Source organism: Solanum stenotomum, chromosome 9, assembly GCF_019186545.1.
Source record: "Solanum stenotomum isolate F172 chromosome 9, ASM1918654v1, whole genome shotgun sequence".
NCBI lineage: Eukaryota > Viridiplantae > Streptophyta > Magnoliopsida > Solanales > Solanaceae > Solanum > Solanum stenotomum.
Genome location: NC_064290.1, coordinates 5,615,804 through 5,683,914, shown reverse-complemented (window position 1 = coordinate 5,683,914; position 68,111 = coordinate 5,615,804). Strand labels below are relative to the sequence as shown.

At 30.3% G+C, this 68,111-nt stretch overlaps 3 protein-coding genes across 4 annotated transcripts; all 3 read left to right on the top strand.

Annotated features, from left to right (window-relative positions):
• The first annotated feature begins 15,354 nt into the window (after positions 1–15,354).
• Positions 15,355–18,442, top strand: LOC125876581 (uncharacterized). Of its 2 annotated transcripts, none has more exons than XM_049557792.1 (6): positions 15,355–16,189; positions 16,273–16,493; positions 16,647–16,845; positions 17,246–17,331; positions 17,595–17,686; positions 17,776–18,442. In XM_049557792.1, exons 1-6 carry the CDS (start codon positions 16,100–16,102, stop codon positions 18,015–18,017), a joined length of 930 nt encoding a protein of 309 aa, XP_049413749.1. In that variant the 5' UTR covers positions 15,355–16,099; the 3' UTR covers positions 18,018–18,442. The 2 variants fall into 2 exon arrangements, with proteins under 2 accessions (XP_049413749.1, XP_049413750.1); XM_049557793.1 differs by having other exon boundaries at positions 15,429–16,189; positions 17,802–18,071.
• A 7,721-nt stretch (positions 18,443–26,163) lies between these two features.
• On the top strand, positions 26,164–39,198 carry LOC125878001 (NDR1/HIN1-like protein 6). Its single transcript, XM_049559296.1, has 2 exons — positions 26,164–26,519; positions 38,803–39,198. The coding sequence occupies exons 1-2, from the start codon at positions 26,201–26,203 to the stop codon at positions 39,156–39,158; spliced, it is 675 nt and encodes a 224-aa protein (XP_049415253.1). The 5' UTR covers positions 26,164–26,200; the 3' UTR covers positions 39,159–39,198.
• Positions 39,199–43,732: 4,534 nt separating this feature from the next.
• Positions 43,733–46,990, top strand: LOC125876602 (uncharacterized). The gene is made up of 6 exons (XM_049557822.1): positions 43,733–44,055; positions 44,300–44,432; positions 44,681–44,784; positions 44,862–45,033; positions 45,124–45,246; positions 45,577–46,990. The coding sequence occupies exons 1-6, from the start codon at positions 44,015–44,017 to the stop codon at positions 46,807–46,809; spliced, it is 1,806 nt and encodes a 601-aa protein (XP_049413779.1). The 5' UTR covers positions 43,733–44,014; the 3' UTR covers positions 46,810–46,990.
• The last annotated feature ends 21,121 nt before the right edge of the window (positions 46,991–68,111 follow it).

Genomic DNA, 68,111 nt, shown 5'->3' with positions numbered 1-68,111 from the left:
TTATTTATTTATTTTTACAAATAAAATTAATACATGATTATTAATGCAATTAATGTCTAATAAAATTCATAACTCATGTCTCTTCATTTTACTTGTAACTTCTACTCTTAAATATTGTTATAACTTTTTCATGTTTCTTTTTCACAATTTTTATTAATATTTTAATTAATGTTTAAAAAATAAAAAAATTAATAATAAAGACATAATGAAGAACTTCAAAAGTTTTTTTACGAAATCAGAATTCGTATAGAGGATCGTAAAAATATGTATACAATATATTGTTATTTCAAAATATGATCTCTATTTCATTTACTTCAACATGGTAAATAATTTATTCTACTATATACATAAGAACAGTTTGCACTTAAAGGATATAAAAAAATCAATTTTATATATTTAAAAAAGATGAAAAATGTATCACATCGCATATGAAGAGAATATCAATATTGTTTATATATCTGATACTAACATGAATATAATTATTATATATTATTTTCCAATAAATATTTTTTATAACCGCGTATAGCGCGGACAATTTCCCTAGTATATATATATATTTTAAGCCAGCAAGGCACTAATGTATTCTAATTAAAGTAGCACGAAATACGGAAAAAATTCTAATACCATGACCATTTAATTTATAGAACCTATGCCTACAAAATTAAAGAGAAAAATATGTCTTACTAATAAACTATGATTTAATCTTCCAAAGTAATGTTTATTTAATTTTCTATAATTGAAAATAAAAATTATGAGGTATTTGTTCTTTTAGGATTAATATCAGAATTTGTCGAATTCGTATCCTCTCTAATTCTCTTCTCTCCATTTTCCCTAAGTTCTTGCTTGGATGTGAGGCAAATGACATAGGTAAAAATTAATGGCTAAGATTTAATTGATTATAATAAAATTAATTATAATTTAGATAATTAATATTTCATAAAAATATAATGCCACAATCATACATATATGTTATCTTTTCCGTAAATATATTATAAAAAAAATCTCTTTTATTTTTTTTCCTGCTAGTATTATCATATGTTTTTGTCCTAAATATGTTAAATATTTTATATTTTTATATTATTTTTTTCGAATGAGTATTTTTGCTATTAATTATATGTAATAACCAATTTTAAAGAGAAAGATCAAAATTGCAATCTAACACTAACTCAATTAAAAAAAAAACAGAACGTAAATACTCGTAGAGAAAAAAAAATAGAAAAAAGATATTTTTTTTAATAATATATTATGGACAAGATAATATATTTGTATGATTGTGACATTACTATTTTTATGAAATATTAATTATCTAAATTATAATTAGAATCTTATTTTAATCAATCAAATCGTAGTCATTAATTCTTACATATGTCATGTGTCTCACATCCAAGCATGAACTTGGGGAAAATGGAGAGGAGCCGAATCCGAATTTGTAAATAACTAGGAAATCAAAAGTACAATCATCTCAAAAAATAATTTAAGATATACATCACATTTTGTTTTCATTTTTCTTAACGGAAAAATTACACTTAACATATGTGTATAATACTCCCTCTGTCCCTAATAAATTGTCTATATTTTCTTTTTTAGTTGTCCCTAATTACTTGTCCATTTTGACAAATCAAGAAAGGACAAATTTTTTTTTACCTATTATATCCTCAATTAATTATTTTGAGAAAGGTAGAACTTCTTGAAAATATTAAGTTTTTAATTCATCCACTTCATAATTAATAGGGGGAAAATGGTAAACCCACTATGCCAATTATTAATTTCTTAATAGGTGTGTCAATTCAAAAGTGGACAAGTAATTAGGAACAGAAGAAGTCTAAAACAGGAGTATGATACATTAAGCTTTCGCTATGCATGTAGTTAGAAGAATGGTTGGATCACAAAAATCTATTGTACGAGTAGCATTATCATGCTTTTCTCCAAAAGATCGAAATTCATGATCTCCGAATCATATGACTTTATCCGTTATTAATCATATCATCCATGATTTGATATGCAAGAAATTTTGTTTTATCATGCCATTAAATACAAATTTTGCCAAAACTGTGATCACCCAAGAGTTAAATCTCAACAAATTATATATCTTAAATTTCCATTTAAATCTCAAATTACATAAGTTGTCTTACGTTGTGACACTTGTAAAATTATCAAGCATGGCCCAAAAACGTGGCGAATAGACTCTTGATATTTTTCTATAATTATACTTTTGCCCCACTTATTTTCAAGATTGTACATCTACCTACCACACTTTCTCCCTTTTTCATTTAATTATATAAATAATTATAAATAGGTGACAAAGTTAAAATTCATAAATTTCAAATTTCATTTTTTTCTTCTTTATGCACTTTTTTCATTATTTTTTCTCAAAGTGAAATTAATTAAATTACTATGCTATTCAAAAATGGATAGCTTAGATTATTGCTCGAATAATATTCAATTGAGGTTCCCACAAACCTCACCTCCACCCCTTACTCCCATCCCCGCCACACATATACCAAACGCATCCTAAAGCAATGGTGACTCTAGAGTTTCTAAAATATAAATAAATTATTTAGAAAATAAGAAATCTTTTTAATGGGAATCGATTCTTAGACCTCTAGGCACCAATATTAATAAATAATGTATTATATTCATAAAATGTCTAATTTTACTAGATATGATATTGTTATCGTATAAAATTTGCCATGTGGCTGGTTTTCACTACTATGTTATTATCCACGTCTAGTCATTTTCTCACTCTCTCCAATGCAATTATTTGTTTTTCTTCCTCTGTTAAACTCATGGACCACATATTTGAGTCGATGCATGGAGACATATTGTGTTTCACGAACTGGATAAGTTCTAACATACTCTCACCGTTTATTTTTAGATTTGACACACTTATTAAGAAAATTATTATTGATATAAATATTTTATCACACTATTTCTACTAGCTAATTCATGTTTGGTATAAAGTCTTGAATAATGTTATGGATAATAAAAGTATTTAATACTAAGGGTAAAACATGGAAAAAAATAATTATATTTTCTTGATATGTCAAAATTTATAGTAAAAATGAAAATCTATTTTAAAAAGAAGTGAAAGTAAAAGTGAACGAAGAGAGTATTTGTTTTTGTATGTATATTTAAATTTACCACGTAAAATCTACTATTAATCATGGTAAAATGTATAAAATTCTTCCATCTATACTCAAAAAATTCTGATTTTATAAATTTAGCATATGAATTTTTTTTATTAGAGCGTTATTCCCCTTAGATGGACTTTACGCTATGCAAATATAATTTAATCAAAATTTTAATATGAATATCGAACCTTTAACCAAAAATTATTTTTTTTTTCAAAATAAAAGGGAAGGCCACGTAACGTATCTCAAGACTCAAATTTTATACTTTGAAATAGAAAATGGTCCACTACGTACTGCATGTGAAATGAACGTGAAATAGAGCTGTATCGTTTCGATTATGCACATTCAAATAATTAATTATTACAAGTACTATAATATATGTCGTATAGTAGAATCATTACAAAATAATAATATAACATCTCATTCCTAGAGAAATAAAAAAATTATAGTTCTTTCCACTATATAATTTTTTAAAAAAAATTATATACATCATCTTATAGAGACTGTAAGTTAAAAGAATGTTACCAACATGAGTCATGGTGCACTGGTTGAAGTGTTTCATCCTTAACCAGAGGTCTTGGGTTCGAGCTTGGGTATGGAGAAAATTCTGTTGGGAGTGTCACCCCCAAATGGGTCCTTTAGAGCTTTAATGTGGGCTTCGAACACCATGTGAGAAACCAAAAAAAAATTATTATAAAGAAATCCAAATAAGAAGGGAAAATTGTATAAAATAACAAACTATTAATTTAAATTAAATGCTATAAACACAGTTTCATTTAATTATAATCCGTAGCAAACTGTTTTGCCAGTCGCCTCTCTCCCAACGAATCTCGCTCACCTCCCCAGATTTCACTCGCCTCTCTCACTTTATACAAACACGGTTGTATAAATTGTGTTTTTGTTTATATAAAGCGAGAGAAAATTGTATATACAAATACATATATTTTCATCATATACACTTAAAATTATACAAATACAGATCTTCCCCTACCCAATTTTCTTTTGTCTTTCTCTCTTTCTCACTTTATACAAACACATATTATACAATTGATTCGTATATGTATACAGAAATATACATATTAATAACCATATTTGTATATGCATATACTGGAATATACATATTAATAGCCATTTGTATATTTATAGCAAAATATACATATTAATAGCCATTCGTATATGTATAGCGAATTATATAAATCACAAGCTCCATAACAAACATAAAATTTGCTATGGAGTGTAATTATGCAAACTATAACTATAACATACAAATATAATTTTTATGTTTGCTATATGTGAAAGTTACTCAAATAAGAAACATAAAGTGTAACGAAAAAGTAAAAGTGGACATCTATTTTTTGGTACAACGAATGAGTACAAGTGGATAAAGGGCTGAGGAAGTATTGTTAATTACTATTCCTTTTGTACACTTTTAATTGTCATGATTTTTTTGGAGTCAAATTATAAGAACTTTGACTAACATTTTATGATATATTTTTCATTATATGTATAGTTTTTGAATATCTAATTTTTTTTTGTCTAAAATATCAAACTAGCGTAATCTAATTTAATTTTGAAAATTATTCAAATTGACTTTCGAAATGTGTAACATGACAATTAAAAGTGGACAGAGAGAGTAATCTCTATGTTTTTCAACTTGTTTGTCTGATTGTGACTTAACACGAAATTTAATAAAGTAAAGAAATATTTCAAATCTTGTGATTTTAAACTTTGAAGTTAAAGATATGCAGAATGTACGTATCAAAATGCCTTTTAATTTTATGTTAAATTTTAAAAATATATATCAAAAAATGACATTCTCTTTTAAATGAAAAAAATAAATAGAGGTCTACCATATTTAACACATCAAAATTTTGTTTAATGATAATATAGTCAAGTAGGCTGCACAGGTCACTATATGGAAGATGATGAAATAATTAAATATTGAATGAAAGAGTTAAAGTTGTTGGGATATTGGCTAATGATGCCAAAATCCATCTAGATTAGCACCAAAATTTTGGACTAACCATATGTACAAATTTGTAAACTCCTAGATTAGATGTCTCAATAATTCTCTATGACTTTATAACATGAGATATAAATATACTCAAACATGGACAAGATTTTCTTTGAATTGTTTTATCTTTTTTGTTTGGTTTTTCATTCTAAGACCACAATCTATATTGGTGAATTATAGGGAAAAAGATAAATATATCCCTGAACTATCGAAAATAGTATGCAAATATCCTCCGTCATACTTTTGGGATATTAGTGCCCCTGCCGTCTAAAAACTAGAGCATATATGCCCTTCACTCTAATGGAAGACTAAATAGGGACACGTGGCACAATCTTATCCGTCGATAAATGTCGGATCAATGGATAAGATTATGACACGTGTATGTCCGTTAGTATAAAAGGTATATATGTTCTAGTTTTTGAACGGCAGGGGCACCAATGTTTCAAAAGTATGACGGAGGATATTTGTATACCATTTACGATAGTTCAGGGGTACATTTGTCTTGTTTCCTTTAATCTTTAGTAAGGTTGAAAACTAGTTTGGTATATATATATATTATAAATAATAGAGAATGTGAATATGTAATTTGATGAATTTAAGTTTTTAATTATTAGATAATCCGAAATAATTCTTAAAACTATTTCACATATCCCCAATTTAATAATTTTTTTTTTGATTGAGTAGATTAATATAATTTTTATTGGGTCAATTAATATTATGTTTATTGAGTCGAATGTACCTTTAAATTTGGAGTCCGAAATCAAAAGGGCAACAAATTTTTTCAAAAATTTCAAAAGGGCAACTCAATTAGTTATGAAACCAAAAGGGCAATAATTTTTAACGCCGTGTAAATCAAGTTTTTTAAAACGAGGCTCAAATTCCGATGAGCCTTGTAAGGCTCAGCCGCCAATGAGCCTTGCAGGCTGCTATTTTTTTTAAAAAAAAAATTCTCATTTTATTTTCTTGTTTGCTAAAAGTCTAATAATAATAATAATACATAGTTGTTGATATGATGCATAAATATAGTTTAGACCTTATTGCTAGCCATTACTTTGTGGCTTTTCAAACGAACTAAACCTAATAGTTTAGACCTTCGGAAATCAATATGAGGCCAACACAAATTTACCATTGACTACTCCTGACACCCCGTATTACCCTGTTTTTGACTGTGCTGGAGTATCTACGAGTGTGCCCAACTACACACAAGAAGAAGGTAGTGGCTTTCAAACTCCTAATGTTGTAAATATGGGTTTTGAAGAATTCAACAAAGGAAATTATGGTTTTGTACGACAACGTCAATTTCAAAACTTACCATTTCATGCTGGGAGATTGGGTATTTTGACGGTAAACAATATACTCTTTAAATAATTTATAGAATATTTTATTTATATTAAATTATATGTTAATGATTTACATCTTATTCCAGGATAACATGTCACAAAATCAAAATGATGATGAAGTTGGACCTTCACAACAATATGTATGTTGTTAATATCCACAAATTTTCAATTTTGACATTTATAAAATATTAATAGAATTCAGTAATAAATATAATTTGGCAGGACATCAACAACCCTCGAAGAACAACAAGGCCACACGTACCCACCACCTATGGAACCGGTAGACATAAACAACAACAACAACCGCATCAACACAGACGATAATCTCTAGAAGTGTTGTCTTTTATATTTTCTATCATGTCCCTTATATGTTCTATCAATTTTTTACAAATTATATATATAAAATTGAAGTTTTCGAACTCCAACATATATGCATGGTTCATCTTTACTATAAATTATTTAAAGAATATATTGTTTGTTTTACCTTGATATGAAGTATAATTTTTCTCATGTTTTCAACATATTCATCAATAGGGCATTTCCACCAAAATAAAGTATGACTAAAGAAGGCTGAATTTTATCATTCTGCAAGTGAATAAACCAAATTATAATTTCACATAAAAAAAGTTGAAGAAAAAAATATATCAACTAAGTACTAAATAAGATCTAAACTATTGGATTTAGTTCGTTTGAAAAGCCATAAAGTAATGACTAGCAATAAGGTCTAAACTATTTTTATGCATCATATCAACAATTATGTATTATTATTATTATTAGACTTTTAACAAACAATAAAATAAAACGAGAATGCTTTTTTTAAATAACAGCCTGCAAGGCTCATTGGCGGCTGAGACTTACAAGGCTCATCGGAATTTGAGCCTTGTAAGATTCATTGAAATTTGAGCCTCGTTTTAAAAAATCTGATTTACACGACATTAAAAATGATTGCCCTTTTATTTTCGGACTCTTTAAATTTGTGGAGTGTGTTATCTTTGACAATTTATCCTGTGTTAAATCAAATGCCTCGTAAAAAGACAAAATCAACACAAGTTGAGTTGTGTCAAGGGGGAATAACCACTTTTTTTTTAAAAAAAAAACGACTTGTGTAGTTGGTGTAGAAGAAAAATATATATAGTGCATAAAAAAAGTGAGTGAAGAAAAAGAGTTTTATTTAGTTGCATGAATGTAATTTTTTAGGGGATTTTAAGCAAATCTCATAATGTTAAGATCTAATTATATTTTAGTCCTACTTTTTTTTAAATTACAAAATCTCTTAAATTTGATGGAATTTGGATACATCGCAAAACATTTCGATATATCATGTCCCAGTTTCGGATACATCTCTCAACGTCCTGATACATCGCGTCTTGGTTTCGAATACATCACTCAATATCCCGATACATCGCGTCTTGATTTCAGATACACCACTCAATGTCCCGATACATCGAGTTTTGGTTTCGGATGCATCACTCAACATCCCGATACATTGCGTCTTGGTTTCAAATACATCACTCAACGTCCCGATACATATTTTTTTTTCAAATGGTAGAAAATATGATAAAATAAGTTATGTATTTAAATTATTTTTTATTTTTTTAATGAAGGTCTGGACTTAATTTTTCTTCAAAATTTATTGAGTTATAGGACGTATAAAGTTTTATGTAATGAACTTGAATTTCTTTAGAAAAAGTGAGCTACATATAAATACAATTCAACTTTAAAATATTTTACTTTCCTCATTTTATTTTTCAAAAGAATAGGAATAATAGACAAGATATTCGAATTAATTAAAGGATTATGATTGATTGATTATCCTAAATGCTGGAATAATTAAAATCCGTCAGTTAGGTAGCACGTGTTTAGTGTACTTATTTTTTAAAATTTTGCTAAATGATGATTGTGCAAATCACTTGGTTATTAATGCTTTTTGCAAAATCTATTCACTAATGTCAGATATTTTTTTATTACTATTATTATTATCACGTGATGTGATGGACCTTAAAAGTCACATCTAAAAGTTTTAAAAAAAAATTGATAAAAATTTCAATTTAATAATGTCCTTAAGAGTGTATACCTAACATAATAATTGTGAGGATCAAACCCTACAATTTTATTTATCCTATTCATGTCCTTGCAATAAATTGTTCTCAATGACAAAGTACAAATAAGAAAAAAATTAATCGACCAATTTTCAATAATATCAACACTTAATAATTTAGTGCAATTTTTTTTTTATAAATATTTTACGTATGAAATAAATAAAACGTGAGAAGAAAAAAAGGTAGCCTAAAAAAAGGAAAAAAGATACTCCCCTGTCCCTAATTACTTATCTATTTTTTTTTTTTATAGTTGTCTTTAATTATTTGTTCATTTTGATAAATCAAGAAAAAATAATTTTTTTTTACCTATTATACCCTCAATTAAATGACTAATTACTTTGAAAAATGTAAGACTTTTCATCCACTTCATAATTAATAGGGGTAAAATGATAAACTCACTATGTCATTAATTATTTTCTTAATATGTGTGTCAATTTAAAAGTGGACAAGTAATTAGTTACACAGGGAGTTGGACACTCTCTCTCTTCTATTTNCAACTTTATTTAAATAAGGGTATAATAGGAAAAAATTTGTTGTCCTTTCTTGATTTGTCAAAATGGACAACTAAAAAGGGACAACTAAAAGAGGAAATATGGACAACTAAATAAAAACGGAGAGAGTATTATTTTACTAAATTATTTGTATTAATTATAATTTAAAATTCTAAATTTGGATATAAGGTTTGCTCATATATTAAATATTCTTAATCTTCAACTCTAAAACCATGAGTTGTTCAGATAATCAACTAATCAAATTACTAAAATTTCTCATTTGAATTTGATTACTACTTAATAAGTATTTATTTAAATGGATAAGTTAAAAAAAAATATTTTTAGTATATTGAACAGGTAAATTGTTTTAAAGAGTATCAATTACTCTACTACTAACTAGTTCCATGTACTTCCAAGCTAATCCAAATAGAAATGAATTCACGATTTAACTTATATGAATTCGATATAAAATTTTAACATTAAATTTATTGATTTTAAAAAAATAAATTTATGCCTATTATTTAATACAATTTTTTATACGTAAATTTATAATTCATATAAAATATATTGCATTTCAGATAAACCCAAAGTAGACATGTGTCCCAGAATCCTAATATAGACAAAAGAAGTGTAAAATCTAAACCCCACACATCATAATCAAGATTAAATTCCTTAAAGTTGTCCGCATAATTTATTTAGACATTTTAACTAGGACTTCTACCTATTGAACACTTAAATTGTTTAAAATATATACCTATTAAACACAAAGTGCTTACATGACAAAATAAGTGTACCTCACTGTTGTTGAGAGCGTGAATAGGTTCCTATTTCATTTTTTAATTATTTTTTTAGATAATTTGTTGCTTTTTTCACACCCGCATACATTAACTAAATAACTATTAAAAAAAAATGAAAAATAAGCTCTTAATCAAGAAAAAGAAACAACCCCACCCCACACCCCTTTACCTGTCATCTTCTCCACTCATCTCAAAAATCTCTTGGACTTCATTTTGATTCTACTTTTTTTTTTTCTTCGTTAAAACGAAAAACTCAATTTGCTAAACTTAATTTTCTAGTTAAATTATTGGCTGTCTTCCCCCATTAAACTTTTCAATGTCATATTATTTAAAAAATTTATCGGCTGAATTTCTTTGCCATGACCCCCTCCACACCCCTTTCCCATACACTCCTTAATTATTATTTTTCCTAGCGGCATTTCACCATTACCAATATTATCAAAAACTAAAATCAAATGTGTCAAAAATAATTCCGGCGAAACTTCATTTTTCCCGGCAAGACTAATACGAATCTGGAATTATTTTCTTTCAACTTGTTAAAAAATTCAAATCCTAAAGAACTCACAACATAGAAGAAAAAAATAACAATATGAAAATCTGAATTGATGATTGAAAAAAAGTGATATTGAGAGAAATAACAACTACAATGTTGATGGATATCGAAATAAACGAGAAGGGCAGGTGTATGAGTAGAAAAAAGAATCCGCTGAGAGAGAAAAAGGTGGAACGAAGATGATCGTTGATTTTAGTCGTGGCGGCTCGGTGTGTTTTCCGGTAAAAAAAGCGGAAGGATGGACGCAGGGTGGGTGGGGTGTTCTGGCAAAGAAGAAATGAGGGAAAAAAGAGTTTATCTTTTTCTTTATTTTTCTTTTTGTTAAAAACAGTTTTTCTGTTATTATTCTTTTTAATTTACTTTTTACTTAGGAGTATTATGGATGAAACATGTCTTTTTTTTATTTGTTACTATGTCACATTATTCGCAAGTGTATGACACACAATCTCTATTTTTAGTTAATTGTTAAAAAATGTTTAATAGGTATATTTTTTAACTAATCAAGGTGTTCAACTGGAACAAATCCAAGATAAAATATCTAAGTGAATTATGCGAATAACTTTAATGGGCTATGTATGACTTAAGTCAATAGTTTATCTATTCTCTGGCCCTTGCCGAACTAATCTTCACAATAATGGAATATGTAAAAAAGAAAAAAGACATTGTTAGTAAATTTGTACTTTCTTATCTCAATTTATATGATAATTTTTTTTAATTCAATTTAAAAAATAATAACATTTTATAGTTAATAAGTAACTATTTAATTTTAAAAAGAAAAACTTTTACAAATAGTCACTATAATAAAATTAATTATGTTTCATAGCTATAGTTGACATATTTACGGGGTGTAGCTACAGTTTAAGCTGTATCATTTGTATAATTCGTGGATTTGTATAATTCACAGGTTTGTATAATTCGCTTGTATATTTGTATAAACTCGAAATAACAAAATTATACAATTTCAAACATCTGAAGTGTAAACAATTATACAAATTATATTATACAAATTTCGAATTATATAAATGTGCGAATTATACAAAACTAAAAAGTTGAATCGCGTAATTATAGGTAATAGTAAGTTGCAAATTGAAATTAAGGCAAACTATAACTGGTTAAGTATACATGAAATACTCACTTTATGATAATGTAAAGTTACACAGTGGCACACTCATACAAATATTAATGATTTAGTGTTTTATTTTTCTTAAATTTCATGTCCAGTCAAATTATATCATATAACACGGTGAAATGTGTAATAGTATTCCCCAAAACATTATACGTAATCATAACGTAATTACAAATACAACAAAAAATATCATTGGATTAGTTCAAAGCAAACATTTTGTTTACTATTTTTAGTATCTTAGTGTTACGTCTACGCGGTTTACCAAATGACAAGTTATTGTTGCTTCCTTGTTTTGCGTTGGGTAGTAAACAAAACAATTAATTAAATTCTATGTTCTCTAAGTAATTAATTCAATTTTTTGGATTGGATGAGAGAAATATTTACTGATTCAGTGTTTGAATTGGTCAATTAAACTAATAAATATGTGATATTTGGCTATTGATTATATATTTTTATTAACTAGAGATCTAAATTTGTCATCCATTAATAATTGAAGTTAGATGTCTTTATTTACTAATGACATAAAATTTTCAAATATCTGGTCTTTTTTACAAGAGAAAATGATTAATTTTATTTTAAAGTTTACGAAATTGTGCAGATTTTAGTTTACTCAACCAAACGGCGGAGCTAGAATTTTTTATAAGGGAATTTAAAATTTGAAGAACTAAACACACGAACTAACCGATGAGGGTTCAACATTTACTATATATACGTGAAAAATAACTTTAATCATGTACTCAACCATAATTCATCGTTATTCTGAATCACTCACCCCAAAAATATTGATTCTCTTTATTCTTAGAATTATCACTCGAAAAGCACCATTACTCCTTCATAACTTTACCCCCAACGATACTCATCACTAATTAGGTACTTAATATTTGAGGTTTGATTTTTCATATGATTATTCTAAGAAAGTCATTTTTTTCGATTTGAATTTTTTTCAACAAAAAAAATGATTTTCTGATTTAAAGAATTAACTCTAACTAATATTTATCGTTTCTACATCTAATATTAAGTGCATTTTAGAGTATAGTTTATCCATGCGTGGGTTTAAAGTCGATTGATTAATTGAAATATATTAAAGTATTTAGATTGTTGTTATCAATTGAAAGATTAATACTTATGATTATGTTAAAAGAATCTCTTATCGATTTATTTATGATATGAAAATCGAAATTAGACGTAATTGCTATTTTTAACTCCTCATAAAGGGACACCTTTTGGCATTCCCCGTAAATCTTTTCTTGATTAACAGATATACATTCGAGATTAGACGTAATTGCAACAATTAATACTAGTAATCCAATGTTATTTTCATCAATTAATAAACACATAAGGTTAATTTATTTACCTTTATTTAATTTTGATTGCACCCTGTTGAAATCAGTGTTCGACTAGTGAATATTATATTGTGACAAACTTGCAAGTTCTTAATGTATTCAGAATAGCAAATTAGAAACAACAAAAGATGAAAATACATAGAAAAGATTAAGTATGTGTGTCCACAGAATTCACTGTGTTCTTAAAAATATAATCTCCTCAAGTATTCGATGTTATAGATTAATTCCTTCCAAAATAAAATAGATTAACCATTAATTAAATAAGTAGTGGTACCTCAAACTTCAATAATTTCGACGAACTCAATAAGACCGCAACAAGATCACACTCACAAATACGATCGATTTTGTTTTGTAAGAAAAGTATGCAGAAGAAGGAAATAATTCAATGCAGAAAAATGAGAGAAAATCTCTCTATTTATAACCAACAAATATTAGTATGAAAATGTGTTAATTTTGCCTTATCGGAAAGGTCACAACTCCTTAGAAAATAGACAAACTTTCAGAACGGCCACAATCCTTTGGAAAAGGCGCAACCTTTCGAATGGTCACAATCCTTTAGAAAAGACACAATCTTTCAAATGGTCACAACCCTTTAGAAACGACACAACCTTTTATAAATGTCACAACCCTTCGTAAAAATCGCAATCCTTAAAGGAGAGTCACAACCATTCACTTCCTATTCACACCTTTAAAATCCAATATTTAAAGAGAGTAAAATATTCACGTCTTTTTATTTATTGTGTAATTTATTATTTTTTTACCAACATATACTAACCCGATCCTAATAACAAAAAAAGGTTTATATAAATTGTAATCCAAAGTTTCCTTCAAGAAAATAACAAAAAATGAAAAATTCATTTGCAAAAGATTTTCAAAGACCTCGAAACGAACAAAGTTTTTTACAAAATTTTATGTTATGTTTTTAAAGAAGTGGTCAAACAAACTCTACCATTAATTTAATGGTATTCCGTTTAGTTAATTTTACTATCTGAAAATTTAAATTAAATTAAGTTATTCAAATCTTCAGATATTTTTGTAGTTAAACTGACTTTTTAATTTTTATTTTAAGATTTTCTTCCACTATCACTAAAATAAAATTTAATTAACGTTTGAACTAATTATTAGTAGTCTGTTACTATCTTGTCATAAATAAATGAGAATTAGAAATATGAATATTTCATTCAAAAACCAGTAAATTACAATTTGGGAAATGAAAGAAATTTTAGTTGTAAATCTACTTTAATTTCTTTTGAAGCGATAGATAGACCTTGTCCAACAAAGCAAAAACATAGAGATAGAAATATTGACCTAGTCGAGATTTTTCACATCTATAATACACTATTCTTTTTATATGACTTTTCTTCTATTACTAATAAGAGATCTTACGATTAATGCATTATTAATAAAAAACGCCTTCTCTTTCAATTAAATTGTACAATTCCACACTCATAGCCTTAATTATATCCCAATAATCTCTCCCTCACACATTCACACACACACACACAGAGTCTTGTTCTTTTTCCAGTCAAGTCAACAGGTTCACCAAAAATCTAGGAGCAAGCTTACAAAATTTAATTCAGATCAAATTTATCATTATTATTATTATAATAAATAAAAAACATTAAAAATTATGACTACTACATTGTTTTATATGGGTACTAAATGACCAGAAAATTAGATCAGAATTTGATCAAAAATTTAAAAAGTCTATAATATTCTTTTTATTTTAAAATAAACTATTTTTTTTCCATTTTCCAAATTTTCTGGCAAAAAAGATTTTTCCCGTTTATATTTCCACATATGTGTTGGGTTTTAATCAAGAAAGTTGAATCCTTTTTTATCCCAAACCATGGAATTCCGTTAAGAAAAGGTTATACTCTCTCCTCCTTTCACTTTTACTTATCCATTATTTCGATTTTGAGATTCAAAATTTTTATAAATTTCATGTTCAAATTTACAATCAAATTAAAATAGTTTGACTCTCAAAATTTGAACTACATAAATTGGGATGAAAACAATATGTTTATTTTTAGAGAGAAATATTAAAAATATCTTTGAATTTAACGCAAATTATTATTAGTTTCGTCTCAAAACTATTGTCGGTCATAAAACAATACTCTTGAATCTGCCATATGACATAACAAGTAATTTTAAATTCCTTCTCAAATTGAAAATATTTTTAAGACGGTTAATAATATAAAGATGAAACTAATAATTCAAATCGAGTAAAAGGTAACAAGATCAACTAGACCAGGGGCGGAGCCACCTTGTACTAAGGGGTTCATCCGAACCCCCTTCGACGGAAAATTATATTAATTATACATGGTTAAAATATTTTTTTATGTATATATAGTAAATGTCGAAAATCTTTCAGTTACTTCGTGTGTCTATTTCTACAGATTTTGAACCCCCTTATGAAAAATCTTGGCTCCGCCATTGAACTACACCCCATCATTTTCTCTGGTTTAGAAAAAGCTTGCACTTGTTATTCACTTATCTATGTTTGTAACAGCCTAAATTGAAAGAAAGACGCTTGCTTGCTTGTTTGCTTTCTTCGCGTGATGCAAACGTCTTCACTATAGCTTTTCTCCTCATTTTCTATCTTTTCTCTCTCATACATTACGCTAAACTTGCTTTTGTTTCTGTGATTCTGTTTTGCTTTTTACAGAGCACGTCGTTTTCCAATTCTTGTATACTCTGTTTGTTTGTTTTTGCTTTCTGGGTCGGTTTTATTTTCATTTGTTTTCAAGACAAGTCTCTTTTTTCTCTAATGGGTTTGTGTTTTCTTTAAGTTTAATTAACTCTTTCTATGAGGGGTTTAAACTGTTCCTGGGTTTTGACTGTAAAAAGAGAAAATTACGCCGGAATTATTGGGTTTTGGGGTGACCGGAAAAAGATTGAAAATTGAAGGAAAAAATAGACTTTTTGTTTTCTTTTTCTATATAATATAGTTGTCCAAACGTCAAAAAAATATATTTTTTTTCACCTTGTATATAGACCGAGTAATATTCTCCTCTTATTCACAAATCCCGTCATTTTCTCTCTTTCTTTCTCTCTCCCTCTCTCTGTTTTTTTCCCCATTTCTACTCTGTGTTTTTTTTTTCCTTTCTCTTCTCCTCTGTTTCTTTGGGTGTCTAGAGAGAGAAACAGTTTCTTCAATCTCTTTCTCTCTCTTTCTCTCTGTGTTTGTGGTTGTTGAATAATCATGTCAATGGAAAAGGGGTCATTGCAATCAAACCTTGATTGTTTCTTGGAATGCACAACACCATTAGTCCCTTCACAGTTATTGCCTCAGGTTTGTTTATTTGTTTTTGTTTTTTTTGGGGTGTTTTTTACCCCCAATTTGATTTTGATGAATGTGATTTGTTGTATGTGCAGAGTGAGATTAGAAATCTAAATAGGCTATGGCATCCATGGGAAAGAGAAAAGGTTGAATACTTTACTTTGGGTGATCTTTGGAATTGTTATGATGAATGGAGTGCTTATGGTGCTGGAGTTCCTATTAAAACAGATTCAGCAGAAACATTAGTACAATATTATGTCCCTTATCTTTCTGCTATTCAAATCTTTATCAGCAGATCATCTGTTAATTGTCTCAGGTAAATTAAAATTCCTTTCTGGGTATCTCAATTTCATCATAAATTTTTGTGGGTATCTCAAATTTTTGTGCATTAAGCATCTCGCGTTCACACATGATCGTTTTAATTGTTAGTTATGAAGATAAATGAGGTTTGTGTTGTATTTTTTAATAGGGAAGAGACAGAATCGAGGGATTCATCGTTCAGTGATTCGTTTAGTGATGAGAGTGAAAGCGAAAAGTTGTCAAGATGGGATGGATGTTCATCTGAGGAAGGTGACAGTCTTTGGCATATGAATGATAGATGGGGTTATCTCTATTTTCAGTACTTTGAGAGATCAACTCCTTATGGAAGAGTCCCTTTGATGGACAAGGTATCCTTTTTTTTACCTTTTTGCCTCTTTAGCTGCAATTTCCCTTGTTGAAAGTCTTCTTTTTGACACACTGGTAGCTGATGCTTTAAGGAAATGTATGTGGTAGAATCATATAAGTTTGGTTATGTATCTTTACTTGTGATTTTGTGAACATTTAACAACATATCATTTATGGTTTTACCCTTATGGAATCAATGGTGACTTGTTTATTACAGTACTGTTCTTTATTCTGTTTTCAGGCGTAGCGTAAGCTGTCGTTATGTGAAGCCTTTGTTCTTTCTCTATGCATTGGAGTTATTGATATAAGATTCCATGTGAAGCATGTGGCTTGAATTTTTAGTATATATTGGTTTTTTTTCCGAGTTCTTTGATTCAAAAATCAAGTTCATTTTGCTTGCAGATCAGTGGTTTCGCTGAAAGATACCCTGGATTAATGTCATTGAGAAGTGTAGACCTTTCACCAGCTAGTTGGATGTCAGTTGCTTGGTATGCTAATTCTCTACTTGTTTCCATATGATCATGGGAGCTGATGGTTTGTTGATAGTAGATTTTGTTAAGTTAATGAAACGTGTACGCGTAAAATTGTTGTGTTATATTGGGCTGTGTTAAAAAGGTTTACTTGATGAGTGTTCAATTGGATCTTGTGTGTTCCTTGTAGTGTATACTTTTGGTATTGCTGACTTGCTTGTTTAGCAAGGGGAACAAAAAGGAGTTGTTTTTTCACTAAGCTTTTTCGAATTGAATTACAGGTATCCGATATATCACATTCCTATGGGAAGAACCATTAAAGACTTGTCAGCATGCTTTCTCACATTCCATACACTTTCTTCTTCTTTTCAAGGTATTATTCGATCTGTCTTTTGATTCGTTGAACTTTTGAATATACCGTTTCTTTTCCCTTTACACCGACTTTTTGGTATAATGGTGCAGATATGGACCTTGATGATGACATGGAGAATGGTAAACAAAAACGAAAGGAAGGAGAAAGTATCCCCCTTGTGCCTTTCGGCTTGGGCACTTACAAAATGCAGGGAGATGTGTGGCTTTCAGACAGGAGTGGGAAGGACCAAGAGAGGCTGTCAACACTTTTTAGTGTGGCTGATTCTTGGCTAAAGCAGTTGGGTGTCCAGCACCACGACTTTAACTATTTCATGGGTGTTCGTCGTGGCTGATCACATCTCAAATGAATGAATTCGCGCTTTATAAAACCCCACCAACGGGGCTGAGTACTACTGGAGTTCCTTTTATTAACATAGGCTCTCTGAGGTGTTTCTGGTTTGTTGCTTTCGGTAGCATGAACAACCTTAGAACTCCCTCCTATATAAAGGCATTAGTATTTTATGCGTTGTTCTTCGAATCCTTAGCTTGAGCTTTCTGTGACTTGGTTTTTTTGTATGTATAGGGAGAGGACTAATTGTGTAGGACTTCATCTTTACATTACTCTTATGATGACCCCCTAGTACTTTGTGAGCAATACTTTGCTCCATCTTTTGTATAAATTCTGAAGTACCTTTTTTGGTGTTTCATTTGTGCTTTTTCCTTGTAATATGTTTATGTAAATAGTTCATCTTTCAATAGTAAAGAATTTCCTGTACAAAGTACAAAAAATAGAGTTGTTGTGTTCACATTGAATCTCTTATGAAGTATAGTACTTTTTCCTTTTCAGTTTTTCACATAATTTTTGGTATCCACATTGGAGTCTAATTGAATTTGAATTTGTGTTAGAAAGTTTCACATGGAGGATAAAACACTTTTTAACAAAGACGATTATGTATTCGGAAAAATTTAAACTCGAAATTTCTGACTAAGAATGACTTTAACTTGAGACTTCTGACTAAGATTGAAGGAATACTTACCATTCTATAGGTATAGCAACCCTGATTGATATGAGGTGTATTATTTATGTTTGTTGGCAGTGGATGAGGTTTGGTTTACGATTTTTATGAAGGGGTTTCCAAAAAGTCTAAAACATGAACAGAAGTGGGACCTTTTTTGTTGCAGAAAAAGCCACAATGGTAGTGTTGCCATAATGACATTGCCATAATAATGTGTCATTTTCTAAATGAAAGCTTAGTAAGATGGGGGAAACGAGCAATTAATCTGTTGGCTCTGTCTAATAGACTTTTTGTTTCACTCTTTCGTTTTTCCCCATCTTTTTTGTTTGGTTTCTTCCCTTCATTGTATTTAACGGTGGAGGTAGTTCGGGTCAATTCGAAATCTAGATTGAAATATTTGTTATTTTAGAAAATCAAAATAAACGTAATTTTATTTTTACTCTTATAATATATTTGAAAAGAGATTAAAATGTTTAAAAAGAAGAGTACTATTAAATTGAAATTAAAGAACAAAATCAATCTTTTGGTTAATATATTAACTAAAAATTGGACTCAAGGGAGTAGATGAAAAGAAAAGAATTGAAAGATGAAAAGTCAAATGATATTTGGTAGGTATTCATGCATAATATAATGTGCCTTATCTATTAGGATGATGACTTTATCTCATGATTGTGTGTGCCAAAACAATTAATTTGAGATTTAAACATTAATTTTTTCATAAGATTTAAATTTACTTAACTAATATTTACATATAGTAACCACTATAAGATATAATTATTTCTACTTAAAACATTTTGAAAGTATTACAAAATTGCAACCAAATCAAACATACAAATTACAAAGTACCAAAGACAAATATATATTCCTTCTGTTCACTTTATTTTGTTCAAACTCCTAGATGGTAATAATAATTTTTTTTTAGCATATTACGAAATGAACGGCATTTCTTCCTGTTTTACTTTCAAAACTAATCATTCATTTCCAAATTTTATAACATTTGTAACGTTCATGGTGTACAAGTAAAAGTGAACCGCGTGACAATATGAATCTTCTAGTAAATTAAAAATAAATGATTATAAAACTAATAATTTAAGATTTGACAATGGGGTTGGCAAAAAGACAAATAGAATGGATAAACCGCAATTTCCAACACGTGTCCCATAAGATGTTAATATTTCTTCCTTTGTTCAACATCCTTTCATCATTAACAATTAGGTCATTCAATTTTCCACATCCCAATATATTATTTACTTTTTAGTTCATTTTATTTTAGATTAGATTAATCATCTTAGCTAATTTCTCTTGATGACATTGAATAAAGTATTACTAATAAATTGGATATAAATGATCCAGTTCTATGTTGATAACAATGAGTACAAGTAGTTCACCATCATTAATTATGATGATATGATTGAGATTCCTTCCTCTTTAATTGAATGTTTCGATCAACCAATTCAGTACAAATTCTAATATAAATATTGAAATTCGGAAGAAAAAAAGAAGTGGTTCACTATTCTAACTCCTCAATCACTTGAAGCACTAGAATTAAACAGCTAGATGAATTTGACCTTTTCTTTTAACAAGGCAATGGGGCCAACATGTAATCAACTTTAGAAATGGTCCAATAGGAGTAAGAAATTAAAAATTAAAAGGAAAGGATAATGATTTCACTATCTTTTTTAATTAATAAGAGTAGAAGCATTTTGTTGATCTAAAAAGTGCAACCTCTAACCATATGACAATAAGAGAAAATTTTGAGTGCAACAACCAACAAACAACTCCTACTATACATGGGGCATTTTAGTTGTTTTTTTTATGATTAATTAAGTGAAGAAGTCATGCCCACATTGGTTGTATATTATATGGAATTTGTTCAAATTCAACTCATGTTGTGCAACAAACAACTAAGGAATAAATGAATTGTATGATTCACTTTGGGAACCAATGAAATGAATGCATTAATTACGAGTGTTAGCTTTTTCTAAGTATATATGGGATTATGATGATCCAATCTATTTGAGGTGGGATTGTTCTATTTAGTGCTTGATGATTGGACAAGCTCAAACTTAGAGATAAATTAATTTTTTAATAGTTTGTGGAGTAAGCGCTAGTCTATATGCAGCTCGATCAATTTCATGAAATATCTTTTATCTAGTTTTGCTTTTTGAAAGTAAAACGGTATAAATTATGACCAAATGTTGCTTATGTATGGTTTCATGTTTCGATTTGAATATCCATATTTTAATTTTAAAATATTAAATTAGTTTAGTCAAATTTAACATTTAAGATTAGTTACATTATCAAACAGATACTCGAAACGCCAAATAGAACAACTATTTTAAAACTAAAGGAGTAAACTAAAACCTCATAATCATCTCGACCAGCTTCATTAGTTACTAAGCCACACACTTTGAGTATATAGATATATTTATCTTTTCTTGCCAATAAATAATGTCAAATCTCACTTAGATTTGTATTGTCAATGGGAACATGTGACTTTGAGTTGTGGTACCACAATCATGAACTTTGCTATACTTGTGGGCTGTGGCTGATCATAATCATATACTGCTTTAAAGTTCCAATAAAAGGTAATCTTGGATGTGCCACACATTAGAATATTGGTTTAATTTTGGCTAGTTTTCTCAAAACTTTAATGATTACTTATAAGGAAGGTTTTTTCGTTACTTGAACGAAGGGTCTTTCGAAAATAACCATTTTAACTTAATAAGATAAGGATAAGATTCGTATATACTTTGTATTTTTAGATTTTACTTGTGAAATTATACTGAATATGATACTTTTCGTTATTTTTAGTAAAAAAGGTTTGGATAAGGAAAGATTCAAAGTTTGGTAGGATTCAAAATTGATATATTTAATTTCATATCATGTGTTAGGTGACATTTTATGCCAAGTTAAATAAATGGGTGATCAAAGATTCAACTGACATATTTTCGCAATTAAATGCGATGTTGTCATACTCACAACAAATTTATTTTGATTGGTCTTAATTCTTATGACTTTTTTTACATTTATAAAAAATAAAATAAAATTCATCTATGTTATTTATTGAAATGTTTGGAACTTCTATTTTATACACAAAATTAATTTATATATATATTACAACCAAAACTTATGCCTGAAGCTTGATGAAAAACAAAAGTTTTACCTGGTGGATCTTTTTTAAGTTGAGGTCATCAAACAACACAAATCTCACTAGCTTAGGAGTATATTACTTCTCTTTATGTGAATTTTTAATATTACGAATCTTATTAGAATTCGAACTTTAGATATATGTATCTAGCGCGTGTAGATACATGTATCAAATACATGAGGTCAAAATTAAGTGTAATTTATTTCAGATATATTGTATCCAAGTTGATTGGCATGTATGTGACTCTCTTGCTTGCATCTCTCCTCCATCGCTCGCCTCTCTCCCTATGTATCTATATTTTCAAAATGTATTTGAAATGTATCTTGTAACCTAGATACACGTATCTAATGTGATTCACATGTGTCTGGGATACATAGACTATCTCGCTCGCCTCCTCTTATCTCACTCGCTCCTCTCCTTCTCTCGCTTGCCTTTCTCCCTAATTCAGTGTATCTGGTAGCAAAAATAATGATGTATCTAGGGGCATATCTAACTTGAAATCTGCTATGAAATTATTAATTTATGAGATAATACATAGTCATCTCAAACTATATAATATTGAAAAATATGATAGGAATAGTTGCGTAAGTTGATAGTTTTTCCTTTCTTATATATAGTAGTATAGTACCATATTTCCACAATTTTGACTTTACTTTACTACGGTGAAATTAGTAAATGGGCCCTCTTGGTTTCCGTTGAATTGATCCATCAAAAATTTGAATTTTGTATATAGAATTGGGCTCTATGTTCCAAACCAAAAATGGGCCAGAAAATTGTTGAGAGTAAAGTCGGTTTTTTTTAGAAACTCCATAATTAGATATACTTTAATTATTAACTATACTTTTAAAATATTATGTATTTTACCACTAATTAAGAATTTTCTCCATATATTGAAGAAGATACACTTAGATACATGTATATTTGCTGTCAGATACACTAAAATAGGAAGAGCAGCGAGCGTAATGGAGAGAGAAGCAAGCGAGGTTTATTATGTATCCCAGATACATGAGTTGATGTGACCTTCGTTTGTTAACTTGTTATACAATTATTTTTTTACTCTCTCTCAAATTTCAATATCATTGGTTATAAGTAGTTATCTTCAATTACATTTGGAATTAATTCACACTTGGGAAAGGTGAATTAAGAAAACTGTTTTTTTCCACATTAGTACTCACATTTGGAGTAATTAGTTAATGTGCCAAAATGAGGTTGAGTCGTTTATGTAATTGACTTAGGTTTTTTTAAACCAAAACTTCTATGAGTAATAATCCAGGAAAGATGTAAAAACTTAATTTGTTTTTCCCTAAATAAATAATTTAAGTCTTAAGCAATGACCTAATCAATGTTTGATATACTAATACTGTATATCTTGTAGCGTAAAATGGAGGAAACGAATATCTAGGAAAAATAATTTCAGATTATCCAAATTGATTTGATAATTAGCTGACAACATAGCTGTGTAACCCCACAAGCAGAATCTGGTGCTGGGATGAATGTAGACCTTTTATGGAATAGAGATTATGTTAAAGGAAGAACTATTGACTATTATTGTTGACTAGTAAATTTTTGTAAAATTATGTGTATTGAAAGTTTTATTTATCCAAAAACATGGAGATTTGATAAGATTACATAAAGATTGAAGAAGTTTTAATAATTTTTATAAATTGAGAAACTTTTATATTTGTTTGAAAAAAATACAACTTACTAACCCTAAGTTATATGTCTAAATATTATTTTAACTTTAAATCAACGTAATTTCAAATTATGCTTTTCTATTAAAGGTTAAATAACTCACATTTTCTTATATCACCAACAATATATTGGCGAGGGGATAGCATGTGCCACCCTTGATTTAAATGAGATGAAATGAATTAGATATGCTTAATTTCATAAGTATCTTATCTTTATTAGTAATTGAAAAGCAAAACTATATAGGTATACAATTACTCCCTGTGCCCCTTTCGTTTTTTTAGAGTTAGGAAATTTGCGTTTAGAATCTTCAAATTTTTTAAATAAAATTTATATATTTGTAAACTACTTAAAAAGTACTATAAGTCACCATAATTGACAATTCAAAATATTGAAAAGATATGTGAAAAATTTACGATCAATATAAACTCGTTTGAATCTTGAAATCCGAAAAATATCACATAATTTGAGACGGAGTGAGTAATACATCCATATAGGACAATAAGTTTATAAGCCTCCAAGTTAATATATTAATCTAACGTCAAAACTTGGCTGCTCATACAAGTTTCTTTCCTCTTCCTAATTTCTTACGTATCCCTTTGGTTTATCGATTCGGTAGTCTAAAAAAAATAACACATTTTTTATTTTGGGCAATTGTAGATTGATACTATCAACATTTTATCCTTGTCGGATCCCACTTATTTGACAAAAAGTCCACAAAAATGTATCTTTTTTATTTAGAAATTTATTTATTCAGAGTACGTATAATTTAAAAACATTACAAAGTCAAACTACATCACATCAATTGAGATCGGGAGAGTATTTCTTTTTTGAACTTTGTACTCAATAAAGTATTTCATCACGGCAATCATTTTTCCAACTAAATGTCAAAGATCCTCTAATAACTTAATTGCCAAAAATACCAACATCTTTTCTAATGGAGCATGTCTTATTACTACTACATTACTAATTTTTCAACCTTAGACTAGTCATTTAATATTACGTAGATCATTGACCATTTATTCAAGAATCTACAAAAAAAAATAAAAAATCAATACAAAATGGCAAGATTACTAGTCAAACCTAACATTTAACACATTTTAAATAAAACTATACGTAATAAAAATTGTAGTAGTACTCGTTGATTAGTAGTTGTTCTTAGATACTATATATTTGTACCTAATCTCTCATCCATCCCTAGAGCTAACAAAAAAATAATTTAATCGACAGACAAATTTTATAGCTAAATATCAAAATAACGTCATAAATCCTATTTCAGGGTAAATATATCATACATGAATGGTCTAGTAAGTAATAGGTCTTTACGTTTTAGCAAAAGGATCGAGGGATATGAACCGTTAGATCAATCACAAATCAACGGTATTATATGGAGCTCGCTTAGTTACCAAAGGGAACGAGCTCGAAAACGCCACATTTTCTTGCAGAGCTACAAACTTGAAACCTATGACGAAAATTCGAGACGTACGAAGATGAAGAAAATTGTTGTGAAAATGAACTCTGTTATGGTTTCTGTTTTGTCATTCATGTGGTCACATACTCTAAGAACAGATTGTAATTGCCAATCTTCGATTCACGCTGTTCCTCCTACTCGAATCATAAGGTATCGATGATTCTATACTATCTGTGTGACATATAGTTCATGAGTTCGATATAATTTTTATGTATGTATATATATAGTTTACATAGTTGAATGTATTTATGTGTGATTGTTTATTTATATTTTGACACTCTTAGTGAAAATCTTGACTATATCACTACTTACATCGTATAATCCTTGGGGTGCGGCCCTTTGTTAAACCCTACGTGAACGGGATGCTTCGTGTATTGGGCGACAGGTCGCATGATTTGAATTATTTAATCTACTCTCTTTTCCATTGTATTTTCTTTTTTCAATTTCATCCTCACTCTAATTCTTCATATAAGTAGCGTAATTCCATGTATAATCATTACTATTATGAAAACATATTACTTGTTTTGTCCTGATTTATAAGAGACATTTTTCTTTTTAGTCTGTTCTAAAAGAATATCATATTTTCATAATTGGAAACAATTTAACCTTTAAATTTCCCTTTTTTATTTAATGAAATGGTTTATATCTACCCAAATGATCAACAAAGATATTAGAACACAAATTTCAAAAGACTTCATTTCTTTCTTGAACTTTGTGACAAGTGATCATACTATGCCTCATAAATTGAGACGGAGGATGTACTATTTATGACTTTTTATTGTAAATATATCATTCTTTTCACTAGTATCTTTTGTGCGGTATGAATATTATTTCAACATGGGAATAGCAAAGGAGCCTAGAAATCCCAAGAAAAGTGTAATTAAACATTACAATGCAACAAGCATAGAACCAAAAAATTGGAGCAATTTGCTAGTCTTTAGCCACACATATGTAACAATGTCCTTAACAAATGGAGCAATCCAATAAATAGGATTCATTACTCAAAACTAAATTTTCTTTCTCCCTTCAAATAACAATGCTTTGTTACCTAAAACCAAAAAAGTAAAAAGTAAAAAAAAAAGTGGTGGTCCTCTATCCATAAGGAAATAGGTCCACCACCAAAAAAAAAATACATTATTCATAATTTAATTTCCTCCTCCTCCTCGTCCTCATCCTCATCCTCATCCCCGTCTTCCTCCTTCCACCATAATGCATCGTCCACCACCATACGGGATGGCAGGTGATGGAAGGCCCCCGCCTTATCCCTATGGCGGGGAATATTATCCTCATGAAAGGCGAAGAGGAGGAAATGTTTGCGTTAGATGCATTTGTTGTTGTTATTGCGTCCTATTTTTCATCGTCCTTATTATAGCGGCAATCACCTTGTATTTATTCACAGTCTACGATCCAAAAGCTCCAATTTACAAATTTGAAGCCCTAGATGTTAAGGAATTCGGGTATAATGATTCCAACATCAATGCAGATCTTATCCTAACGTTGAAAGCTGATAATCCCAACAAGGCCATAGGTTTTATTTACGAGGAAGCTAACACTTTCAACATTACATATAATGGTTCAACAATTTGTTCAGGAAAATTTCCATCATTCCATCAAGGTCACAAGAATATGACTATGTTACAAATTGAATTAAAGGGAAAAAATCCATTTGCATTAGGGCTTTATGAGTCATTGCAAGATAATGAAAGACATGGGAAAGTTCCTTTAATAATATTGGCTAAGGTACCTTTTAAACCTGTTTTGGGAGATTCAAAATTAAGGGAATTCAATATTCTTGCAAATGTCACAATATCTGTGCATGATATGAAGCTAGGCAAGAAAACTGAGATTGAACAAAGCAAAATCAACTACTCATTAGCAAAGTGATCGATAGAATCTCTTCTTTCTTCCCCTTAGACGTTTTACGTGTTGAAAAAAAAAATTTCGTTTTCTTTTTGTAAGTCATGTGTACGTACGATTGTATTTATTGGTTCGTGAAGTGTACAAGGATTAATTGAGAGCCTACAAAATTTTGTAGCTTTTTTGTATTTGTAGTTTACAATGTTTCTCATAACTCTGAATAAATAAAGATTGGATGTTATGTTTTCTATGTTGGGTTTAGCAAGGTGTGAATGGGAAATAAAAAGAGAAAATGGAAAGTGGAAGAACCAATGAAAATGGGGGAACCAATTTTGGAGGGAAAATAAAAAGTCATTGCAAAAGTACAAATGAAACGTCATTTTTACCATATTGGTAGAAGAAAGGAAATTGTTGTCTTTATATTAGGAAACACTTCCTTTAGTTCTTTAAGGGTTAAGAAGAAGGTGCTCCCTCGTATCTTCGTCGTCGCTCGCTCGACCTCGGCTTCGGATTTGACAAGTGATTGATTGATAATATTTTTGGACAAAAGTTATTTAATCAATCTTGTTAAATCATTTCCTTTCTCTTATAAATTAATTCAGAATGTTAATTAAATAACAAAATTAATTTGGCGCAACTAAATTTATTTGAAATTCACGTGTAACGGTAATCCTTCCGAAAAGTCGTTACTTTTCCCAAAGGACACAATGTTCTGGAAAAAATGGGTCTGAACAAATTTTTCTGAACAGATGCGTTCCTTGCTGCAAATGGCTATAAATAAGAGGTCTTTTTCGTTTTTTCAAATACTGAAAAATTTTCCTCTCTGCATACATTTTCTTACATAAATAAAATTGTCGATCGATTGAGTTTGTGTGTGCTCTTGTTGTTGTTCTTGCGTTCTCTAAAGTTATTGAAGTTTGAGGTACCGCTACTTCTTTAATAGGTTAATCCGTTTTATCTTGGGAGGAATTAATCTGTAACCTCGGGTACAGTGTGGGGATTAAATTTCTTAAGGAAACACAGTGATTTCTGTGGACTCGGATTAAAAATCATTTTGTCTATTTCATCTTTTTTCTATTCCTGTATTTTTGACTAACCTGAATATAGGAGATAACAATTTTAAGAATTTTTTATAGTTTCTATATTTGAGGTTTCTGGAGATTAAAACCTTTATGGTTTTCTACTCTGTTTGAATTTTTAAAATTCATTCGGTTAACGATTAAAATAACATAAAAATTTATCGTTAAATCAGAAACAGTCTGTGTAAGGATTTATTCTTTACTGGTAGTATTTCACATACTAAATTGTCTGCCATTTGTGACAGAAAAATGACTAATTCAAGTCAAGTAAATGCTGGAACAGTAAGTGCTGCAACAACATCGGTTGCACACAATCGTTCAAATGCTACCCTAGCACCGGCTGAGAAACCTGCAAAGTTTTCTGGAGTCGACTTCAAGAGATGACAGCAAAAAATGTTCTTCTATCTGACTACGTTAAGTTTGCAGAGGTTCATTAATGAGAACGTTCTTGTTATGTCGGATGAAACTCCGCCTGAAGAGCGATTCTTGGTAACAGAAGCATGGACACATTCTAATTTTTTGTGTAAAAATTATATTCTGAGTGGCCTGCAGGATGATCTGTACAATGTGTACAGTAATGTCAAAATCTCAAAAAAACTCTGGGATGCTTTAGAAAAGAAGTACAAAACAGAGGATGCCGGAATGAAGAAGTTTATTGTGGCAAAGTTTCTGGATTATAAGATGATAGACAGTAACACCGTCGTCACCCAAGTTCAAGAATTGCAGGTCATAATCCATGATCTCCTTGCTGAAGGTATAAATTTATTTAATACCTATGTTGGAAATATTAAGTTTATTCTTAATACTTACATAATTTTTAATGTAGGATTGGTTGTGAATGATGCTTTTCAAGTGGCTGCAATTATTGAGAAGTTACCTCCATTGTGGAAGGACTTCAAAAACTACTTGAAACATAAATACAAGGAGATGACTGTTGAAGATCTCATGGTAAAGCTGAGAATCGAAGAGGACAACAAGGCCGCAGAAAAGAGGTAACGTGGTAATTCAGCAATATCTGGAGTAAATATTGTTGAAGAAGATCCCACAAAATCAAAGAAAAGAAAGAAAACATCTAGTCCAAAGAGCAATCCTCCTAAGAATAAATTCAATGGAAGCTACTTCAACTGTGAAAAACGTGGTCATAAGGCTACTGAATGTAGGGGTCCCAAGAAGGACAAGAAGAAGGATCAAGCAAATTTGGCTGAATCCAAAGGAGAGATGAACAATCTTTGTTCAATGCTTCCAGAATGCAACTTGGTTGGAAATCCAAGAGAATGGTGGATAGATTCTGGTGCCTTATGCCATGTTTGTGCCAACAAATAATTATTTTCATCATATACTCCAGCACCTACAGACGAGAAGTTGTTTATAGCAAATTCCGCTGTTGCAAAGGTGGAAGGAACTGGCAAGATCCTCCTAAAGATGATGGTGACTTTGAACAGGGTCTCGTATGTTTCGAAATTGCGAAAGAACCTAGTTTTTATACCAATTCTAACTAACAATGCATTCAAATGTGTATTTGTTTATGATAAAGTTGTAGTAAGTAATAATGAAATGTATGTAGGAAAAGGTTACCTCACTGAGGGCCTTTTTAAACTCAATGTAATTGCAGTTGATATGAATAAAGATTCTGCTTCTTCTTACTTGCTTGAGTCTAAATGTTTATGGCATGAACGTTTGAGACACGTTAATAACAAAACCTTGCGAAAATTGATTAACTTAAATATTTTGCCTAAGTTTGAGTGCAACAAATCAAAATGTCAAGTTTGCGTTGAATCTAAGTATGGTAAGCATACTTATAAATATTTTGCAAGGAATTCATAACTCTTAGAACTGATTCACACTGACATTTGTGACATGAAGTCAACATTAAGGCTGGCAAACGGACAGGACAGGATCAACATGACCGGTTTTACCGGAACCGGTCCTCGTTACCGGAACCGATTTTACCAAAAATTTTCAAAGGTTCCGTCCGGTCCCTTAGTTACCGGATTGGAACCGGTTTGGACCGAACCGAAACCGGTTCTTACCGGATCATTTTATACCGGTAATTTTTTTAAATTTTTTTATTAACTTTAATTATTATATAATATTATATTATTAATTAATAAAATTATATTATTAAAAAACTTCAATTTAAAACTTTAAACTTTAAAGTTACTTTAAAGTTTCAATTGAATTTACGTTTAAACTTTAAAGTTTAAAGTTTAAAATTGACTTTAAATTTTAAAGTTTATAACTTTATATTGAATTTAAAGTTTAAAATTGACTTTAAAGTTTAAAGTTTATATTGAATTTAAAGTTTAAACCTTAAAATTCAATTTTATATTAAAGTTTAAACTTTAAACTAATATTAAAATAGTTGAAAATTAAATTTCTAAAATGACTTGGATGAAATATAAGAGACTATTTTAAAAGAAAATCAAGGCGAATAGCCGTATATTTATTCAAATAAATAAATTGTACAATACAAATATTAGAAAGAGACAAAGAGTATATAATCTAGATATTGAATATTAATTATTGTACTAACAATTGAAACTCTTTTTAAAATCTTTTCGTAACTTTTGTATCATTTCAAAAGAAACATTTTTTGGAACTTGTATTTGTCGTTCTTCTTCCATTGCTTCCATACCATCATCACTATTATCACCAAATATTTCATCTATTTCGTCTTCTATTTGGCTATTTAATTGTGGTAGTCCGGTATTTCTTCTTTCGGCATTGACCCAATCTCGAAACAACACCGATATTTCTAAACTATCCTTTGTTAATGAATATCGATGATCTCCAATCATAAATCTCGCCGCACTAAAGGCTTGCTCTGAAGCGACCGATGATGCTTGAATCGCTAGCATATCTCGAACAATCCTAGCAAGGGTCGGAAATTGATTTTCACGATTCTTCCACCATACTAATATTGGAGCTTGAAGTTGTCCTTCTTCATGCCTAATCTTTTCCCGTGCCTGATTGAAATATAAATCAAAATCATTATTCGTAGATGATTCAAGCTCAAGATAATCATCCATCCAATCATCCGCATCATCGCTTCTAGGTTTACAAGATGGAGGTTCAACTATTGAAATATTTTTTTCCATAGATTTATATGTATTATATAACTCTCTAGCTTTTATATATATGCTACTTTTACAATCTTCAACACTAGGAGTTTCATCATCTTTAATTTCTAAATTTGCATAAATCTTTTCAACCATTCTTTCAACACCTTTTAATTTGTAATTTGGGTTGAAAGTAGTAGCAGTCAAATAGATTTGAGGAATAAGGAAAAAATATTTTTTGAATTTTTCAATCATAAAAGCAAGGGAATTTTCAAATCGATCTTTTCCTTTATATTTTGCAAATTCAGATGAAATAGCACAAATATATACTAAAACAGAAGAAATAGTTGGATAATATTGACCAGAAATAACATTTGTTGCTTTATAAAAAACACTTAAAAATTCAATAAGTTCTTTTGTATTTTCCCAATCTTCATAGCCAATTCTCAAATTCGTGTCCGCATCATGATCATTAAAAACTAATTGTACCGGCTCTTGATAAATATAAGCAACTTGAAGCATTTCAAATAAAGAATTTCATCTAGTGCATACTTATTTTGGAACTTTTCTATATTCAAGTCCACATTCTTTACAACGATTTTTAAATTCTGTAATTCTAGCTTTTATTTTAGCTTTAAAAATCCAATTACAAGCAAGTCTAATTTTTTCACAAGAAATTCCAAATTGAGAAATACCATATTTTACTATCAAATTATACACATGTGCGGCACACTTAATATGAAAAAAATCATTATCAATTGGACAAAGTCTACATTTTAAATAATCAATTGCTTTTAAATTATTAGAAGCATTATCTAAAGTGACACTCATTATTTTATCATATATTCCATAAAATTGTAAAATAGAGCCTATTTTTGTTGCTATATAAGCACCGGTTTTAGTTTCTTCAACATATTTATATCCTAATATTCATTTTTGCATGTTCCATTCATGGTCAATCCAATGGACAGTAATTGTAAAATAATCATTACCATTAGGACTACGTCCCATATCAGAAGTAATAGATAATCTACCATAATAATAAATAAATAAACAACGAAGAAAATGACAATATTCTTTTTGATATTTAAAAAGATCACTTTTAATTGTACTTCTTGGAATACCTTCATAATCTGGGTTATACAATTCCCGAATATACTGAATAAAACCAGGATGTGAAGGAAATGAAAAAGGCAAACCACAAACAGCAACCATTTTAGCTAATTCTCTACGATCTTTTTCTTTACTATATGTGCGGTGTGTGCTTCGGCTAGCCGGTTAGACATATTTAATACACTTTGAACCATATTAGAACCTCCAATTCCCATAGAAATTTCAGGTTGAGGTATTCCATTTTTATTAGCCCTTTCTATATCATCTAAGCGAGCAAATTCTTTATTACACTTTCTCAAATGTGTTCTTAGTCGTCCATTTCCCTCTTGTGTACCCGTAGTTACATGTTTTATGATCAATTTACATTTCGTGCAAGTAACAGTAGTTCTTTCCTTATTTTGTACCAAAAATTTCCATACTAAAGATCTTTTAACACGTACAACGGTCTTTGAAAAAGTAGGTAAAGAGGGGACTTCATCTTGTTCCGGTAATTCGGTAGCCGAACTAATAGGGGTAGGGGTCTCATCATCTTCCTCATTTATTTCTACTTCCTCATCTAATTCTTCCTCAAAATTAGTAAAACATCTATTTAAAGTTTCATGATCTACTTTATTTTCGGAATTAAATTCAATAGGTCGTGAATCTCGTGTAAAAGAAATTTCATCAACATGAGTATAATCATTAGTATTAATTCTAAATCTAGGAGGTGGCAAATTTTTAGAATTAGAACTACTTCTTCCTCCCCTATTATTTTTTCTTTCCGACATTGATCTTTTACCACTATATTTTTCAAAATTCATGTTCAAGTTTAAAATAATTAATATTATGAAAAACAAGCAAAGATAATATATAAAAAAATAAAATAACTTAATTAATAAACAAATAAAAAGTTAAAGTTGGAACGAATGTACCGAACGTCTACGTAAAAGTAGATGTATAACCAAAGCCGAAATTGAGAGATGCCAATTGAAGCTTCCGATTTACTTCAAATGAATCTCCGAAATTCGAACTCCATGTCAATATCACAAAATAATAATTATGAATTTATGAGAGATTGAAAATTAAGAGATTTTATAAGATATTAATGAAATAGTTTGTGAATTTGTGATTTAAATGAAAAAATATGAGAATATTTATAGTGTTAAGGGGTAGAGAGGGGTGGGGGGCTGTTTGGAGCCGTTTTGGGCCCCAGCCCAATGGCTAAAAGGGACCAACGACTGTATAACGTTCAATTTTATTTTTTTAAAAAAAATAATTTTAAATTGACCGTTGAACCGGACCGGAACCGGTTCTTACCGGACTGAAACTGGTTCTTACCGAATCGGATAAAAATTTGGGTTCCGTTTCGGTACCGATTTCGGTACCTATAAGACCGGTTCCTTACCGGTTCAACCGGTACTGGTCTTACCGGTACGGGAATCGGATCGGACCGGACAAAAACCGGTCCGTTTGCCAGCCTTAGTCAACACCAACACGCGGTGGGAAAAAGTATTTCATAACTTTTATTGACGATTGCACTAGATATTGTTATGTCTATTTGCTAAATGGTAAGGATGAAGCAATAGATGAATTTAGGCAATATAAAACTGAAGTTGAAAATCAGTTGGATAGAAAGATCAAAATGATCAGAAATGATAGAGGTGAAGAATATGAATCTCCATTTGCAGAAATATGTTTGGAAAATGGAATAATCCATCAAACTACTGCTCCTTACTCTCCACAATCTAATGGAATTGCAGAAAGAAAAAACCAAACTTTAAAGGAAATAATGAATGCTTTACTTATAAGTTCAGGTTTTCCACAAAACTTGTGGGGGAAGGCTATCCTTACAGCAAATCGAATACTCAATAGAGTGTCTCATACAAAGACACATGTTATTCCATATGAGAAATGAAAAGGTAGAAAACCCAACTTGAAATGTTTTAAAGTGTGGGGGTGTCTTGCCAACGTCCAGGTTCCTATACCTAAGAGGGTGAAAATAGGGCCTAAGACTGTGGATTGTGTATTCATTGGATATGCCACAAATAGTAAGGCATGTCGATTTTTGGTTCATAAGTGCGACATATTCATGATAATACAGTAATGGAATCAGATAATGCTGAATTTTTTGAACATATCTATTCGTATAAAACTAGACTTGAGTCATCTAGTAAGGGGTCTAAACAACCTCGAGAAGAACCAAAAGAGAATGAAACCAATGAAGAGAGTCCAAGGCGCAGTAAACGTCAAAGGACAGCTACTTCATTTGAATTTGATTTTGTAACATTCCTTCTTGAAAGTAAGCCTTAAACATTCAAGGAAGCGATGTTGTCTAGCGACTCAACCTCTTGGAAGGAGACTGTCAATAGTGAGATTGAATCAATCTTAAGCAATCAAACCTGGGAGTTGGTTGATCTTCCTCTAGGGAACAAACCCTTGGGTTCAAAATGGATCTTAAAAAAGAAGATGAAAGATGATGGAACTATTGACAAATATAAAGCAAGACTTGTTGTCAAAGGCTTTAGACAGAAAGAAGGTCTTGATTATTTTGACAGATACTCGCCAGTGACTAGGATTACATCAATTCGGATGTTAATTGCCCTAGCTGCAATATACGGTCTTGAAATCCATCAAATGGATGTGAAAACCGCATTCTTAAATGGAGAGTTGGAGGAAGAAATCTACATGGAACAGCCTGAGGGCTTCGTAGTTCCCGGCAAAGAAAAGAAAGTATGCAAACTTGTTAAGTCACTTTATGGACTAAAACAAGCACCGAAACAATGGCATGCAAAGTTTGATCAAACCATGTTGTCAAATGAATTTAAGATCAATGAGTGTGATAAATGTGTTTACATTAAAGACACTACGAATCAGGAAGTCATTGTATGCCTATATGTGAATGGCATGCTGATATTGAGCAAGGACATTGCCAATATAAAAGCTACTAAGTGTATGCTTGATAGTAAGTTTGATATGAAAGATCTAGGAGTAGCTGATTTGATATTGGAAATAAAGATTCACAAAACTCCTAACGGTCTAGCATTGTCTCAATCTCATTATATTCAAAAGATACTTGAAAAGTTCAAGCATTTGAATTTAAAAAAGGCAAAGACCCTAATTGATGTGAACCTTAATCTAGCTAATAATAAAGGTGAAAGTCAGTCTCAATTGGATTACGCTAGAGTATTGGGAAGTTTGATGTATGTCATGAATTATACACGACCAGACATAGCCCGCGCTATAAGTAAACTGAGTCGATACACAAGTAATCCCAATCAAAATCATTGGTTGGCAATGAAGAGAGTTTTGGGGTACTTAGAAGACACTCAAAACTATGCTTTGCATTACAACAAATATCCAGCAGTTCTTGAAGGATATAATGATGCAAATTGGATTACTGGGTCAACTGAAATGAAATCCACGAATGGATATGTTTTCACTATTGGTGGATGAGAAATATCTTGGAAATCATCCAAACAAACATGTATAGCTCGCTCTATAATGGAGTCAAAATTCATCGCCTTAGACAAGGCAGGTGAAGAATCTGAATGGCTCCGAAATTTCTTAGAAGATATTCCGTTTTGGCCCAAACCAATGGACCCTATATGCATACACTGCGATAGTCAAGCTGCAATAGGAAGGGCTGGAAGCGTTATGTATAACGGGAAGTCTCGTCACATAAGACGAAGACACAACTCTGTTAGACAACTACTCTCTAGTGAAATTATCACAATTGACTATGTAAAGTCAAATGATAATGTGTCGGATCCACTTACAAAAGGCCTAACTAGAGAGGGAGTTGAGAGATCATCGACGGGAATGGGACTATGGTCGAGAACAAGTCATCGTGGCGGTAACTCTACCTAGAAGACTAGAGATCCTAAGATCTAGATTCAAGGAGATCAAACAAAGTCATAGATGACGATTCAACATTGTCAAAACATATTTGATGATCCATTCTCATGATGAGACAATGTTCAGTAACCAGGATAAATGCATAAGGACTTTTTAATGGTTTCTAAGTTTGATATAGGGTATATCAAATAGTGTATCTACGGGATAACATAGTTAGAAACCACCTATGTAAGTGTGAAGTGTAAGTCGCTTCAAGGAGAATTCGGTAAGGCCAGTTCTCTAAGCACTAATTAACTGAGATGTGTTCATGGCTGAAACGAACAAAACAATGAGAACCAAAAATAGTTCAAGGTTTGATTGTGGAGACTTATGTTGTCTAGGTATATACTAAAGCTCGACGGTTCAAAGATATCAAATCTACCGATTGACCGAGTATATCCGATATATGTTCACTACGGAAAGTTTAAAGGGAAACCTACTTATCCAGATGCGATTAACCCTTACTTACGAGACACACAAGTTTTTCATGCATATGTTTTAACAAAAGTCATTCCCCATTTATGTGGGGGATTGTTGGGTTTAGCAAGGTGTGAATGGGAAATAAAAAGAGAAAATGGAAAGTGGAAGAACCAATGAAAATATGGGAACCAATTTTGGAGGGAATGAAAAGTCATTGCAAAAGTGCAAAAGTGCAAATGAAAGGTCATTTTTACCATATTGGTAGAAGAAAGAAAATTGTTGTCCTTATATTAGGAAACACTTGCTTTAGTTCTTAAAGGGTTAAGAAGAAGGTGCCCCCTCGCGCCGTTGTCGTCGCTCGCTCGAATTCGGATTCGGATTTGGATTTGGCAAATGATTGATTGATAATATTTTTGAACAAAATTTATTTAATCAATCTTGTTAAATCATTTCCTTTCTCTTATAAATTAATTCAGAATGTTAATTAAATAACAGAATTAATTTGGCGCAACTGAATTTATTTGAAATTCACGTGTAACGGTAATCCTTCCGAAAAGTCGTTACTTTTCCCAAACGATAATCCTTCCGAAAAGTTATTACTTTTCCTAAAGGACACAATGTTCTGGAAAAAACGGGTCTGAACAAATTTTTCTGAACAAATGCGTTCCTTGCTGCAAATGGCTATAAATAAGAGGTCTTTTTCGTTTTTTCAAACACTGAAATTTTTTCCTCTCTGCATACATTTTCTTACATAAATAAAATTATCGATCGACTGAGTCTGTGTGCTCTTGTTGTTGTTCTTGCGTTCACTGAAGTTATTGAAGTTTAAGGTACCACTACTTCTTTAACAGGTTAATCCGTTTTATCTTGGGAGGAATTAATCTGTAACCTCGGGTACAGTGAGGGGATTAAATTTCTTAAGGAAACACAGTGGTTTCTGTGGACTCGGATTAAAAATCATTCTGTCTATTTCATCTTTTTTCTGTTCCTGTATTTTTGACTAACCTGAATACAGGAGATAACATTCTATACCTCGAATTTTACCTATATCTATATATATATTGTGATTGTCATGTTCAAACTGAGAAACTATGTTTGATACAACGTTGGAGGAAACGAGCTTGGCTAATCTTCATATACGTGTATATAGAACATTAAAAAGAAGTAATTTGAAATAACATAAAAGTTACGTTTCGCTTATCTTGTTAATTTTACCGATAGAGAAATGCATACAAGCTTAGTTTACCAGCTCTATTGGACTACCTTGCTATGCACCTAAACGAAGTCCAATAGAAGCAGCATCCAACTTGCACAATTCAGATTTTAGTTTTTCAAATATCTGCATTATTGTAAATATCATTTTCTTACTAGTATTGTAGTATCATTTATAAGGTATGAATATTAATTCAACATGGGAATAACAAAGAAACCTAGAAATCCCAATAAAGGTGTAAACATTACAAAGAAACAAGCAAGAGAACTAAAGATCGGAGCAATAAACTTGCTAATTTAGTCACACATGTAGCGGCGTGGTGTCAGAATTTTTATTAAGGATGTTCAAATATAGGAAAAAAGCAAATATACAAAAACGCCAAGATGATTCAACATCTATGATATAATCAGTGGCTCAGTAATAGCCACCCCAGGAATGTCTAACTGGATACCCTTCGTCAGAAAATTACGTTATATATATATATATATCACAAATACTACATTAAAAGGATATATATTTAAAGTTGAATATCTTTAGCAAAAGTATGACTTTAGTGCAGTGGTAATGGATGTTCATCTTTTGGGTTCGAACCCCAAATAATACAATATTTTTTTGTTTTATTTGAATATAAGTGTTATTTTCTTTCAAAGGGAATTCAGAATACAACTCCTCCCCTAACCACACATATGTAACAATGTCCTTAACCAATGGAGCAATAATTCAATAAATAGGATTCATTACTCAAAATTTACCTCTCCTTTCTCCCTTGAAATAACAACACTATTTTCTAAAACCAAAAAAAAAAGTGGTGGTCATTGATAAATAAAAAGTTCCACCACAAAAAATAAAACTACATTTTCTTGATTTAATTTCCTCCTTCCTCCCCTCCTCCACCGTACTCCGCGATGGGGGAATACGGAAGGCCACCGCCTTATGGCGGTGAATATTATTACACGGAAAAGCGAAGAGGAGGAAATTTTTGCGTTAGATGCATTTGTTGTTGCTATTGCGTCCTATTTTTACTCATAATTATTCTAGCCTCGATAGCCTTCTATTTCTACATGTACTACAAACCTAAAATTCCTACGTACGATTTTCAATCCCTTGATGTTAAGGATTTTGGATATCAACCCGACTTCAGTGTGAATGCAGATCTTATTTTAACGATGAAAGCAAATAATCCCAATACAGCTATAGGGTTTATTTACGGGGAAGGTAGCTCGGTTAACGTGACATATAGCGATTCGAATATTTGTACGGGGAAATTACCAAGTTTTCATCAAGGTCAAAAAAATACAACTATATTCCAAATTGAATTAACAGGTAAAAGTACATTTGGATCAGGGCTATATGAGGCATTTCAAGAAAATGAAAAAAATGGGAAAATTCCATTAAAGGTAATGATTAAGGTACCTGTGCAAATTATTTTGGGAGATATTAAATTAAAACAATTTAATGTGTTTGCAAATGTTACATTAACTGTTCATGATTTGAAGCCAGGGAAGAAACCTGAGGTTGAACATAGCAAACCAACATTCGACGTTAAATTCTGATAAAATCTATCTCTTCTGTTCCTCTCTGGCATTCTACGTGTTTTTTATTAATAATAAGTGTGTACGTAGTACACGTACGATTGTATTTATTGGTTCATGACGTTAGAAAAACGAACCATTGGCTATCATTACGTTGTATGTATAATGAGCCTTCTTCTGAAATATATCATATCATACTAAGTATATAAGGATTAATTGAGAGTCTACATAGTTTTGTACACTTTTTTTATTTGCAGTTTACAATGTTACTTATGATAGAATGTACATATAACTTCTGTTCATTCAAGTTATTTATCCCAATCACAAATTTGTCAATCATCTGCATAAAGGATAGTTTGGTACACTAAATTTTCTGCTGCACGGTTCAATAAAGGGCCGGACCACATCAACATAAATATTCATAGTTTTTTATAGCTAAAACGTAACACACTATTGATTTGATGTTTAAGTCTTTCAGAGAGCTATTGTAAATATTTAGCTGCAGAACTGTAACCATGCTAGTAACACTTCGTTTGGATGACTGTTATGTATTGTTTCATAATGTATCGTATTGTATTATTTTGTGTTGTATTGTATTGTTTTATTTGAATGAATACAATGTTTGGATAGATTGTATCATTCTCCGTCGTTATATAATGTCACACATCCCTAATTTGAATGATAAACCTACAAAAAAAAGTAGAGTATCGGATAAAGCTGAAATATGATATTCGTCGTTACCTATCGATGGATTTAAACGATATGATACAATATAAGTAACAATCAAAACAAACATTATATTTAAACTAACAATACATTACCATGGATAGCAAACGTACCATCCAAACAAGGTGCAAGAAATCCAAGTTCAAGTTAAAATTGTAGAACTTTACCACCAAAAAAAATGTATTTCTTGATGTTACATATATATATATATATATACTAGTAAAAGATAGCCCGTGTTGTGCACGGGCCCAATAATATACGTGAAATATTTAAGATATATATTTTTTATCATAAAAAACTTCATAAATTAGTTGGTCCAAACTTTTATCTAAAAATTTAAAAAGAAGATTTGCATTATTTTCAAGCCGCGTTAATGAGCATGAGTTAAAAATTTTCCTTTAAATTTATGTGTTGACAATGAAATTAATTTAATTTAATTAAGTATATATTAAAGTAATTTGAATAAGTTATTCTTTATATTATTTCAGTACTACTTTTTTATCAATATTATTAGAAGTTTCTTTTATTAAATTAAATTCACTGAATTAATTTTATTGATTATTTTGGTAAGTAATTAGTAATTAGTTTTATTAGAAAGTATTAAAGTAAGTAAAATAATTAATTGCAGAGAGGGGGTGGGTAAACATAATAAAATAAGTAAAAATTTAATAATTAATTTTATTAAGAAATTAAAATAAGCCATTAGTAAGTTTATTATAAAGTAAAATGAAACATTGTCATTTGATAANAATAACAATAACAATTTTATATTTTAGTAAGTAATTAGTAAGTTTTATTAGAAAGTATTAAAGTAAGTAAAGTGAAACATTGTCATTTGATAATAGTAATAATAATAATAATAACAACAATTTTATATTTTAGCAAGTAATTAGTAAATTATATTAGAAAATATTAAAGTAAGTAAAATAATTAATTGCAGAGGGGGTGGGTAAGCATAATAAAATAAGTAAAAAATTTAAAATTAATTTTATTAAGAAATGAAACTAAGTCATTAGTAAGTTTTATTAGAAAGTATTAAAGTAAGTAAAATGAAACATTATCATTTCATAATAATGACAATTTTCTATAAATATTTGCAACGGTAGCCTCCCGTCAACAAGCAACCATGTTGACGGAGAGGAGCTTGCTATTCCCTTTATGAAAAATTTATATTAAGAAATAGACTTATTTAAATTTCGAAATTCGAAATGTATCATATAAATTAAATTGGAGAAAATAATAAATTTTACCTAAAGAAAAAGTCATGCGGAGAGAAGTTCCGAGAATTGTTTTGTTGAAGCTTAAAAGTGAAGGGAAAGAGTTGGGAGGGACCCATGGTAAGTATTAATAAGCACAATATATGATGTAACCAAAGGCTAATTATGTCAGAAAATTTCAAAAAAGTCATAAAAGTTGAAACAAGTTGAACATTAGAAGCTATAAAATAAAAGTAAAAGACAAAAAAATCCTCAGGCTGTTATAGTAATTTCGGGAAGCGCACACATTGACGTAGACGTGTGTGCTATTCCCCTTTCTTATATGTAATAGTTGTTACACTTTATAGTATTTATATAACTTATTTGGAAATATGCATAATTAATTTAGGTATAAAGTATGAAAATTTATATATTATTTTTATGTAAGATAAAAGATGAAATAACTAAAATATAAATAAGTAATACATAAATAATTAAATTTTCATTATTGATATTTACATAAAATTACAGATAAAAGGAATTAAAAATGAAAACTAAAGAGAAGGTGTTACCTAAGTTCAAAACTGGGACCTTGAACATAAAAGTGAACCTTTGACTAGTAAGCCAAGCTGATAAATTTTTCCCAATTTTATTTTATTTGTCTAATTTTAATTATTTTAAGTATATCATATATAACTCATTCTTAAAAATTAGAATAATCAAATTTTTATGGCCCATAAAAATATTTCATTTATGTTTACTAAATTTTCAATAACATTGTGGAAATTTGTATGGTACACTGATTTTTTCTTACTTTTTTGGATAAAATTTATTTTATTCATATAATTAATTAGTGCCATAAAGATAAATTACTTTAAAATTGAAGTAGGGCCCATAAAATTGAAGATAAAGTTAAGAGACAACATACCTTTTTATTAAAATTAAAGTAGGGCCCATACTTTGCAGATAAAGTTGAAGTGCATAGAGAATGAAATAGGAGTCTGGTTATTTTGTCTGACTTGAAAAGGGTACATGGTCAATAGCACAAAGTATAATAGATTTGTAGCAAAATAATTATGAAATACCGAGAATGTCCCTATGCCAAGCAGGCATGTTGACGGAGAGGAGCTTGCTTGGTGCAAACTCCCTCTTATATAATAAGAGAATATATATCTATAGGTCATAGGAAGCGCAATGAGGGGTAGTATGGAGGTGATTACTGATTAGTAGCATTATTTTACATTAAAAGAATCTAAAACAGGTTTTTTTTTTTTTTTTATATCCCTCGTGTCAGGAACTACTTCATCATCGAATATTAGTACAGGGCACGTGTACTATAATTAACCAACTGTACTTGTTACGGTTTTTGGGTCACGTAATTAAATAATGCAGTTTAGGTTACCTACTTATAGACTAATTTTCAAATTGTCTAACTTCAAGCTGCTTAAGCAAACAAAAAATATTTAATTAGTACCAAATATAATGGTGGAAAAAGTCGCAACTCAATTAAACTTGCTCATATTGTATGGTTACACATATTCATTAAATAAATACACATCTCTTTACTCTACAAGATACTATTATCACTTAATCGTTCTTAATTGACACACATTATTAATTCAAATTTTTTTATAATGAATGGTGAGCTATAGTATATATAATTTGACGTAAACACCATATGTATACGGTACAGTGGCATAGGTAGGCTTTTTCATATGAGCTCAACTTAATTTAGTAATTTTATCTCAAAATTTTGTATATGTATTAAAAATTCATCAAACACATACACAAATTAAATTCAAATATTACTTCAAGACTCATAAAGTTCAAATCTTGAATCAATCCGGCTAAAGTTATTTTTTGGGCAGACCTTTTGGTGCCACTGTTGAATATCATTACGCCTGCTTGGTACCTGACACTTAGCTTCAAAGTCCAGCGTCAAAACAGACACTTTTTGAACCCTAAACACCTAAAAACATACACCAAAACATACATTTGGCCTATTTATGGGCAAACTAAAATTACCAGCTTTTAACATCGTCATCCCCGTTAACTCCAAATCCATCCAAAATAATATTACACAAACTTTAAAGTAGTTCTCCCACAAATAGATGAACTGCAATTCTTTTTATTAACTCCGCACATAAATCTATATCTCTTTCTCATGCCTTACTACATGTCTCTTCCATATTTTAATGAAATGTTTCAGTTATTTAGAAGTTGGTTAACAACTCCTTGCCTTCTCCATTATTTTTTATTTTTTCCTTCTCCAAAATTGATAGAATTTGGTGAACTGTTCGTTTGACTCAAAACAATACCATCGATACAAGTATTGCTTTAAGAACATAGAATTAAAGGACATTTTAGTATATTATTTTATTATTTTTAGTTTAAAATTGTCTCGATATTCAAAAATCTTTTTACTTGCTTAATTTCATATCAAATTAAAATCGAATAACTAAATACATAATTTGAACCTAGCTCACTTCTGGGATGAAAATAATAAGTACTATAATCAAGTAGTACAGCATGTTGTACGAATAGCGGTGGAGCCACATAACTCAAACACCTGTCAATTATACATCTTTCTCTCGAAAAATTATATTATATATATATATAAAATTAAATCGTATTCATAAGTTGGGTACTTAAACCAAAAATAAAATAAAAATATATAAAAAAAAATGCATGATGGCGGGAAGAAAGTAAACGAGATTAACGATCGTGTCAGAAGAAAAAGGGGGTTAATGGTAGAGAAATAAGTGGAGCAGTTCCTAAACACTAATTAGTTGTTGATTTTCTCCAAATCCACTAAACCCCTTCTCCTAAATTAAATTACCCAACTTAATTAGCCCAATAACCACCTTTAATTCTTCACTTTTTTAGTAAGAATCACAAAAGTGTGAATTTGTCACAAGGCTAATCAATTAGTCAGCTTGGAGGAACTCAACAAACATGTTTAATTTACTCTTTAGGTGGAGAAAAGCTTCTAAATGGTAAACAACTTATGTTTTTCTTTTCGTTATGTCTTCAGGGTTGATTTCTCGTATGGTCACTTAAGTTATAAACTCAAAATGTCATTTTTTTTAAGTCCGATTTTCTTCGGACAAAGTGACTTTTTTATATAATGACTATTAGTTAAGTGACTATTTGAGGAATCTAACTATGATTTTCTATAGCGGTACGATTTTGATTGAACAGATTTGTTTGGAATTGAGACGTAATTGTTGTTTATTACAGTAAGAATTTGATTAGAAGGGTTCAGAGCCGGATTAAGCTACTGAAGATCAAGAGAAGTTGCATTATCAAACAATTGAGGGATGATTTATCTGAGTTACTTAGAAATGGACATTACGAAATTGTCATCGATAGGGTAAGTGTAATATGAATTCTTCAAAAAAATATAATTATGGTTTGTATAAAGTTATATTTCTCATTTTTGCTTCGAAATTGTTAATAAATCCCCTGTTAGCTTAATGTATTCCTCTGTTGATATAACCTATGTTTGTTCAAACTTTCCAAAAAATGTTATAGCACGTGTGTTAGATTCTCCAAAAAGTATTTCTGAAGAGTCTGAGCAACAGTTTATACACTGATATGAAGTTTTTGTATGTTTTTCAGGTTGAACAGCTTTCGTTGGATGAACGAAAGGTAGCAATGTATGATTTACTGGAGAATTACTGTGAATTTATAATGATCAACCTTCCGTGTATTCGAAAACACAAGTAAGAAAACACAAACACTTCAATCTAACCACAATGTTATACAATTATGTTTTTCATGTTTGTTTTATTTTCCTCAGGGAATGTCCTGATGACATCAATGAAGCAGTGTCAAGTCTCATATTTGCATCAGCAAGACTCGGTGATTTGCCCGAGCTAGCAGCAATTCGGAAGTTTTTTAGTGAACGTTATGGTCAGAGATTCGAAAAATCTGCACTTCAATTACTTCCTGGGAATGTTGTTAGCTATCAGGTTAAGGCTGTTTTCGAAACTTGATAGTCGTTGAGTATTATTATAACTTGTTCATTTTTTTTGAATTCTGATCCTTTTTTTTGGTTATAGATAATGGATTATATATGTACAAGTTCCGTATCAGAAGAAGAGAAGTACAGATTGGTTGATGAAATTGCAAGGAGTTGTTATCAGCAAGGACCTTTGCTTCTTGAGTACAGACGCGATGAGCTGGTAAGTAAGATATATTGATTCAGAGAACTTACTTGTTCTGCTCCTATCTAAAGTGATGCTAGGTTGCTTCGTAGAGGTGTGCTTTGCTCGACTACATGATGAACATGTTTTAAGCTAACTGCGTGTCAAGTGCTTAAGTGGAACTTGTGATCACTCGTTCCTCACTTGTTCGAAAGAGCTTCTTATTGAGTAGAATTAGGGATATATTTTTATTGTTTAGTGACAGAAATTGTCCGTCGTTGAGTAGAATTGAGTATGGATTTTACTGTTTAATGACAGAACATGTTTGTCCTGCTTCAATCTTATTAGCATAACATAATGAAACTGCAGGTAAATGAAACCAGTAATGCTGCAGCTGATTACATGGATCCCGAAATCAATGATCCATCCGATTCTCATCAACAACTACTTCCTACAGCAAATTCAACGCGTTTCTCAGCAACTAAGTCTCGTAAGGATTCAGTAAACTGTTTGAAGGATAATCATAACGAAAGAGTTCTAGATTCTGAACGTGTCACAGGAAGGGAAAAGAGGAATATTAACGCCTTTATTTTGGAGCAAAACGTTGAGAGAAGAGCTGCAGAATCATCTACAGAAGAAGATTCAGCTGTATTACCTGAACAAATGATATATTTGGATGACATTCAGGAGTTTGAGTCTGCTGTGAAGAAAGATGTGAACTTCGAGGATCAAAGGCTATTCATGTTCAAAGCCCCTTTTGTTCCTTCGCGATTAAAGATAGATACTCGTAGCAAATTTGAAGGCATTGAGAAGAAATTTGAGTCACAGAATGCAAAAGAAAGATCAAAAACCTCGAGGAAGAACAGAACGATATCTGGAAAAAGAACGAGAGGGAAATCAGGTTCTATTGTGTCAGACATTGATAGTACAATCTACTATGGAGACTTATCCGAGAGTTCTCCAGATAGCAAACCAAAACGCCAAAACAGGAGAAGGAGTACAAGAAAGGGTCAGAAATCTTATCATACATTTGCACATGATACAAAAGATCAACCTTGCTATGTCAAATTCAGAAGCACAATGACTTTTGTCAAGTGCATCGACGATCATTCAAGCTTCAACGGGACAATGGAGAATCATTGCAGTTTGGAACATCCATGTTATTACTGGATCACTGATAAGAAAGGTAACAGGGAATCTCCTCTTCGCGTTCCAAGGAGGAGAGTCAAATCCACAAAGAATTACAACAATCAAGATCAAAATGTTGAATCAATGAAGGAACATTATGTAAAACACGATACTGAGGAGGTATCGAAGAGCCAAGAAACTTATGATTCGACAATGTCATCAACATCAAGAATGACATATCAAAGGGCAAGAGACGAAAATCAGGCCCCTTATTTGAGAGCAATGACTATGCCTATTGAAAGGCCTAAAGTTTGCCTCATAGACAACTTTCTTCGATCAAGTTCCTTCCCGGTTCAAGAGCCTGGAAATGGATCATACGAAAATAGACATGTCCATCCTAAGCTACCAAACTACGACGAAATAGAAGCTACATTCTTGGCTCTCAAGAAAGAGAAATTGCAAAAGAAATGTTAGCATTAAATCGATGGCTTCATGATTACCACAACATGACCATGAGTTAGCTATTTTTTTTTATATTCTTTGTTCATATAACTAGCAGAAGCATACTTGCATTGTACATAGATTTTTTTTAACTTTTGCATGTGTGTGTGTTTTGGTGATTTGATGGAAGACTTGGAGTGTAATGAGTAATGATTTACTGCAGTTTTGATATGGAATTCTTGAGCAGATAATTACTGTACATCATTTTTTTCCTTTCATTTAAAATATGTTTTCGGTAAAAAGTTTTACTAAGGCTCTATGTTTTTCTGACTCTTCAAAAATCGTCCCCGTATGTCAGATCCTTCGAATTTGAAAAGTCCTTGCTGCGTAACTTACACAAATCCCTCTAGTTTAGGAGCTAATTACTTAGATACGCTCTAGTTTACAATACTACGAATCTTACCAATCCAAATACATCTAATTTGTTCTAGATACACTGTATCCAAATGGATTCACATGTATCTAGGATACATCACAAATCTCGCTCGCTTCGCTTGCCTCTCTCCATATTTTGGTTTATTTGGTAGCAAAATACATGTATCTATGTATCTTCCTCAATATAATAGGAAAACTCCTAATTAGTGGCAATAGGATACATGATATTTTGAAAGTATAGATAATAGTAGTATATATGATCATGGAGTTTATCTAATTGGGAAAATTAGCAAATTAATCAAAACTACTAACATAATTATTAAAAACATCTATAGTTTATAAATATTAGTAAAAATGTCAAAATATCAATATTTTAGAAAATATTGTGTATTCTAATTTAGTTCCTATTTTACCTCACCTTAATTAAAGTTTTCCAACTCATTCTCTCTTATATGTTTTCAACAAAAAAAGTATTTTCTTTCTCACTGATTTCCCTCTTCAAATTCTTCTTCATTCTTCAACTCCCTCTTCTCTCTCTTATGTTCTTTCATTTATTTTTTTCAAAAATTGAAAAATATATCTCTAAAGATATTCACAACAATCCCTTGGATTAAGATATGCATCTTTATTCGATTTTTAGGTTTGTTTATTGATTTTATTTTTGTTTAAATCTTTCAAAGTTTTTGTTTGACCAATTTTGTTTAGGATTTGACAACCTCAAAATCACTCTCTAATGACCGAATCTAAAAGGATTACAAGAGGTATCCAAATAAATCAACAGTTTTCTAGCGATTTTCATCCTTTATTGATTATATTACCATTACAATATTTGCATGTTCAGTTAAAGTTATTAAAATCATAAAAATCATGATTTTCTATTAGTCTCGAGTATCTATAACAATTTTCTTTTGTATTCAAAATTATCACAAATGGTATGTTAATACCCTTCGTTATACTTTAGGGCTATATATACCCTTACCGTTACTCTTTTGGGTTGTGTATACCCTTAAAACTAACAGACGGACACGTGGCTTCATCTCAACCATTTACTCGATTTTATTTGTTTATTTACCTAAAATTAAAAGATCCACCCATTTTTCATAATTTACCCACCCATGACCCAAATTAAAACACCATAACATTTAAAATTAAAATAAAAAACAAAGAACCCTCCTCCATTAAAACATAACCCAAAACCTTTTAAATCAAACAAAAGACAAAATTGTTCATCACTACATTTTTATTTGAAGCTCTTTCAAATCTCATTAAAACAAAGACACAGTAGCATGTGCTTTCATTGAAAAACAAGAGACCTATTTTAATTTGTTGTTGAATGGGGTTGGAAATACTACAACCATTGATGGACAAAACTTCAACTTTAATAGTGAGTCTTCAATAGAAACAAAACTTTTGAATTTAAATTGATTTATTGTTGTTGAAAGGGGTTGAAAATACTATCACCATTGATGGACAAAGCTTCAAGAAAAATGGGTTTGCAATCAAATAAGAAAATTTGAACTTAAATTGATTAGTTGTTGTTGAAACGTGTTAAAAATACTACCACCATTGACGGATAAAGCTTCAAGCTTTAAATTGGGTTTTCATTTTTCTTGAGCGCCGGCATTAATGGCGAGCTCCAAGCTCCGGCAAAATTGAAGTTTGATAAAATCATTAAACAATACAGTCAACAACAAATAGATTCCAACGACGGAGAAAAAACCAACAAACCAACAACGAGTTTCATCTCCAACCAAGTGAATTGAACCAAGTGCACCATATTTTTGTGCTTGTTGTTGTTGGAAAGTTTTTTATTTTAATTTTGCACAGGATTGAAAATATTCTTACAATCTATTTGTGTTGTTGAAAGAGGTTGATTAATTATTGTTGTTTGAAACTTTAAGAATGATGCATTGAGTTTATTCCAAATGAAGTTTTTTTTTTTCTCCTTGTTTTTTTGATATGCAAGGAATCAATGATATTTCCTTACAAAAAAAATGAAGGGTTACTTGATTGTGGGTCGGGTTTATGGGGCAGATCGTTAGTTTATGGGTTGAAAATAATGGTCAAACGGGTAGTTGATTAGGATTAAGACACGTGTACAGAATGAGGGGGACGTTAGTGAGAGGGGCATGTGTGTACCAATAATTGGACGGCAGAGGCTGAGATGGACCCAAAGTATAACGGAGGGCATAGACGTACCATTTAGCAAAGTTTGGGGGTAAATTCGTCCTTTTTCCCTTAATATAAAACAGTATTGTCACTGTCTATGGATATTGTGGGTTTGTTAGTATAGATATTGTATTACTTAATTTTTTTAATTTTTTTTTATTTGTGGAAATTTTGTTAGTTTTGATAATATACCTACATACTTGGACTCATCATATCTACGTATCCTTTTCTAGTTGTGGACATTGTAAGAGTGTTGTTTGTATCCAGTCAATTAAAGATACATATTTACTTTATATAGTTGTATTCATTTTTTTAAGAAATAGTGATGCTATTTCAGATTGCATTCATGTGTTTATTATTTGATGGTTTTGTGATCATTATGTTATATTTGTTGTATGTATTTTGTGTGCAGGATAGTTCGTTTTGTGCTAAAACAAGTTTCGGTCATTATATGAGAATCAAGTATTCGTTAACTGTTGAATCATTAATTTATTTGGAAGTTTGGACATGAAAGTTTTTAAAATTTTCCGGGTTATTATAATTTTTTTGGATGACGAGACAAAGTTTTACTAATGCACAAGTGAATACGGATTCAGATTTAAATTTGGTGAATAAACAATCAGAAAAAAGAACATAGCAGACGAAGAAGAAGAAGAAAGAGAGAGTGAGAGAAGAAGGTGGCAAAAATTGTATTCATATTAATTTTTGTTTGTCAATTGTTTTTCTTTACTCAACATTTGTATTTTTATTAAGAATATTGTATTTATTTTTTAGTTTGTAGTCATTCCAATAGGCATGCCAAATGGATTTGTATTTCTTAAGCATTGATATATCCTATTTCTTTCACAGTCAATTTGTATTTTTTAAGAATATTTTATTCTTCTTCAAAAATTTGTATTATTTCCACTATGTATGATATTTTCTTCCAAAATCTTGTATCCTTTCTTAAATTGTATTCATATGTAATGATTAGATTATATTGGGATGCAATCAGTAATATTTTATAATACAAATAAAAGAAAAGTATATTTGGCAACCATGTACTACAATTTTGATCACTGGATACAATTTTTAGTTTTCACTACGAAAGTAAAATACATACATAACTCAATCATAAATACTTTTTGTTATATGAATGTAAATTTGTATTTGTTGATGATTTTGTATTCAATTTTTGTGGAATTAGTTATGTAGATAAATATTATGTCTGGAGCGATGATAGCCTTATGATCATTCTATCCAACTCTTGGTGGTAGCTTCCTCCAGAATAACAAGGCCGCACCAAATACAAGTGACAAAAAAAGTAAATTCAAATGTCGAAAATAACAATTAAAAATTTAAAAAAACTACATGAAAAAATCGGCTAGGTGTTTAAGAAAACAAAAATTGGAGCACCAAATAAGATTAGATCCCATCCGTAGCAAAACAGGGTTGAACAAGGCACCAAGCAACAAATTCAGCAGGATACTTAAACTTCCAGCCCAACGTCGATTTGTATGCCTATCTCCTTTTTCCCGGTAAAAACTTTGATCAATTGTCTTGTATTCTACGGAGAAGGAGGATCATCAATGGAGAATTGAAAGTCGTCAATGGGGGATGAGGATGACGAGAGAATTTACCTCCTATTTTAGTCTCTTAATCTGTATCGATCTCTTTTTTTCCGGCAAAAATCTTGTCTTGTCTTCTAAGAAGAAGGAGGATCATCAATGGAGAATTAAAAATCGTTAATGGATGATGAGGAAGATGAGAGAATTTGTGCCTATTTTAGTCTCCTGATCTGTAAAGTAAGTACGTAATAATATATTTTCAGCACTATTTACTTAAGGCAAAAGGCATAAATTGCCCCCCTACACTTATACCCAAAAGTCATTTACACACTTTAACTAATGGGGCAACCTATTACATATCTTAAGTACATAAAAATATATTTATGTCCCCCTTCAATCACCCAACCCAGGGCGCGTTTCTCGCCACATAGTTGAGCGCGTGAACACGCTAATAAAGTCATTTTTATTCATTTTTTTAATTAAAAAAATCCAACCCAACGGTTATATTCCCATTCTCTTCATATAACCCACCCACCCGACCCTAATGTACAAAAACCCTAAATTTTCACCCAAAAATCTGAATCAAGAACCCTAAATTCAAACATAGTTCAAAATCCCTTCTTTTGAATCAAAGGAAACTCTTTTTAATTATTATTCATTCATCTCTTTTCCATTTTGATTCATTTCTCTCTTTTTCATTTTAATTTATTTCTATCTATTTCGTATTTTGAATTTTTAGTTGTTTGATTCGCAGTAATTCTTATTAAGGTGCTACAATGGCTCGAATAAGCTTGACTAGGCTCTATTTGCAAGAGGAAGATCATGAACTGGAAGAGGTGCGATGCAAACACAGATTTATTTTGCCTTTGCTGACCTCTTGGACCCCGAGAAATCCTAGTAGAAGATATTGGGATTGACCTTACTATGGGGTAAGCTAATCTTTTTTAAGAGTTGAATAATCCGTTTTGTTGTTTCAAGAACCATAGAATGATTCGTTTTGTTTTTTTAAGAATGCTAGATCATGCGATTTTTGGCTTTGGAAAGATGATTATATTGATCCAAGATCCAAATTTGTGATTCACAAGTTGTTGGGGAGAATTGCGGAGCTTAAACATAGTGTTGAATCTTCTCGAAAAGTTAAAACTTCAGATAAGGAAATCAACAAGCCTACTAAGTTGACCAAATCTATGAAAAGCAAAATAGATATGAACAAGAAAGAGTCAAAAATGGACAATTTTGATGATGATTTGAAGAAGATGAAAGCAGTTGAAAAGAAATGGAAAAACAAATTGGCCAAGTCCAAGAAAAGGGAGAAACAACTTTGGATTGCTCTGTTGTGTGTTTGTATTTTAGGTGTAAGTTTAGTATTTCAAAGGAGAAGGAGATTCAAGGAAATTGTCATGATCTCTTCTTGTACCAAAAATTTGCAATATTGTGTTGAACTTGTAAGGCTTTTGTGTAATGAAAAGAAATTACAAGGCTTCCCTTATCTTAATTTGTCTCATTTATTGTTGCAAGTATTTGGTTTTGTATTTGATCATAAACTATACATTTAGTGTCTACAACTATCTGCTCAACTGTCTAAATTATGCGTTTGTGTAGCCACTGCTAAAGTAGTCACTAATTGCCCTTCATAAACATAGAAACCATCAACTAAAAGAGAAGCAATATTGTTACATAAACAGACATCCATAACTGCATAATCATCAATCAAAATAGAAGTTAATATCTGTCAAAGCAGTTACATAATCAAACACCACAAATCAAAATGCAGTCACAACTACAATTCATTGTCTTAAATATAAGGGAACTAAATAGGGATAAAGTGCATTGCATTGTCTATCACCCAACAAAACATAATGTCTATATTGCATTACCAACAAAAATCTACCAAAATAAGTTAGATTGCATTAGAGCTCTCTTGGCTCAAATGTGCAGCCTTAGACCTAGTCTCAATTTGTTTTCTTCCCCTTATCTCTTCAAGTTGGCTTGAGGTCATAGCTTGTTTTCCCTTCCATTTCACACCACATGTTGGTTTATGTCCAAGATCTCCAGTGATAACTGCTGAAGACTTCACATTTCTAAATCTTTCACTAGGCATCCAGGCTGTTCAAATGAATATAAATAATCTTAATTTGTGATTAAAGAAAAAATAATAAATGATATTTAAGTATAGAAATAAGGAACTTATATTAATAATAGTAACACCACTTTGTGTGTAGTACACTCATTCCAACCATTCTTGTTCTGCTAGCAACACTACCCTGAAAAACAACAAAATATTCAGTAAAGCAACTTATTTAAAACTTATACATGAAGTAAATAAAGGAAACTATATCAGCTTTTCTGTTGAACCCTTTGGTCTACCCCTTCCTCTTCCAGTTAGAGCATTAGGTGTTGCTCTTGGGCCAGCAGTTTGTGTTGATGTTGGTGCAACAACAGGGCCAACAGTTTGTGTTGATGTTGGTGTAGCAGTAGGGCCAAAAAGAGGTCTTGAACTTGGCGCAGCAACAGGGCCAGAAGGAGGTCTTGAACTTGGTCCAGCAGTAAAGCTTGTTCTAGAAGCAGGTGCACTAAGAGGACACTTTCTTTTATTGTGACTATTGTTATGACAAGTGTTGCATGACATCTCAATCCCTATTTTGGATAATTTTCCAGTTTTAATGGTTTCACCTTCCTATTTCTTTCTTTTCTTGCCAGGCCTTCCTGGCATCTTCCTAACATGAGGTGGTATCACAGAGATGTTTTGTGATTTTGGCCACATTTTCAGATTCATAACTAGCTGAATGAAGTAGTTGTATATCTTCATGTATGTTTCTCTGTTATACCAATGAGAAATGTAGTTGATTGGGTCCAATTTCCTATGGTGAAGAGCAGCTATTGCATGAGGACATGGTATGCCTTTCAATATTCATGCTCTACAACTACATATTTGCCTTTGAATATCTACTACATGTCTATATGGTCCACAAAGTACCTCATACCTTGTATCTGAATTCCATTCAATGCTGCATTTCATAGACTTAGCTGTGTTATCTTGTAGAACCTTCATTGCCATTGGAGAAATGTCACAGATCCAAGTATTGCAAAAATCTCTTATCTACCCTATTTTTTTCATCATTTTCACCCTAATTTCTTCAAGCATTGCAATTATAGTCTTATACCTTGCTGCTAATATCCATGAATTGAAACATCCAGCCATGTTATTGTCTACATCATCACATTTTGAGGTAAAATTGAAGTAAAACTTACTCCATCTTTCAGCATTATAATACAACAAGTGATCAACTATATTATTGCCCAACCTTTTCATATAACTAATGTTATCTTTTAACTCAGTCTCAAAAGTAGACCTTGCACACCTCCAGAAATATTTATTTCTCTCAAGACCTCTCCATCTCTTTGACCAGTTAGCAAAGATGTGTCTAGCACACATTCTATGCTCAACAGTTGGCAAATGATCAGTTATGGCAATTTCAAGACCCTATAAGAAAATTCAAGACATGAAACTAAGAAACTAAGACATTAAAGAAACTACGACATTCATAAATAAATGGCATTCAAGACATTAAATAAATAAAAAAAACCAATAAATATTCTAACCTTTTGCATATCTGATATGATTGTGAGGTCTGTACCATCTCCCAACTGAAGATCTTCCTTTAGAAGTTTGACAAACCAAGCCCAAGTAAACTTATTTTCAATTTCAACTACTGGCCAAGCCAGTGGCAGCATTTGATTGTTCCCATCTTTACAAACAGCAACCAATAATTGACCTTTAGATACTCTCTTTAGAAAACAACCATCCAAACCAATGCACCTCCTATAACCAGCCAAGAAGGACTTCTTCATTGCATCAAAACATATAAAGAAGCCTTGAAACATTTTTCTACCATTTTCAAATGTTTCTTCATGAAGGTTGACTACACATGTACTACCTGGATTAGACTTAGCAACTTATCTTTGTAGTCTAAAATCCTCCCAAACTCAAGAACATAGTCATCCATTAACTCCTGTAATACTTTGTTTCTTGCTCTCCTACACACTGTTCTTCCAACATATAAATCCAATTCTTTTTTAATAAGCCCTTGAAACTCAAAGATTCTAATGTCAGGTTGTTCCTTTATCCTTTCACTGTAGTGACTAGATAAGAATTTGCTATTACAAAGCTTGTTCATATTAGTAGGATCACATTTGTGAACTGGATTGTATGTCTTTACAACAAAATTATTTGTCCTAGAATCAAAGCTAGCAAATAAAACCCAAGGACAACTAACTGTACACCTAACCCTTACCCTTGTTGGTTCATTAATATATATTTTAATTGCAACATGTTCCGCAACAACATATTTGGTAACAGCAGATCTAAACTCATTAACACTTTCAAATACAAGACCCAATTTCCACACTACTTTCTGAGAAGATGCATCAAATACAACTCTATTCACATTCTTTCTCCTTTTTGGCTTAACTCTGTCTCTTTGTTGAACCTCTTCTTCATCATCACTGAAAGCATCTAGATCTATTTCAAAATTGACAGCTTCATTTGAGGGATAATAAGGCTCATCACCAGTTAGCTTGCCTTCTAAGTTGTTTCTATTACCACATGTAGATTCATCATACCCAGCATCTGGCCTTTTTTTTTTTTTTCTGTTCCTAACTTGACATGATCAAGCAATGGAGCTTTTTCTCCCATTTTCCTTCTCTTTCTTTTACTCTTTACCTCCCTAAAACTTCTTAGTTCATCATCTACATCACTCCCATTAAATCCCCTCCCCCCCATTCAATAATTCTCTATCTGAATCTTGTTCATTAGAAGGATGGACAGGGTCAAGGATTGGATCAGAGAAATGATGGGCAGGGTCAAGAGTTGGATCAGTAGAAGGATGGATAGGGGTTGGAGTTTGAGAAGGAGGAGGAGTATTTGGAGCAGTAAAAGAGTGTACATGAGAAAATGTATTTGAATTGGCAGGGGCAGGGACATGAGCAGAGGCAGGGTTTATGGCAGGGTTTGAGGCATTTTCTTAGGCCTCATGTGTAGCATTTTCTTGGGCCTCATGTGTTGGTTCTAATTCAGCATCAAAAGATGCATTAGGCTCACTGTTTTGATATGCTCCCTCACCTACTTCACTTTTCATGCATTAGGCTCACTGTTTTGATATGCTCCCTCACTTACTTCACTTTCCCCATATTCCAATAGAGGTAGGACCAAAACTAGATCAGCAACAAAGTGACACACAAAAACAGTCCAAAATATCTCCATGACTCAAACACTCAGCAATTAAAGTAGTATCATAGTCAAATTTGATTTATAACATAGCAGTACTTCTAGGAAGTTTCACATACAACACACATTGTCCAGGTTCATACCCCAACTCTTTCAGACAATCCCTCAATTCAAAATAAGATAACCTATTTATATCAACATCTAAAAACTCATAAACTCCTCCACCATGATATGGTTTCCCCTTGTATCCCTTTTTTCAAATCTTAATAACACCACCGTGGTAAAATCTCAAAGTAATCAATTTGAAAGACATTTTAACCTGAAAATAATGTTAACAGTTGACCCTCAACAACAACGACAAAACATATACAACAACAAAATTCATACAACAACAAAGGGGAATCATGTGAATGAAAGACGACATACAATAAACTTGAAAAAAGAAGTAAAGACGAAATAACCCTAAGCTAAAAAGTATGAACTATGAAGTAACCCTAGAGATGTTTGACTGACCTTTCAGATATGGAGACGATAACAAATTATGAACGATGAACGCCTCAATTGTACCCACCAAACCCTAGTAACCACCGATTTGCTTCCACCAAACGATGAACGCCTCGATCAACAACACACCAATGTTCTTCAAATATGTCAATGAAAACTTGATTAGATGGTTAAAACTACAAGGATGCTTCAAAAACACTACAAAATCGAAGAAATCTTTGGCTAAAATTAGGATTTACAGACTAATTTTTTCGATTAGGTTTTGGTGTTCTTAGAGAAAGGAAACGGGTGGGTGAAATAAATGGACTAGGGTAAAATAAAATGGATTTGGGTGAAAAGAATCGGGTTTGGGTGAAAAGAAACGGATTTGGGTCAAATAAATCGGATTGGGGTCTTTTATTACGTGGCTTAACTAGGAAGCGAGTGGCTCTCACTCTAGGCATAATGTCCTGGGTTGGGTGACGGAAGGGGGAAATAAATATACTTTTATGTACTTAAGGTGTGTAATAGGTCGCCCCATTAGTTAAAGTGTGTATATGACTTTTGGGTACAAGTTTAGGGGGCAATTTATGCCTTTTGCCTTTACTTAATTTGAAAGATTCTCTCCCCTGATTTTCTTTAATTTGTTATTTCCTTAGTTGTATTTTATTAAGTTAAATCATAGAAAAAAAATACATAAATCAACAATATAACAAACTAAAATATTGACATTTTTAATAAATATTGAAAGTGTGGCTAAGGGGTCCTATTATACTAAAATATTGACATTTTCAAAATTTTCCCTATCTAATTATGTAGTTTCTCCAACTTTGAAAAACAGGTTATGCTTATATAGCATGTCCAAATGGGACGATAGTCGATAGGTACAAAACTGATATCAAACTTGTTTAAACCAAATTTTGAAATGGGCTTTCATTCCCAAATGGCCCAAACCAAACATTATCTTGACGCCATGGCCCGGTAAATATTCTGGCAGAACTGCACAATTATTCGCTTTGTGAATAACTTAAGTTTTGAGAAAATTTGTGTATTATTTTAGGGGAACTTTCACATATAGCCACTCAAAAATAGTTTAATTACTCTCCATAACTATGGTTTGATAATTACAATTCGTAGCTACATGTTATATGGAGGAGAGAGGCGAGCGAGTCTGGGAGAGAGATGAGAGAGGCGAGAGAGAGGGGGCAAAGAGTGGAGAAAGGTGAATTGTATATGTATATAGGTTAGATAATTGTATATTATACATATATATTTGTATATATGGCAAGCGAGATTGGGAGAGGGGGAGAGAGGCGAGAGAGAGACGGCAGAGAGTGGGAGAGAGGTGAATTGTATATGTATGTATGTTAGATAATTGTATATTATACATATGCAATTGCATATATAGCAAGCGAGATTGGGAGAGAGAGGAGAGAGGCGAGCGAGAGAGGGCAGAGAGTGGGAGAGAGGTGAATGGTATATGTATATAGGTTAGATAATTGTATATTATACATATGTATTTGTATATTCTGACGAATTATACATATACAAACATGACTAATTATACAAACTCGAAGTCAACCCGCGTAATTAATGTATAATGTTAGTCGTGAGTGGTAATTATAGCAAACTATAGCTACGATGAGCAATTAAGTAGTATAAATTTGCTTAACCCCGTAGTTTTTCCATTATTTTATGCATAATTATTTATTTGTATTAGCTATTAATACATTCAATGAATTATTTCTTATTTAAAAATAAATAAGAAAGCATATTATTAATAATAACAATAGTAAATCTAGTATAATCATTTAAATGTAAATATAAGAAAGTTATGTATATACAGTCTTATTTTTACTTTGTAAAACTAAAACGATTATTTTCTTTAGATCATTGTTTAAACGGAAAAGGGACTAAAATACTCTTAGGGGTCTTTTGGTAGGAAGTATTAGGAGAAATAGTCCATGTATTATGTATGGTATTAATTAGTACTATGTTTGGTAGAATTTTTGGGCCTAAGTATAACTAATTCATGGATTAGTTATACACCCTACATGGTATTATAGGGTATATTACTAATACCTTCCATTGGGTGGTATTAGTAGTACATTGGATTTAATACCATGGGATTACTTATGTAAAGACAAATATATTCCTAAAATTATTTTATTTATTTTTTTGATTTTATATTTTATATTTTATATTTGTACTAGTAAATTTATTTAAATAAATTAGCTTACAAATTTTATTATTTAGAGAGAGTTGTTTGTTGATAAATAAATGCAATACATATCAATATAATATTTAAAATGTGAGTTGTTTAACATTTACTAATTGAAAAGACGAATATATCACCACATGACGTTTGTGATCTTAATTGAATATATTATTTGTTGATTTATATGTGGTTTCTATTTATTTGTATTTTGAACAATTTATAAATTGCATACATATTAAAACTAGAACTTGCTATTTTTACGTATAAATGTAGATGATCTATTCGATTTTACTATTGTTTACTGTCTTTTCAGTTATAAAGTAGATGGTTTATCTATTCTAAACTGAAAATTAACGTTTTTAAGTGATTAATTTATTAAGATGACAATTATTTACCCTCAAATAATTCAAGTGAGAAACTAGCAAACATGACAACAAAATTGTTCTTCTCTTAGCTAGTTAGAAGGCCATAGAAAAATAATATTGTCCGGTAATTATCTACCTTGTCCTTATTAGATAAAATAGAAAATCTCGTAATGATTCAAGGGTATAATTGAAAAGAAGCTTTTTGTAGAGTTTTAATCCAAACACAAGATGAGTTGGGAAGCAATGAACCAAACACTTGATAAAAAATATACCCTGCATGCATTACTAATCCCAGCACTACTAATCCCTGAATTACTAATACATGTGTTACTAATTCCTGCGTTATTTATTTTTCTACCAAACAACCCCTTAAAGTATTGAAAATTGTACAAAACTACCTCTAATCCACCTATTGGCTCCAAAATATATACCCTTGTCATCCACCTTTGGATCCAAATTTGACCACTTTTTTTGATAGAATTTCATTTAAATTATTTTAATATTATTTTAAATACGTGGCGCTCAACCATTGGTTATAATTTAATTAATTAATATAATTTATAAACCCATCCATTACTAATTAAACCCACCCCAAATCCGACCCAACTGATAAACCCACCCCAAATTATTATGGCCCACCTATAAAACAAATCCTTCACCCTTCATGCCCAACATCTTCTTCTTCCCTAGTTAATTTGAAGGAAAAGACTGAATATTAAATGAGAAAGAGAGTTAGGCAATGTCAAAGCCACTTGATACCTTTAGTTATGAGATTTAAGTAGTAACTTTCGTACATGAAAGCTAGTATTTAACGAGCGTAGCCAATTGATTTATAATGCCTCAACAGGTTAATTCTCACTCTCCTAGTTAGTTATGTTTTTAAAATGGTCAATGTCTTTAAGTTGCACTTATTTTTGAGTGTTTGATTTGGAGGATCTAGAGGCAGTAAATAGTAATATAGACTAGTTTCCAATAAATAACATTAATTACAAAACATGAACAATATAGGAAGAAATTAACTGGGGAAAAAGAAGATGTTGGGAACGAAGATTTGGGGTGGGTTTAATTAGTAATGGATGGATTTATAAATTATATTAATTAATTAAATTATAACCAATGGTTGAGCGTCACGTATTTAAAATAATATTAAATGAAATTCTGTCAAAAAAGTGGTCAAATTTGGACCCAAAGATGGATGACAAGGGTATTTTGGAGCCACTAGGTGGATGAGGTGCAGTTTTGTACCATTTCCAATAATTTAAAGGTATTTTAGGCCCTTTTCCATTGTTTAAAAAAGGAGAAAAGTAATGTATACGCAACTGTTTTGATTTGTGTTTTTAAGAAGAGTTTCTTTTGATATGTGGTGTCTAAAAAGTATCTATTTTAAAGACGGACAACTAAACATATTATGTTCACATTTACCAAAATTTCTTCCTATATGAGATATTTCAAAGCAAAAAAATATCAGTGTTACCAACATAATGACTCTATCCAGACTTTAATGACACGGATTTGACTTTTGCAAAGTCAATCTTTATCTAATTCCTTTAAATATTATTATTATTATTATAAGTAGAGAAAAGAAATATCTAAGCATTGACTTTGTTATTTTAATTATAAAAAACTTTTACTTTCTTTTTTAATATGTAATCTAGAGAGACTTTGTTGAGAATCTTAATTAACTAGCATCATAGTGGTTAATAAAATGGCATCCAAATGGCCACTAATAGTCATTTTTTAGTAATTAAATTTCATGATAACACTGGTCTCGTCGACAAAACACTAATTAATTAATAATTTATTTATTTGTAGCCGACCAATTGGGATTTTTTATTTGTTTAGTTACTTAATTAATAATTAAGCTTTAATCTTCAAGTTGTTAATTCCCAGCTTTTGACCAAACCTGAGTTCATGTCTATAACCTACGACTGCACTAAAAACACCTCATATTCTAATGTTAAAAAAAATAGTTTAATGAAGATGTGGTTTAAAATGGACAAAGTACTTAAATACTCCCTTAGTTCCCTTTTGGATCTGATTTCAAATTATGTGTGATTTAAAACCAAAGTTAATTTGAAGTCGAAAATTTGTTTTTGCATATATTCATTCACTTTTATGTATAAATGTCTATGATTACATGTTATTACAAGTTTTCGAATACGCATAATTTTACAAAAAATTATTGGTCTAAAAAAATCAGCAATAGTAATAACTAGCTATTCTTTAATATAATTCCTTCCACGTGGTATTCACGTTGAGCATGAGTCTTTTTTTTTTACTAATTTTGAAATGATGGGTCAAGTTTTGAATTTTTTAAAAAATATAATGAAATCACAATTTGGAATTTAAAATCATGTTTTTTGGAAAATTTGAAATTGATATTGAAAATTTATGGACATTTCATAAATACACATTAATTTCAAATCAAAACTTGAAATTGAGGTCTCAAATCCTATAGTCAAACACTTACTAAATCTTAAATTTGTCTCCATAGAAAAAAGAAATACATAAATTACCCTTAAATTATTCCTTGTATGGTTAGAAGCGAACCGACTACCATCCAATATTATTTATAAGGGTTATGATATGATGAACATTGACAGAAATTTCTAATATAAGTTTTGAATATGATTTATTTATTTTTATCTAAAAATATTTTCTTCTTAAATGAATTTTAAGCAGCACGAATTCAAATTAGTATGGTCCATCTAATAAGTAGTCTAAAGGTAGAAAAGTTAAAAGAGAAGAAGCAAATTGCAAATGTGGAATGAAAAAAGATGCTTGTTGTATAGAGATATTTCCATGGTCAAATAATGTTGTTATAGGATAGGAGGACCATAGTCCCTTCATGATTAATTTGCATGACATTTTCATGCATGCTTTGGACACCTAATCTATGTAGATGGATTTTGGTTGGTGGGTTTTCATTATTAATGGAGGGGCCTAAGATAATGACTTCTCTTTTTATCACACTATAATTAATGAAATTAAAATCTGCTAATCCATTGGCTTCTACACAAATCCCTTGATTTAATTTCCATTGTGTTAGCTATGTGGATCAAATGGACAGGTTGTACTGAATTTGATCAAATAAAATTAAGTATCGAATTAATAAATAATTGAATCGTTAATTCCTTCAAAAGTTACTTTCGCTGAAATAATATTATAGATCAAAATAAACTAAATAAAAAGTCATAGTTAGGTATGTGCATTTGGTATTCAATTGTAATTGGTAGTTAAGTAAATACCAAATATCAAATTCTTAAATTTTTGTTCGATAACTCAGTAATTGGTCAATCAAATTCCGATTGATACGATATTTGGTAACACCGTATTGAAGTTGTAGCTGATTGTATTACGAAGTCAATTATTTCTATTGTTTCATGTGGAAACATGATATAATAGAAGATCAACAAGTAAGACTACATTAACACAACTAAAAGACATGTATTTGAGTTATTTATGTCAAGTCTTTTTAACTTTTTCTTTATATTTGTACTAATGAGTAAATCACTTGTGGATAGATGATCTACATTAAGTAAATAATTCGGTATTCAGGAAAATACCGAATATCAAATGATACTAATATCTCATATTCTCATATCAAATCCAAACTCGAATATCGTAATTCTAAAATTTTACTATGAATATCAATTGAATTACCATATACCAATTATCAAAATTTTTAATTCAATTCAATAATTCGATTTTCAGTATTTTATGTCGGGCCTAATCATAGCCCAACGTGCCCAAACTTTTAACGTCTTTTCCAACATAAATGTTTTGTCCTCTTTTTCTTAGGGTCGGTTGTTCACTTATTCTTCAAGTCTAGCTAGTCTAATATCTCCCCAAAGTCATTGAACATAATTATGAATATGGACTAAATTTTTCATGAAGCAAAAGTCACACTTGGGCAATCATCAATAATAGAAAAAGGAAATATTTATCGTATTTGGTGTTTTAAATTAATTAATTACCTACTTAGCTTTGGCAAACTGACTAGTAAATTTAATAGTACTAATAATAAGTCGTAAAATATTGTAGTATAGAAAAACATAAAAGTGAATTTATTGATTTGGGGTAAACGATTACTTAAAAAGGTAACTAAAGAAACCATACCTATCTTTAGGAGTGATGGGAGTAGAATTTCGAGATTCAGTAATCTTTGTAGCAGATTTTGTATTTATATTGAGAAATATATTAAATATATAAAAAATATCTATCATAAACTTAGTAAAAAAGTAATTTCTTGATTTAATGATAGAAATAAAACTTGCTTAAACTTTTTTATTCTCTTTGATTAAGATTCAATTCCTCTTGAACTTAACACATGTGATGGAGTATTTATAAAAAAATAAATTGAAATCACGTTAAAATGTTCACCGACTAAATAAGATAATTTGTACCTTTTGCTGACTCTTCTATTCGTAAAAAAGTTTGAAAAAAAATTCTCGCTAATTATAACTTTAAAAGGAAATGAACTTTTTCTTAATTTAGCATAGTGAAAATTGAAAAAGGTTATTCATGTTTGACATATTCCTCATACAAAATTCTCAACTTTCAATTCTCCATTTTAAATTAAAACTAAAACAATGAATTAAATTGTAAGATGAGCATTAATTTTACAAAGAAATTTAAGATATTTATGTTGACAAAACAAAAGAGAATTACAGTAGTTTTTTTCTTCTTTTTCTATTATTTTTGTGGTAGGGTCCCACTTGTTGATGGAACTTGAGAAATTTTTTTTAGAAAAAATGATGAAGTGACCGGGTGAGCACCGACACGTGCCGATTTCCGCCGACCCATCCAACAGACCTTTGTTGGTTGACTTCTATGTTTGAAGAAATTGTTAACGACATAATTCTCCGTCTCATATTAGTTGTCTTAATTATCAAAAATATAATTATGTTAAAAAATATTAAAGAGATTATACTAATAAATTAATTTTTTATTTATGACTTTTAAAGAAACGTATACAGAGAAATGATAAGTAATAAGTATGAGATAATAAAGAAAAATACGAAATGCAAAGTCATTTTTTTTTAGGCAATAGGCTAGTGAAGAAACAAGCTTATCCCTGCCTCGATAGACCGTTAATAGGTTTTTCCATCTCTTCTAAACTTTCCTCGATCTTCAGACTGAGTTATATGAGGCAAAAACTCATCTCACGAATAAAAAAAAAAAACTGACATTTTTATTTTATAACAAAAAAATTTTTAAAAATAATTGTAAGTCCTTTGCCGAAAGTTAGTGATTACGTGGATATCCTGATCCCACGCCTTTCTCATTCAAGCTTCGCCCAATCATTGTACAAATTTACCAACTTCAAATTACTTTCTTTGTTATTTTTAGAAATTTTTTAAAAGAAATATTATTCGCTTTATTTTAATTTATTTGTATAATTTTAACATGCCATAGAAATTAAGAAAGTAAATATGATTTTTGAATATTGTGATCTTGAATTAAATATATGTAGAATATATACTAAAATGTTCTTTAATCTTATGGTACTAAACATATTATGTGAAAGTTAAAATTAAAAAAATTACTCACAAAAATAGAAGAAGAAGAAAAGAAACTTTTTTTTTAACCTAATTAAAAAGAAAAATAACATAAACAAATTAAAATAGAAGAAATATGTTTTCATTATATCAGGGGAATGAAGGAGAGGGGAGAGGAAGTAAAGAACAACGATTATGTTGATCAGAGCGAAGGCTTGATTGGATATTTGCAAGAAAATGACAAAAATGATCTCTTATATTTGAGAGTAGGTTGTAATGATCCTTCAAATATATATATATATTTGACACTTTTTAACTTACGATATTAGTTAAAAGGACCATCATAAATTTATTTTCAAATATAAAAGATCATTTTTATCGTCTTCTCAAATATCTGTATATATATCCTCTTGAAAAAGAAGAATTTTATTTTTTCTTTTCATAAAAAGAAGAAGAAGAAGAAGAATTAATTAATTAACTTGAATTAAAATCATCAGGTAAACCTCGTACCTACCGTACGTGTATGTATCTATTTGCTTCTTAATGTTTTTGGATTTTAATTTCTCCATGTTGTTTGTTTCTTATCCTTTAAAAAAAAAACTCGATCTTATTAAAAGATGCTTCACATTTTTTAATTTTTATATTAACACATGTTTTAATTTTGGACAGTTAGTGAAATGCACCCAGCAGCTTGTCTGTTTATTATTTCAAACGTACAAAAGAATAATACTTTCTTCGTCGCAAGTTATATGACATAGTTTTAATATTGAGATTCTGCATTCGATATGCAATTTTTAAGATTTTTGAAAATAATTAAAATATTATTGACAATTTAACAAATCATCTTAAACAATAATCATACGAAAACAAAATAATAATAAAAAAGTAAAAGAAATCATAGATAATAATCAAATCCAAAAGATAAGAGTATACTATGACTATGTATAAAAGACATTTAAATCAATAAATCGCGATTAAGATTTTTTTATTCGACTCTCAAGAAATGAATCAAATTATATCATATAAATTGAGATCGAAGAAGTATGTAAATTATTTTCCACGGACAAACAAAAAAACAAAAAATATATGTAGGGACTATATTTTCCTTTTAAAAAATAATAATAATTAACGATTATGTTTATTGTTTAGTCGGTTAGGAGATAAGATTCTAGCTACCATTGCTAATTTAATTAATTAGGGACCTCTATTATTTATTTCCTTGATGATTATTTAATGAGCTAATTATATTTATTAAGACTCAAAATGCATAAACTTGCTGTCCATTTTCCATAAATATTACTCTAATAAAGTTTACAGTACGACACCAATGATAGAAGTAGAATATGCAGAAGCTAAGGGACAAACAATATAACTAAATTAAAGTAAGATGTTAATTTTTCTTAATTAAATTTTACATGTGTCAAAGAGAATCTATTGGTTGATATAGAGTTTATTTGAATCCAATACTTTTAATGCAGATCATAAATTTATTTTAAAAAAATCATAAATATTATAATAAATACTCCAGATATGAACTCATAAATTTAAAAATACAACAAATTTAATATTTATAAAAACCTTAATGATTGAGCTCCATAAAGCTTAAATCTTGTCTATATTTTATCGCAGTGGTTGACATAGAGTTAGTCGATGCTTATTCCTCAGATACTATCGTTGCTTTTTCATGACTTGCGAATGAATTGAATTACAACCTTCATTTTAGCTCATTTCAATCCAAATAACTTTTGAACAGATCAAATATCCATATATTTATATCTTAATTTTATTCTTTTTAATTCGTTAAATTCAACACGACCTATTTATTTGACACTTCTATCCAGACTCGAAATAAATAGTGCAAAAGGGAAAGAAAAACACATAGGATCTATTGGAAACCATGTCGTTTCTCTAAATAGGAGGAAGGTGGTGAGTGTAATAAGTCAAACATTATTATGGAACAATGGAATTTGAATTTGATCACCTTTGAAACTTTTAGATATTTTTGTTCATTTTCAATAACCAACTGTAACTTGCCACCTCATTGTACGGATTAACTGTTTGAACAAATGTTTTACACATTGTCAACCACTACATATGTGGCACACTCTCATTGGTCTATTCATATAGGAGCACTTCAAACCACCCCACTCTTTTTAAGTTTAAATTTAATTTTGATTATATGTTGTAATAATTCAAAGTTAACTTTTTTATTTTTCGAGAGCTCGAGTTACTTATCGTTTACCATTTGAACTTTGATCTTGTAAGTAAGAAGAGAAATATGTATTTTTTCCTTGATATTTTCTTTGTGCAGCTCCTATTTTCACTATAAAACAAGTAATACTATAGTATTTATCTTCTTTCCAAAACGGAACGAGTAGGAGCTTTCGAATTGAGCATGATTCACTCAATTCTTCCAAGTTTAAGTGAGTCAATGACATGTTCATTCTGAGCCAATTCATTAAACACATAAAAAATTTGGACTGATTTATAATTTAAATTGACAAATAAAAAAATTGTTAAAAATATTTTTTTAAAAAGCCTTTTTTGTTTGTTTAATATGCTATATATAATCATAATAAAACAAATAAAATCATTAAGTAATTAAGCCTACTATAAGGAAACAAACAAACAAATTAAACTTGGTAATTATTGGATTATGATCCATTATTTAATCTCTTTAAATCCAACTCTTTTCAACTCAAACAATATTTTGAGTTTGTTCATTCTCGGCCTATTAATTTAATTCGTTCAAAATTAGTTTAACCCACTTATTTGACCCCCTTAGAATAGAACCACGAGAAAGTAAAGAGAGAGAAAAATAGAAAGGGATAATGACCAAATTTTAGGAATTTTTACTAAAAAGTTCAAAATTTGAAGAAGTAAACACATTGACTAGCTAAAAGAGTTCGACATCCAGGGGCAGAGGCACATGCAAGTCAGGGTGTACAATTGGACATCATTTGTTGGAAAAAAGAATATTGTATATACAAATAAAATGATATATAAAGTGATTAAGAGCCTGTTTGGATTGACTTAAAAAAAGTAACTTTTTAAAGTGCTGGAACTTATTTTTAAAATAAGTAGTTATGTGTTTGAATAAAAGTGCTGCAGTTGAAAAAAAAGTTGTTGATGTGTTTGGCAAATAAGTGCTGGTAAACACTTTTTTTTTATCAAAATGTCTGAAATACCCTTTAAGCTGTTAACATGATAAAAAGTTGATTAATTTAAGGTTTTTATACTTAAAAAAAAAATTAAAACAAAATTAATTTATGTTTTACATCCATAAGTAATAATATTTTTCTATCATTCACATATTTCTTTACCACCTTATAAGAGGAATATAAATTCATATTTCAGAAATAATAATAATAATAATAATAATAATAATAA

Bases quoted from the DNA above. Each gene is read 5' to 3' on its own strand.
- LOC125876581 (XM_049557792.1), top strand. From the start codon at position 16,100: ATGTCAATGGAAAAGGGGTCATTGCAATCAAACCTTGATTGTTTCTTG. The intron at 16,494-16,646 runs GTAAATTAAAAT...ATTTTTTAATAG, and splicing joins TCATCTGTTAATTGTCTCAG to GGAAGAGACAGAATCGAGGG. The intron at 16,846-17,245 runs GTATCCTTTTTT...TTTTGCTTGCAG, and splicing joins GAGTCCCTTTGATGGACAAG to ATCAGTGGTTTCGCTGAAAG.
- LOC125878001 (XM_049559296.1), top strand. From the start codon at position 26,201: ATGCATCGTCCACCACCATACGGGATGGCAGGTGATGGAAGGCCCCCG. The intron at 26,520-38,802 runs GTTTTATTTACG...ATACAGCTATAG, and splicing joins TAATCCCAACAAGGCCATAG to GGTTTATTTACGGGGAAGGT.
- LOC125876602 (XM_049557822.1), top strand. From the start codon at position 44,015: ATGTTTAATTTACTCTTTAGGTGGAGAAAAGCTTCTAAATG. The intron at 44,056-44,299 runs GTAAACAACTTA...TGTTTATTACAG, and splicing joins TGGAGAAAAGCTTCTAAATG to TAAGAATTTGATTAGAAGGG. The intron at 45,034-45,123 runs GTTAAGGCTGTT...TTTTGGTTATAG, and splicing joins GGAATGTTGTTAGCTATCAG to ATAATGGATTATATATGTAC.